This window comes from Cucurbita pepo, chromosome 2 (genome assembly GCF_057944985.1).
Source record: "Cucurbita pepo subsp. pepo isolate OVF chromosome 2, ASM5794498v1, whole genome shotgun sequence".
Taxonomy (NCBI): Eukaryota; Viridiplantae; Streptophyta; class Magnoliopsida; order Cucurbitales; family Cucurbitaceae; genus Cucurbita; species Cucurbita pepo.
Window position 1 is genome coordinate 6,638,560 of NC_141799.1, and position 72,089 is coordinate 6,710,648.

The window sequence follows — 72,089 nt, forward strand, 5'->3', positions numbered from 1 at the left end:
TATCATATACAAAAGTGGGCCGCATCCATAGTGTCCCCAGAATAAGATACTCAGCCTTATCCTTATACTATAGATCATTTTGACTATATACTTGAACTTGATCCACTCTTATGTCTCTACATATAGTTCAAGTAATCATACTATAGCCAGAGTGTTCTTAGTTTATTGGATATGATCGTAAAGTTCACTTTATTCAATAACAATTTTTACTGAATAAACATCAATAATAATTTTATTGAAAATAGAATATATCTTTGTTTACAAACTATGAGTTTTAGGACATAAAATTTAACAGGATGTATGGTACTTCTCCACACACGACCCACGTACGCACTCATGAGCTCACCAGGCGTGCTCATATACGTACTCTTTTTTTTCTTTTTTCGAATAGGGTTGGATGTATGGTACTTCTCCACACACGGCCCACGTACGCGCACATGAGCTCACCAGGCGGGCTCATATATGTACCCTATAGGCCTGGCTTGGTCGGACACAACGTATTACACGTCACCTGATGTCACAGAATAGAAAGGTCCACATGATATCATGGCAAACAAAATATTGAATCCTTACTTTCATAACATAGGGGGAAGTATCTTGATGCACATGACATACAAACATGCATGAAGTCTCATGACTTACATTACATGACAAAATACTATTTACTTTTCATTTTCTTTATGCATTTCATAACATAGCTCAGTTATGCAACGTGTATGCATGGCAACATTCTTCAGTCCATCACATTCATAGCATGAAAGACTGACATAACATTCATAGCATTTTATTTTATTTCATGAAAATAGCGTAATGGATTGCATGCATTCATAGTAAACATTTGATTACAATACAAGAAAACATAATCAATGCAGCACATAAATATATCACATAAAATATGGTGCATCCAAAAGCCACAGGGGCATGCACCATCATACAACTTATAATAAGCTAGCTCCAATAGTGAAGTCAATTACCTCGTTGGCCTTGGTCGAAGTTTACTCACGATAAGCTAACTCCAAAGTCTAACTACTTCCTATAAAAACCACATAAAATGCTTTGAGCTTTTTCATAACATAACCAAGCTAAACCTCATGGTTAATTATAAAAATAAGCCCCTAATGTAATCTGTTTTGTCAATTAAGAGTCATACTAACCTCAAATGACTAAAAACAGGGCAAAATGGCTTCAATAGGGCTGAAGACCTAGGAATCGATATATTATATTTATACCGAGCCATCAAGTCTAGTCGTTGAACAGTTGAGCTGCCAAGCCGGGTCGCAAGAACTGGCGGAGTCGAGCCGACGTACACACTAAGTTGAGCTGTCGTACACGCCAAGCCAAGTCAAGAGGAGTCATGGCTGATGCTTGATCATGCGCGGGTCATGTGGAACCCGAGAACGCAATACAGGCTACTGGTCTTCACGCGAGGGCGAATGGGGTTGGGCCTGGACCTTCATCTGGGCTTAAAAATAAAAGTCGTGAGCTGGGTGGCTATGTGTGTTCGTGGGTATACAAAGAAATTCAACCCGAATCTTTGCCTCGACTTCCTTACTCGAGAAACCCTAACCATGAATTCCCCTTTCAGTTTATCGACGAGACTTGATGTCTCAGGTTTGATTCTGCCATGTTTTGTCTCCCCTCGTCCATACAACACCTACATGATACTTCTCTGTTCCTATACTTTAAAGTTCTTCACGATAACCTCCAAACTTTGCGAACAAAACCCATAAAATCTCCCCAAAAATCCTATCGGTTTGGGTTTTTACAGAACACACAAGCACAAAATGATTGATTGAATGCTGAAAGAGTTGTGCACCTTAAGAAAATTGGAAGTATTTTCTATAAGGAAATAATTGGCTCGCTGGAAACAGCATGATTTTCGGCGAGGTTTAACGCTATTTATTATTAGTTTGATTTCATTTATTGTTATTTTCTTTCCGGGAGTTGAATCGTTATAACAAATTAGAAGATGACAATGATTCTATAAATTAAGTAGAAGACAATGCTTTAATCTTCAGTGTGGACAGTTTGATTGAATCCTAAATTTTGGATTCAAGTGTATCTTTTCATTCATCTCTAAGTAAAGAGTTGTTCCATAATTTCAAGTTTGAAAATTTCAAGAAGACATATTTTGCCGACAATAAAGCTTTGGAGATGGAAGGAACGACATAAAAACTCCCCCAGAAAATTTGTGAAAACTAAAGAATGTCAGATATATTCTTAGTCTCAAGAAAAATCTGACATCTATTGGTTAGTTGGACAACACAGGTTATGCAACAGAGTTTGGGAAGAGTTTTGGAAGACTGTGAAGGGTGTTATGGTGGTAGCTCATGGCACAAAATCTCGAACCTTATACACCACTATAGGGTGTATGAACATGGTTGTTATTGCTAAGAGTGCTTCAAATTCAAGTCTATGCCACAATAGACTTGGATATATAACTCGAATGAAGATGTTGGCTGCAAAAGAAGTTTTATAAGATATGGAATCTGTTGATATGGGTCTTTGTGAGAATTGCGTTATGAGCAATCAAAAACGAATTAGCTTCACAAAGGCTACCGAGAATTGAAGAAAGTGCGATTGGAAATGGTCCATACAAACGTTTGGGGACCATTTCTAGTTCCATCATTTGGCGGATCAAAGTTCTACGTCACCTTCATCGATGATTTCAATAGGAACACGTGGATTTATTCCTTGAAACACAAGTCAGATGTGTTTGCCACCTTGAAGAAGTGGAAAGCTAAGTTGAAAATCAGACCGACTTGAAGATCAAATGTCTGAGGTCTGACAATAGAGGAGAGTACGACAAGTCAGAATTCGAAGCATTTTGTGCAGATGAGGGAATTAGATTAACAAGGACAGTTCCTAATAAAACAAGGCAAAATGGTGTTGCTGAAAGGATGAACAAAACATTGAATGAGCGGGCAGAGAGTATGAAGATTCATTTTGGATTGTCAAATACATTCTGGGTCGATGCTATAAATACAACAGTCTACTTGATCAATAGAGGACCATCAATACCCTTGGAGTTCAAGTTGCCAAAAGAAGTATGGAAAGAAAAAAAAACTCAAGTACTCTCACTTGAGAACTTTTGGTTGTACTGCATATGTTCGTGTTATCCAGAGAAGAGTGACAAGGTTGACGTTGAGCTTGTGAAGTGCTACCTCATAAGCTATGATTTTGACATGTTCAGGTACAAGTTTTGAGATATTAAGAACAAGAGAACCTTAAGACATTATGACGTGACTTTTGATGAAAATGTCATGTAGAAGGACAAAAAGAAAAAGGTTCAGGACAATGAAACAAGTGGGAGTTGCGGAAAAATTCATTTAGTGATGTCGTAGCAGATATTCAAGGAAAGAGTATTGTTGAGGAACCAGAGATGGAGCGAGTGACACTTGAACATGTGTTAAAAATATCATCCAGAGTTATCAGAGTACAAGATAGGTATGTACCTTCATTACACTCTTTGTTGCTGACTGATGAGGAGAACCAAAACTCTTTGATGATATTCTACAGTTGGAGGATATAACCACGTGGGAGCCTGCCATGGATGATGGGATGTTTGGGCTTCAGAAATGCGTTGCACTTCATCTACTAAGACTAAGTACATGGCAATAGTTGAAGCTAGAAAGAGATGATATGGATGACAAACTATCTAGAAGAGCTGAACAAGAAGCAACACGACAGGATTCTTTATACAGATAGTTAGAGTGTCATACAGTTGGTGAGAGGAACTTGTCTATCATTCAAAGACAAAACACAGAAGGCGATACCATTTCACTTGTAGGTTAGTGGAAGATGGTGATGTGTTTGGAGAAGATAGAGAGTGTAAAGAATCTAGCAAACATGTTGATAAAATGTGCTGATGTTGGAACATTGAGGTTGTGCAATGAAGATGTTGATAAATCTAGCAAACAATTGGTATGGTGCAGTGAAGATGCTGATAGTGGTTTGAGAATGAAATTCTTTGTTGACTGGATCACTCTCTCAACTAGAATTGTTGGGAGATGGAGTCTGCTTCCTATTTATAGCTTCCTATTTATAGCTTCGATCCCTTGACGCTACGTGGGAGAACTCAACCAAACAATCGGTGGTTGATCAAGGATTCCATTTTTGAGAGAAAGCAAGGAGAGTTGGGAAAACTATCTCTAATCTGCTCCATTCTTCCATAAAATTTATGCATCCATACAAAGGAATCACTAAATTTGGGCGTAAAGATTCTTCAAGGCATCTATCTACAATCAAAACTGTTACTATTTTTGATCGTTTATAGTAATTTTAATCATCTTCGTTTTCAATCTTAAATAAAAACGTTACTACAAAAAAATTATTGTTGATATGTTCACATTTTTTATTTTTAAAATTTTACCTTTTATAATATATTGCCTTGATATAATTAAAAAACTAGTTATCATTTTAAAAGGGGAGGGTTTGAACTTATTTTTTTTTTTTTTATAACTCAAATAATTAATAATTTAGGTAAAAAAAAAAAAAAAGAAAAAGTTAAAAGAAGAACTATTTTGTATTTTTCACTTGAGAGCAATTATTAAGTACCAATTAACGAGGGTATTTATTTACAAATACGTGTAGAGCCACGTAAATACGTGTATAGCCACGTGTCCCCCCCGGTGGTATGGGTGCTTCGTTTTCATCTCTTCCATTTTTTCTCACTTTCAGTTGCTGTTCATATTCAATTCTCAGTTCCCAAATTTCAATTGGTTTGAGGCTTTTACCACTGATTCTCAGATCTATTCTCAATTCTCAATCTCCCGTCGCTTCAGAATCAGAATCAGCCAAAAATGTCGAGCGACAGCGACGAGGACGAGCTGCTGCAGATGGCTCTCAAGGAACAAGAACTGCGCGATGTCAATTATCTCCCTAATTCTCGCAAGCCCGTTGCTAATTACGTCCAACCGCCGTCTCAGCACCGGAAATCTGCTTCTGCAGCTGCTTCTAAAACCAGTGGCAGTAATGCGCAGCCTAAGGGTGGTCGGACGGTTGTCGACGATGATGACGATTCGGAGGTCGAGATGCTGAGCATTTCCAGTGGCGATGAGGATTCCACGAAAGATCAACGAGCGTCCGCCGGTGGAGGACGCGGTGGTAGGGCGGCTAGGTCCTCTGGAAGGGACGATGATCCGGGCTGGGACGGCGAGGAGCCTCATTGCTGGAAGCACGTTGATGAAGACGAGGTTCTTCTATATCTTCATTTTAGAATTTACGTCAATGTTTTCCACTTATACGGTCTTCTCTTCATGTTTTTGTTGTTTTAGGAGAGTTATTGCTTTACATGTTCCCCCTCTTCGTTAAACTATTTTGTGAAGTATATTTAGATGGCTTGCGTTATTTGGTTTGTCACATTTTCTGAAATGGTGATTCAGTAACCAGTAGTTTAAGCCTTTAGAGGGCTGCCATCAAGTTTTATCCATCCTGTATAACCCTCCCCGCCCAAAGACTTCCCAATATCTATCTATAAACCAATCAGCAATTGAGGATAAATACTATTTTTTTTCACAGCTCGCTAGAAGAGTACGTGAAATGCGGGAGACAAGAACAGCTCCCGCTCCTCAGAAGTTCGACCGAAAGGTATCTGCAGTCGGTAGACCGGGACTCAGCAATTTGCCGTCGATGCCTCGTGGTATGGAATATATAGATCCACTTGGGTTGGGGTAAGTTCATTTCTGGCTTTGATTTTGTAATTGCTTCACGATCTTATCACTACTCCTGTCATAAACTTTATTTTGTAATAACGTTTACAACAAGACCTTTGTTATTTTTTTGGTGATGCTAGTAATTATTCTACTTCCTGGAGGCTTAATTTATCACATCCTTGCAATAATATTCCGTGCACCAAACCATAAGTGCCCTTTTTCTTTAAATTAACTTTTGCATTTCCCAGTGTGTTTTTGCAACCTCTTATGTGGTTCGGGTGGATATCTCATTTTTTAGTACTTTATCCTTAATGAAACTATTGTTACTTCAAAATAAAACAATGGTTTTGTTGTGGCTGCTGTCTTTCGGATGTTGAAAATGGAAAATCCCTCTTTGAAGTATGCTTACATTTACTTCCCATTCCCAACATTTTGAGAATGGAACTAGGAAATTCCACTTGGTATCCGACATATTCTGGGAGTTGTATTAAACCTACAAATCTATGCCTTTTTTGGATGGTAAAAGAGCTTAAGCTTTTAATATTTTCTACAAGGTGGAAGAGTTTATATTTATTTTTTATTTTGTTTTGGATTTTAGTGATAATCCACCTTGTTGGCCCCTAAAAAGATCTAGGTGAAATAGGGATTCATTTCCTCCCCCTACTTCTAGGGGATTTCTTCTATCATTAGTTATCGACACAACGTATATAGAGCTTCAAAGGACTTTTTAGATATTATTGAGGTTGTTTCTTAAGCTTCAAAGGACTTTTTAGATATTATTGAGGTTGTTTCTTAAGTTTCAAAGGACTTTTTAGATATTATTGAGGTTGTTTCTTAAGTTTCCAAGTAACGACCTGACGTTTTAAACTGCACCCTAGGCGTGCATGACATGGACTGTTGGAAACAAGCAGAATCTCAAGTAAAACAAAAGAGAGTATTTAAAACGTAACTAACTGATCAAAATTTCATGATAAGAAAACAAAACTTGGGATCCCAATAAAACATTACAACTTGGCGACCTTCTAGCAGAACCAACCATTTTCTAGCATAATGCCTCATGAAAACATACAAGGAAACATACATAACATGTAGGGGAATGTAAATGTCACTAACATTCTCATAAATTTGGCAGTGACATACATTTACTTGAGGCCCTTTAAATATGGTGAAAACCATAAGATGCACCACCAATTCATTGTGCAATGAGACCCCTCTACACAGAAAGCTTGACTATAATTAGACAAACCACATACGTAACGAAATCATAGTATATTCTAAACAGATCACCTAATAACATCAAATCACATACAACCAGCCAAACATGCATTCCAAATATGTTGTACTTCTTACCAAGGATTTCAAGGAGTTGATCCAATTGTAACCTTAAAGAGAGTTTCAGGTAAAACTAGCTTCTCCTAAAAAAGTATCATTGTCCAATTTGAACAAGTTTTAGTAACAATTAAGCACCTAAGGAATTCAAAATTAAAAAATCAAATTCTCTAGGACTGCTAGCTACCCAAGAGTGACCAAAAAAGTCATCCAAAAGATTCCTCACCAAATGCCAACCTTAACCTTAGATAGCACGTTCAAGTCTACACAAACGAGGCTTCAAATGTCAGAGTTTAATTCAGCATTATTCAAGGATCCGATTGAACATAGAACAAATTCGACCCTACAAAATTTTAACAGATCAGCTTGAAACCTTGCTGGTATTTGGCTTCGATTTTGATCCAATTTCGTAGATTCAAGCTCCAAATGCTATGGTTATTATGAAACAGCGTCAGAACATTATTGGTCAACTCAAATCTCACCCAAAATCAAACACAAATCTTACTGGAAACAAACCCTACCTAGCCATCATCGGTGCCCTAGCTTCTGTCCAGGTCAAACGGCATTAGGAAAGTTACATCGGAGAATATGCTGATGACATGAAGGAGAAGAAAATAGGGATGGCGCTGGTAAAGACGAGAGCGTATGAGAGAAGCAAAGCCTTGCCAGAAGTTGTGAACTTGCCAGACGAATCACAAAAACGGCAATCAATCGTACGAACACCCATGCTGAATGCTCAATCTTACAATAGTCATTCATGCTCAGACATGGGTGAAATTGGATGGAGACTGCGGAGGAGGGGAGATGGGGGCATGAGGCGATAAAAAATGAGAGAATTAGTGAGAGACACGAGAGATATTCGTGAAGGAGGCTGAAAAAACGAGAGGGAGATTGGGGAAGAAGGAGAGAAATGAAGGATAAGGGAGCCGTGTTGCCGAGCCTATGAGAATGAGAGTGAAGCCGGCTCCTAGGGTTGCATGCTGCTTAAATAGATATTTTATTTTATTTTTTTTCCTCCGAGTGTTACATTGAGTATGTTGCAGGTTTCTCATTTGATTGGAGGGTTTGTTTTCAATATTTCTTTGTGGTGTTTAACAACTTAGGTGGTTGGATCAGTCTCTCTCGTTGGGATCTTCATGGTTCTCTCTTCCAAAACTTTGTCTGTCAGATAGTGTGCTGTTTTTTGATGGGATTATGTGAGGGAAGAAAAATAATAGGCCTTCAAAAGGGTTGAGAGGGATCCTAGTATGTGTGGTCCTGAGTTAGGTTTTATGTTTCTCTTTGGGTGTCGGCGATGAAGGGTAACTATATTCTATGTTTTATTTTACTTGATTGAATTCCTTTTCTTTAGGCATGGAGTATTTGGCTTGGTTTTTTTTGAATGCCCTTGTATTCATTAATTTTTTTTTTCTCAATGAAAGTTTGGTTCTTCATTATAAAAAAAATGAAAATTTTTGTTCCTTGTTAATAAAAGAAAAAATTATAGAATGCTTATACAAACGTCATTCCTGCTAATTTGGGTTTGTGTTGGTTTACAGAGTAATAGACAGTAAATCATTAAGATTGATCACAGAGGAATCCGAGAATTCTCCTTCTAGGTCTGAGAAAGATTACATTGATGGTACCCTACGAGGTATATCTTCTTTATTGGTTTTGGTGTACAGGTGCCTGTTGAACTTGTTTTTTTGGTTTTTTATTTTCTCGAATAAATTGAGGAAAAATATTGCATTCCTTCTCTGATCATTATTGGCAACTACTTCAATCAATGAAATTGTTTTCATTTTTTTTTTTGTAATCCTTAGTGATAGCTCAATTGATAATGCCCCATTGACTTAACATTTCTATTCAAGGTTCACATCCTTCCAACTACTCAAACTACTTGCAAAATATTCATTTGAGTTTATGATAGTCACTATTAGCTGTAATAGTATACTTACAGAAGTTCCTACAGAGAGGTAATAACATGAGTCCCGACCAAGCAACAACCCCAACCATTGACCAATAACCAACTTTCAGCCAATAAAGACCCATGCAAACATAGCTTCTGCTGAGTCGTAGCAGCTTTTTTGGTTGCTTTTCTTGACACCACGACACATTCCACTCTCTCTTGGTCGGAGATCCATCAGGCATCTAATTGAAATTAGAGAATGGCTTTCTCCCCTTCTTGTTTTCTCAGTTGCAGCCCCAGCCATTTCATGTTTGTGCTCTCCCCTAGACGCCTAACGATCTACCCTGACCACTGCCCAACAACCAACTTTTGGCCAATAGAGACCCATGCAAATAGAGCCATTTTTTTCTATGGTGAAATCAACAATGCAGCCTTTTCTAGCTGCGAGCCATGACACTCGATAGTCTCCCAAGCACAACAGTTTGTTTGTAGCAAATTTCCGTGTTTGTGTAATTTTTCGGCAGCCCCAGTGTGACTCACATTTTTTTTAATAGAATAAAGCATATTCAATCACCAACTAGTAAGCATCGACCATGATATGAACAAGACATCAATCATGCAAGATAAACTTCAAGGAAGATGTGAAGAAAATGTTGTTTAAATTATCACAAGATGTTGCAATTCATGCCACATTAAAGAAGAATCAAGCTTCATTTATTCTTGAATGGTTACAAATTTTGGGCGGATGATAATCTAAAGTTATGGTGTTTCTTTAATGTATTTTAAGACTTCAATTTAAATTAAAATTACGGTTACATAGTGGCTAATTATGGCCCATTATGGTCATAAAATATGAAAGTTACAACTCTTAAGGTTAAGGGGTTTCATTTTGAGGCTATACAAAGCCATGTATGTTATCTTTGTAAGGAGACTTGGAAAATGTAATGAAAAGAGCATTTGTGCTTTTCTTTAGCCAAGGGTTAAGTTTTTTTTGCAATTCTATGTAGTTTAGGTTGCATGTTTAGAATCATTCAAGTTTGACATGATTGATCTTGCTTGTGGAGTGATTCGAATCTCAAACAAGTGATCTTGTCATGAGATATTCAATCAACAAGGTAATCCGAATCTTACTTTCCCTTGGGGTGATTCCTTGTCAGGCCATATTTGCTACGGTAGGGATTCCAAATAGGGTTTTTTTAGTAGGGGTTCCGAACAGGGCTTATTGTCGACCACATTTGCCACTGTTCGGTCACCTCATGCCTGCAAGTATTGCTATCCGTTCGTCAACAGGGCCTTTTTTGATTTTGTGGTTTCTTAAACCTGTTTTTGTTGGTGGGTATCCCGTAGTTGATTATTGGAATTTGGGCTAAGGTACGAGCACGGAAGTTCAAAAGAGTGTGGTCAATGGAAAACCAATTGCAATTACAGGAAGTGTTATGAATCCCTCATCCCCCACTCTCTCAGGAAAAGTCCCATGGCATCACCTCCTCTACTTTTGAAATGCACCCAGGCTCTATGATCCACAAATTGTGACATCGTGCCATCACCATTAAAAACCAAAAAACCTTGCTTGTCCCCGAACAGAATTCTCCACCTTTGGCTCTTGCCAAGCCTCCAACAACGATTATGCATGCATCCTGTACCTTGGGTTGCCAAATCTCTCTGCCCCATCGCTAGGCATAAGAAGTCACCTGATATCGACAATATTCACACCACTAACAACCATCTAAGTTCAGTCACTATAGCTAAAAGAACTCCACATTTGCATTGGACATTCCATTTGGAAAAGAAAAAAAAAAAAAAAACTCACTACAACCAAGATAGAGTGAACTAACTAGGAAAAATTGCTTGCCTCTTCTCGAACATCAATTATGATAAATCCAACGAGTCCCAATCAGATGACCAAAGCCTTTTATGATTATCATCTCTTGAAATGTCAAAAGCTTGGAAAACTAGCAGAAGAGAGCCCTCATCAAAACCTTATGATCGTAATTCAAGAAACGAAATTGAATTTGATTGATTGTTGGATTGTTAAATCCTTTGGAGTGCTAGACATATTGGTCAGGATGCCTCAAGAACATTGGAGAATCTTAGTGATGAGGAATGACCAGACTCTAATCATCTCTGAAGCCACCAAAGGTTTGTACACCTTAACCACACAAATTTTTTTGACTGACGTTTGCTGCTTTTGGATATCAAGGATCCATGGCCTTTGCAGTTACGAAAAAAAAACCCCTTATTCTGGCAGGAATTATAGGACCTCTTTTGCCTTTGCACAGAAAATTGGCTTATGGCCAGTGACTTCAATAGCCCGGTGGGCACATGAAAAACCTTGCGGAAAAGCCACTAGAGGGATGAGACATTTCAATAATTTCATAAGAGAAGTTGAACTCATTGATCTCTTCCACAGTAATAGTCTTTATACTTGATTGAACAACAAATCTTCACCCACTTTGACACTCATTGATAGATTTCTAGCTACTGAAGGTCTCATTGAAAATTTTAGTAATGTAGGAGAGTGTTCCAGGATTTTTCTAGAATGGAATCTATTTGATCTAAAAGAAAATGGATGCTTGCTTTGTTGCTGACTTTCGCCTGATAAATTATATGACTGAACTTTATAAAGTTATAACAAAGGCGCTATTGAAATGCCTCAAAGAGTTCTCCCTTTCACGATTACCGGGGAACAGATAACATTTGTTAACACATAGGATATCGATGACTTTGCCAACAAATATGGTGGTAAAAAGGATGAATGGCCGAATATGTACCTGAGATTGTCCCTAAATAGGAGTCTCAAATCTTTCTCCTTTTGGTAGATCATTATTGAAAAAATAGAAAGAAAATTATCAACATGGTCCTCACACTTCACTTCCAAGGGCAGAAGTCTCGCACTAATACAAGCCACATTGTCCAACCCTCCTACTTACTACATGTCTCTATACGGAACGCCTCACAAAGGGGTTACAAGAATAGAAAGTTTATTTAGAAACTGTTTGTGGAAAGATGACACACATTTTGTTCGATGGAATACCATAAACCTCACGTTAGACAAGGGAGGTCTTGACCTATATTCAATGAAGGAAAAGAATAGAGCTATCCTTGCCAAATAGGTTTGGAGATATTACTACGGGGGCACTACCTTGTGGAGGAATCTTATAAAGGCTAAATAGACTCCTACATCATGTATAAATTGATCCTACACCTTTTGCAAAGTGGCGATGGAAGTTCATAAAATAGCACCAAAACCTCATCACCAGCCATATTTGCTATAGAGTGGGTGATGGAAAAAACACATCTTGGATTGATCCTTGGATTTCATGCTAGCTTTTCAGTGTTCTCTTTTGTATAGGCTCTCTCATTGTCGGACGGTCACGCTCAAAGAAACATGAAAAGATGTCAACGAAATTTGGGATCGATAGGAACCTAAAAGATAACAAAGCTACGAAATAGGTTGAATTAAGCCTTGACCTTGCCCAAATTGTTCCGTCCCAAGAAGCAGACTCATTGAAATGGCTTCCTAGTGTCAAAGAGATCTTCTACACAAAATCTTTGATGATGGATGTGAGGAACAGGTAGAAGCCATAACCCCACACTAGCAAAGAGACGATATGGAAAGGAAATCACCCAAAAAATGTGAAGTTTTCCTTACGGAAAATAGTGTACAAAGCACTTAGCATAAGTTGTCTCTTCTAAAAAAAAAAAAAAAACTATTTGCCCTTGGGTTTGATATTACTTTTTGAAGGAACATTAATAAAGTTGGAATTAGTCTGCTTCCTATCGAGCATAAAGGTAACCTTTTCTAATTTGATTTAACCGAAGCTGGTAACTCTTTCTAATTTGATTTAACTGAAGCTAGAGTTTAGTTGGAGTGTTTTGGTGAAGTCATCTCTAAAGCTACATAATCCTTTTTACTCTGTTTAATGATTAGTCTCATAGCAATATTTTTTTTTTAGAAGATTCTCCTAGCAATATTTTTTTTTTAGAAGATTCTCCTAGCAATACATGCATGAATTGGGAGACTTTCATTCTCTCTCATTGATTCCTTGTCCTTTTATTTTTCTTCTTTATCACTCTCATGAGGAGTTTGTTTCCCTTGATCATTTTTGTATCTTTTCATTTCATATATGAAAAGTTTGTTAATTGTTAGAAAGAAGCATTAAGCATAAAGACAACTCTTGTATCTTTTGATTTTATCAATGAAAAGTTTGTTGTTTAGAAAAAAGAACATGCATCTTGAATCTTCTAAATCCAAAAATATTAGAAGTTCTTAGATTAATAGTACGACTTGCTTTTTGATACCTCGAATCATAGATTGCCGCGTAAATTCAACCTAGAAAGGACGATAATTTTTTTTTTCAATTTTGTAAAAGCGGGAGATGCAATGAATTTAAAATTCAAGCACAATAGTAGATATGTTATAAAGCATTTAAAGGTACAAAATCATGTCCATGGAGTCAACATAAAAATCAGTTACAAAATAGCACGAGTTTTGAGGTAAATAACATTAAAATAATATTGAAAGCAACATAAAAGGAAAAAACTCGATCTAGCGGTCCCTCCTACAGCCACACGGCTCTATACGCTCCTGCCATCGACTGTGGTCTATGGTCTGTCTGAAAAAATAAACAAAAAATAGCAACAAAGAGTATAAAAATATTTGGTCAGCAACCAACTTGTAAGCTTTCATTGGACTTCATCCTTGTGACAATTTCTTAAGTTATGTGCTCATATACTAACCTTAACGTTAGGCACTACGATGACATGTGATCTATGCTAACAGTATAAGGCTCATATGTACCCAAACCCTATACACTCCTACCCTAGGGTGTATACCTAATCCCACTCGGGGCCATAATGTAGGTTTTTTCGAACATGCTTAGCTCTATGTTTTCGTTTTCCAAAGTCTAACCTCAACCTTGTGCTAATTGCGTGTCAAATTTCCTTTGTAACAGGCCCTGTGGTAAGTCTTGCTTGAGAAATAATTCATGTTGCTACTTACTTGGTTGTTGACTTCTCGAGTTCAATTTGGGTCTTCTATAAGTTCGAAATTTCCTAGAATTCCTCCAATATGTCCTAGATTAAGTCAAAAAAATAAAACTGTTGAAAACAGCTCGAAAGACGGACTTCGGGGGGGCTTTAAAACCATAAAAAGAAGGATGAGGTTAAAAAAACTGACCATTCGTACGGTCATGCTGATGTCACTTACGCCTCCTTTTTTTTCCTCTTCTTTCTCTTTCCTTTTTTCTTTTTTCTTTTTTTTTTTTTTTTTTTGGGGTACTAATTCGAATATTACATTAATGTTTTATTCTTTGTAGTTTTTTGGTTTGCTTGTTTGTTTTTTTTTTATTGTTTTGTTCGGGAGGAGTTCTTTTGTTTGTTCCTGGTTGGCTAGTTGGTGCTTTAGCTTGTTTTTTTGGTTTTCTTTTTGGGCTGCTGTTTTGGACCTTTTCCTTTGAGAGGTTGGGGGTTTCTCTCTCCTTTTGGAGGCTGTTTCCTTCAGCAATTTGTATTTTTTCATCTACCATTGAGAAGTTATTTTTTGTCCGAAGACGGAAGATAATTATTTTTCTGTTATCTTTGTATAGTTCTTGGCCCCATGTTATATAAATGAGCTGGAACAAATTACTTTTAGCTAATGTCCTTAAATCTTTTATTCTTCTTACCGAAAATATTGTTTTTCATGAGAAGAAAACTAGTTTATTATTCTAGAGACACGGTTTGCTCCGATGCTAGGCATTCCCATTAGTCTTCCTTGGCTTTATATGTAGCCCTTGGAAGGCCATTGTTCAGAGTCATCTTGAGTTTGTACAATTCTTTTCTTTCTGTTCGTTTAATTGGGATTGTATTCAATTTAGGGAGAGAGTGTTATCTATACTGCTTCTTCCCTGGTTGCCCCCAGACTTCATATCTATCTTTGCTCCAACTGAAAATGGATTGTTGAGTTCTCTTACTTTTGGTTCTTGTAAGTGCTACATAATACTATTATAAGATCACAACTAGATTAAGATGTTGTGCATTCACACTTGATATTCTTGGTGGTTGCATAAGTTTGGTACTTCAGGCTACCCCTTGTTGCAATTGATGCTGATACATTTTTTGTATTCATGTTGGCAGAGAAGTTACTGTATTTATCTGAACGGTTTGATGCGAAGATTTTCATTTCTCGGATACACCAAAACACAAGTGCAGCAGACTTGGAGAAAGGCGCTCTTGCTTTAAAAACTGACCTTAAAGGCCGGACCCACCAAAGAAAACAATTAGTCAAAAACAATTTTGACTGCTTTGTATCATGCAAGACCACAATTGATGGTGTGCAACAATCACTTATCATGTTTATCTTCAGCTAAATATGGTTATTGGCTACTGAGTTAATATTTTCTCAAATTTGTTTTTTCTTCATGTTTTATTCAGCTTTTTACAGTTTCATCTTCTGACATGAATGTGCATTTTCTTTTGGTCATGATGGCAATGTTTTTATTTCTTAGATATTGAGTCGAAGTTGAGACGAATTGAAGAAGATCCTGAAGGTTCTGGAACTTTACATTTGTATAATTGTATTCAAGGAGTAAGTAAGCAAGCAAATCGGGCTTTTCAGTCTCTGTTTGAGAGACAGGTCAGTGTAGTTTCAAACTGAGCAAGGGATTTTGAAGTTTTGAACTCTTGATTGGAAATGGATTATATAAAGTTGTTTTTGTTAGGCACAAGCTGAAAAGATCAGATCAGTCCAAGGAATGCTACAAAGGTTCAGAACGCTTTTTAACTTACCAAGTACCATTCGCAGCAGCATTAGTAAGGGTGAATATGATCTGGCAGTTCGAGAATACAAAAAAGCAAAGTCAATTGCTCTGCCATCTCACGTAAACTTCAGTTTTATAACTTCTCATATTTTGTTTACCTGATGTCTTGCTACAATGCATGAAGGGAGCACTTATTTTGATATTGGGGCTGAAGCCACTCTTAACTTTCTATCAACTGTCAACAGATGTGTTTTCTAAATCTACTTTTGCATAGTTGGAAGCTTAATGCTTTGCCTTCCTTCAAAGCTTTGTGTACATAAGTTCCTCTGTTCTTCATGCTCTTGTCCAAATCATGTCAAATTTTGCAAACATATTCTGCCTCTCTGCAAAAGTGGTTTTCATGCTCAATGCTGAGTGAATAATATTTATAACGTTTAATCTGTTTTTTGGATAACTCCTTTTGCTTTCTTTAGCCAATTGTGCTGTATGTATATCCTATATATGGTTATGTATTTTTTCTACATTTAATGAAGTTCTTTGCTTGAATGAATATTGAAAATTTGTATCCTGCAATTTGTTTTATATATGACAGTGGCAAAATTACTGGACATGCTCTATCCTGAGATATTCTGTATTTATCAATTCTGTATTTCCATAATAACATGTAACATCATTACGGCAACGATAACTTATGGAAAGGGTTCTAGTGAAAGGTATTTCAGTTTCAGGATGTTGGAAACGTTGTGTATCATCCAAGCACCTAAAAGTTTGAACTGTCAAACAAACAAAATGATATAACCCATGATGTTGAGAATTTTTGCACTGGACCATGCTTGCCTGGCAATCTCGGATAGAACTGACAAATGAAATTTTCAGCATAGACTCGTTACATTGTTCAACCCGTGAAAATTTACTCAAAAGCACTTTCCTGATGCTACTCCTTGCAAATTTCTCTCCATATATAAGGAAATGCTTAGACACTAACATCGGTATGAATATGGGAATACTATAGCCTTAGTCCAGTTATTTTGTATGGTCACATTTAATTCTTTGTTTCTTGGTATCATTTGCCAATATCTGAAACATAACATCGTATGATTGCCAAGATCTAATGTATAACTTTTAGGTTAGAGACAATGTATTTGGTTTATGTAGTCAGATTTTGATGATTTGTTGGATGATAATTAAATACTCTCATTGCTACGTGTTGGTTTCAGGTGGGAATTTTGAAAAAAGTTCTTGAGGAGGTTGAAAAAGTGATGCATGAGTTCAAAGGCACACTTTACAATACAATGGAGGACCCACAAACAGATTTGACAAACGTGAGCTTTCTTTTCAACCATTTTCATAATTTTTACTTGATCCTCTACATGATAGAAACTTGAGTATCGTTCTGATGCCTTTTTGGCTGCCATCATCTGTATAGTCTGCTGGGAGCAACAGTTATTTCTCACAAATGAAAGAGTCGGCTCTATTTTTTAGTATCTAGTCTTGCTGCAAGTTTCTTTATGGAAATATATTCCAGATAACTTCACATACAAGAAAAGAAGTGATGCTTGCATCTTTGTCAGTTCTTAACTTCCCTTCATATTAGTTCAGTTAGATTGATTGCATCATATAATGATTACTGGTGAGAGTTTTACTTTTTAACTGGTAGTTTTATACATTAGAGAACGTGATGCTCCTTGTTGTTACTTTTTTCTCCTTAGAAATGGTTATTTAATTTGCCACTGAGCAGTTTTAAGTTGTAATGATTAATGCATGTATTTCTATAATTGAAACTGCAAAGATTATTATTAGCTGTGCGAGTGTTATTCAGATGGTTGGATATGGAGGATATGCATGATAAACATTAGAATGTACACAAATGTGTATTGATTGACTTTTTTTTTTTTTTTGAAAAGAAACCGTGGGTCAAAGAAACCTGCGAAAATTTGTAGTCAGTATAATCCATGGGTCAACTTAGTACAATCCGGGGGGTAATTTTGCAAAGTAATCAGACGGCTATAGCCTTTGTCTTTTCTAAAATTTTTTGAGCATAAAGCAAGACTTCTTGTTAATGATTGTAAAATTAAAAGATGTACAAAAGTGCATATTCTACGAAGACAAAGAAAGAAGGAAGCAAAAATAAAGGGGAAAACAAGAGAACAAAACTATAGAAAAGCCCTCCAAATTTGAACAAGTATCAGAAAGTGAATAGACCTAAAAAAAAGACTTGAAATAGAGAACACCAACAAGAAACTTCGATCTTGATTAGTTCAAAGCGTTTTTCTCAATCAAGAAACTTATTTTAGGATATTCTTTGGTTTCTTTCCAAAGAATTACCTTGTAAGCATTAATCCAATCCTTGTTTTTGTTGGAAGAGGTGGACCACAAAGGAGATGTTTAATGTTTGAACATGAATTCAAACCAAATAACTCGGCACATATTAAAAGATTAAAAAAAGCACACTATTAATGAAATGCACAAGGACAGTGGAATACAGGGTGGTTGTTATCATCAGAGTTCAACATGCACAAAAGGAAAATCACGAATTGGGGGAGATAATGTCATGGAAGGGGCCTTCTTTGAAGCCTAACTGAAGCGTTGAGACTACTGTGGAGAGAAACCCAAGTGAAAAGGCTTATTTTCCTAGGAGTAGGAGATTTCCAAACGGTGACGAGGGCGTTGGAGAACTATTAGTGAGCTCTTGAAACATTAGTTTCACAGAAAAGAAGCTGAAGAATCGAGCAACCAAACTTTCTGTCACCTTTCGAACTTATTTGAACCCCATTAAGGGATCTGAGCACCCGCAAAAAATGCTTTCTTAGAAATCCACCCCAAAGCCAGCAAAGGAATATCCACATATATATTTGAAATCCATACTCATTTTAGCCAGCATAGGAGATTCTGATTGCTAAGGAATATCCACCTTTTAGCACTTCATGCATCTTGACATTATTTTCATTCCAAAGAATCAATAAACCTCCCAATCTACCGAGGAAGTCAACACTTGTCCAACCAATATCTTAAGATCTTCAAATTTATTTGTTTATTTGATGCCTGCTTTCAAAATTTTTGTTAACTTTGTTGAAATATGTTAACATTTTTAGTAGCGTCTTTAAAATACCTATTCTTCTATCTTAATTCCTTCCAACATTAGACAATATGTTGTGGCTCGTTCTTTTTGTATGTTGTAATTGAATAGACCAATTGATGTTTTTGCAATGTTCTCATTTATGTGTAAACTCTTGTATCCTATTCTTTTTTATTTTTTAGGGTAAATTTTTCTTATGATATTTCATGTAGCTTGAAAACACCGTGAGACTATTACTGGAGCTGGAGCCTGAATCAGATCCTGTGTGGCATTATTTAAACATACAGGTAAACAGTGCTTTCTCATGGAATTTGGATTTTCTGATCATATATATCCAATATGTGGCGTGAAATTAATGTTGTATTGGGCTCATTCTATTGAAGTATATTTAATTAGTTGCGTTGGTTGTAGAGTAACTCTGGTAAGTATGTCCTGAAGCAAAAATCCCACGAACAACTTTGTCAAATAACAGCAAGAAGAGGTCTTGACATGAGTTGATTCAAATCTATCATGCCAAGGAAGCTGTTTTCCTCGAAAAATTCTTTGATTTCGTTCTAGCCATAATTCTGATAGAAAAACTTTAACCACATTAACCCACAATAGCTTGGCCGTAGAATTCAGAAGTGCTGGACCATATATAAGTTGGGAGATATTGAAGCGAAAATAATTATAAAAAACCCAGTGTAAATTGAAAATTGGGGTCAGCTTGAACCAACCAAATTTTGCATGAGAGAAATTAATGAACACATGGTTGAGAGACGCTTCATCCTGAAGGCATAGAGTAAAAGCTGATGGCTATAAACAGTGACGCTGGATTCTTCTTTTGCAAAACATCGGACGTATTAAGATTCCCATTAAGCATTATCCACAAAAGAATATTAATTCTCTTAGGACTCTTGGACTACCATAAGGTTGAATATAACTCTTTCTCTAAATGTGAAGAGGATATAAGATGATTATTTAAAGATTTCACCGTGAAAATACCTGAAGAATCAATTGGCCAACCTCTAGAATCTTTGTTTGTATCAAGACTCATAACATAAGTGTCTAGTAATCGAGTCTGAAAATCAGCGCATCTCATCTTTCAAAAGTCAAGAATCAGTGTAGATATAGCAAAATGTTGAAACAGAGGTACTAGGAGAAGATGAAATAGCATACAACCGACTGCTTACTTCTAATACCACAATCACAACAAACTGCTTACTTCTAATACCAGATGGAAGCAATGGAATAATTTCCTTAAACTAAATGGCTCCCTAGTGCGGATGGATCCTTCACAAAATCCTTGTTGTCTGATATGTGGAAAAACGGCTATCTTGGATCCTACATTGGTCCAAGAAAACTGGAAAGAAAGGCACCCAAAAAAGGTCAAAGTTTTCCTTTGGGAAGTTGCACACAAAACCATCAGTTCCAAAGAAAGCCTTCAAAAAAGGATGCCTTGTTTGGCTTTGTCCCTAAGCTGGTGCCCTATGTGCAAAGAAAATGATGAGTCACGGAATCATCTTTAAATTCACTGCCCTTATGCTTGCAACTCTGGAATAGAGTTCTCAAAGCCCTTGTTTGGTATTTAACTTTCCCTTGTGAGGTAAATGATTTCTCCATACAGCTTGCGTCACCCCTTCAAGGATGTAAAGGCTTTGCTATGGAAGAATATTATTGGGGTATTTTTTTTGGATTCTTTGGAATGAGTGAAATCAAAGGGTCTCCCTAGATAGGGACAATCTCATGCTAGGTTCTTTGATCTGGTTATTTACAATGCTATTTTATGGTATAAATTGTCTAATATTTTTTCTCCCTTATAGCCATGTCTCCCTCTTAACCAATTGGGAGGCTTTTTGTAATCACCATGGATTTAACATCCATTTTGTAACTTTCATACATCAATGAAATTGTTTCTTATACAAAAGAGGAAAAAAAAAAAAAAAAAAAAAGAAAGAAAGAAAGAAATGATTTCTTATTTACCCACTGGAAAGGTTTTTTTATAGCATCTTTTGGTTGGGTAGCTACACTTGTAGGATCACCTCCTTTTATTATTTCACTTTATCTATGAAATGATCCTGTTTCTTGTACCAAAAAAAAAAAAAAAAGAAAACACAGAAAAGAAAACAAAAAGAAATGGTTGCTTATTTAAAAATTAAAGAAAATACCCTTTTCTTTTTCTGATTTGTATCTTTTCGTTCTCCTATTGTCCCCCTCTTTTCATATGCCAGTGGATTACCTTGGAGGTCAAGCTTAAAGAAATAATAAAAAATGGCAGCTCACTTAGCTACTTTTTGTTCTCTTTTATAGAATCACAAGATACGAGGATTACTCGAAAAGTGTACCTTGGATCATGAATCGAGAATGGAAGCATTGAATAATAAGATGCGGGAAAGAGCTTTTGCTGATGCAAGATGGAGGCAGATTCATCAAGATCTGGATCAATCTGTACGTGAAACCTTTTGAAGATGATTTTATCGTATGCTGATATGAGCAAATTAGTTAATTTGAGCATCGCTTAATTTTTAATTTTTAATTTTTTATTGTTGTCAGTCAGATGTTCATCATTCTTCTGCTTTGGATGGCCATCTCCCGTTGGGCGTGAAACCAGTGGAAGTAAATAGTGAAGAAGTTGATGCTCTTAGAGCTAGATATATTCGGAGATTGACTGCTGTACTTATCCACCACATACCAACGTTTTGGAAAACTGCTCTTTCTGTTTTCAGTGGGAAATTTGCCAAGGTATTTTGACAATTTTTTTTTTCTTAATGCCAGACCAATTAGTGATCTACTGCAAGTTGTCTTGTCTATGCGCATTTCTTTCTAACTCATTTATGTTTTTAATATTCATTGTGAGTAATCTTTTAATCCCTTTATTTTTAGTTGGGGTGGGTTTTGGGTAGCCGATATATTGTTTCCCTTTCTTTATACCCCTTTCCTGAAGCCCTTGGCATTTCTTATTGAAAAGATGGAACATATCAGTAGTATTTTCTAAATTTCAATGGGTTGATGCATGAATAACCCTCAGTATTTTTCTTGGTAGGATGATATTAGTTTTTTTTTTTTTTCCTTTTAACTTTTATTACAGGCCCTTAGTTTGATGCTTGATTTTAATATTTCAGTCCTCTCAAGTTTCTACTGAATTTGCTAACACATCGGCTAGCAAAAATGAGGACAAGGTTAGTGAGGGTAAGTACTCAAATCATTCTGTGGAGGAAGTTGCTGGGATGCTTCGCAATACACTATCTGCATATGGAGTAAAGGTGATAATGTTTATATCTTGGATAGTCATTGCATAATGGTATTGATTTGATTTCTTTTCAGAGTATAGTAATTACTGATATGCTATAAGTGTTTTTGTAAATACTCTCGACTGTGTTTATGAAGTGTGCCTCTTCTCATCCGTAGGGAGAAGACTCTTCTAGATAGGAAGAATTTTTTTGGGGGGTGGGTGGGTGGGGGCTAGTTGTCTTTTGTAACTGGAAGTGTTCTTACCCTTTATTTTCTTTTAAATTACCTAACAGTGGGAATGACAACTAAATATCCTCTTTATATCTTCCAACTGATACATGGGTTATTATGCTTCCTCTCTATGTAAGTCTATTCTCCCATTTGAGCCGGGTGTTAAGAAATTCTCCTTTCGTTTTTTGTTCACTCAGAGTTACGAACTTAAGAAATCAGTCTCTTAATTCATAACTCATTACAACTGATCCCTTCATGGTGTACATGCGCTTAACTTAGGTAAATTGTGCAATGCTTAACTTGTCAGGTTCACAGCACCTTTCGTGATCTTCAAGAATCAAATATACTTCAGTCATATATGAGTGATGCCATTACTGAAATATCTAGCGCGTGTGAAGCTTTTGTAGTGAAGGAATCAGCTCCTTCAAGTGCTGGTATCTTGACATCATTTATATCTAAATTTTGTTTTCCCACTCAAATCATTCTCATTTTTTTTGCTCTCTGTTAACACAGTGATTGCACTGCGAACACTTCAATCAGAGGTGACAAAGATTTACATTTTAAGGCTTTGTGCCTGGATGCGAGCCTCCATTGTAAGGATTTCAAAAGAGGAAACATGGGTCCCTGTGTCAATTATCGAGAGGAATAAATCTCCATACACAATCTCCTTCCTGCCACTAGCATTTCGATCTATCATGTCTTCAGCAATGGATCAAATAAATTTGTAAGTCTCCTTAGCTTGGTGCTATACAAGTATTCTACTGTATTCTGTTCCTTATACCATAAAAAAGAGAAAATGAATAAAGTAGAGGTCTTGTACATCTTCTAGGTTATTCACACATGAATTCATGCTATTATGCTCTCGGATAACTGTTTTATACTGAAGCAGAAATACGTGAATGCCTTAGAATGCCATAAAAAATTATAATTGGGATGTGATAGTGATGTTCAGATGATATTATGTTTTATTTACATTTAGAACGATAGAAATTTTCTATCTTCATTTCTGTGATGCGCTTAATGTGTGTGGTTATCATGTATTATAAAACGTTGAAGTCAGGTAGTCATGGTGAGAATAAAATCTAAGAGATGGAGAATGGAAGATATGAAATGCCACCCATAACCTGGTTTGGAATTGATGTAATTGCATTTTGGCATTATAACGAGCAGATATTGATGGAGAATAGTGCTTTAACTAATAAGACAGGCATTTGATAGATTCAGATTCGAGGTTTCATTTTTTTTTTTTTTTTTGTTAATAATAGGAATTCTCGAACTGCATTGCTTTGATGTGCTTTACGTATGTGCCTATCATGCATTATTAGACACAGAAATTATGTAACCATTAGGAAGATAAAATTTAAAGAGAAATGAGAATGGAGGTGTCTGAAGGAATATTTGAAGAGTATAGATGTTATCCTATTAAATAAGGGAATTAACCTATTTCCTATTTTATGTTCTTTCCTTTTCTCTAGAGAATTAGTTGGATTATAAATAGGCCTATGGTATTCTTTGATGAATAATAAGAAAACAGAAGAATATACATTACTCTTGCAACACGGTATCAAAGCCTTCCTAGCTAATTAAACTTAAAGTCTACTCTAATCGGTGAAGTCTTCATAGCTGACGATCATTCGCCATGACCAAGACCCATTTAGTGTTCTTCCCTTTCTTTATTCCATCATCATGTTAGAAGAATAAAAAATCCCATCATCAATAGAGGAAGTTCCTGCCTGCCGCCCAGAAGATAGGTGACCGACAACACAGAATATGCCAATGTCTTGCAAACATTGTCGCATGAACTCAATTGTTATCGGGTATTTGAGATGAAGTGCATTGCTGATTTCGTAATTCTGAAGAAATTGATTGAAGCAGACCGTGCCTATGACTTTTTGATAGGTTTGAACGAGTTTGACCATGTCTCTGTATCGATCATCAAAAAGGAAGAAACACCGTCCCTAGAAGAAACAATCTCTCTTATTCGAGTAGAAGAAAGCATGCAAAGTCTTATGCCTGACAAACAAAAGTCACCTATCATAAAGACTAGTGGATTCAATAATGAAGAGAGAGATTGAAGGTATTTTTGGACTTGCTCAACAAGCCTTCAGGTAAGCCTTCCATTCACCTTTTATATTAATCCTTGAGAGATAAGTGTGGTTCAGAATTTGATTAGAGACTCTGGTGCAACTGATCACATGACTCCTCAGTCACCATAATTTTTGAAAACGCATAAACCGTGCCTGAGTAATTGAAAAGTTATAGTGGCAAATGGGATTAGTGCCACTATGACAGGAATAGATGATGTATTCATTTCTTGAAATCTTGCACTAAAACAAGTCCTTCATGTCCCAAAATTATCTACCAGTCTCATTTCAATATAAAAGCTTGGCCATGATTGCCAAGCTCGTGTTTTTTCTCCTCATCATGTTGTGTTTTTCAGGACTAGGCCTTGAGCCGGACGATTGGACTTGCTAAGGAATTGAATGAATATATATTACTTGCAATTACTCGAGAGAAAAACGAGTATCTCATTTGTGTACTTTCTTAGTTTATTAAATAAAAATGCGATTTGGTTATATCACCTTCTCATAGGTCATCCCTCATTTAGAGTTTTGAAAATTATGTTTGTGATTCATGTGAATTTGCCAAACATACACGTGTATCTTTTTTTCTTTAGTAATAATGGAAACTCTACTCATTTTCATTTGATTCAAAGTGAGATATGGGACCCTCAGTTGTTCCAAATATTTCTGGTGATCGTTGGTTCCTCACATTAATTGACGATTGTACTTGGGTTGCATGACTATTCCTCCTCGAACAAAAATCTGTTGTTAGTACTATTATTCCTGCCTTCCCCTCAATGAATCAGACCCAATTTTAAGTTAAAATAAAAATATTTAGAACTGACAATGCTATAGAATCAAACCTTATCTCCAAACTTACAATCTCAAGGTATTTATCCACGACTTTTTTATGTACACCAAAGAAAAATAGAATGGCTGAGAGGAAAAATGGACACTTCCTAAACACTGCCCGGGCCTTGCTTATTCACAGAAACATGCTGAAGTCTTATTGGGGAGAAGCAGTTATTGCAACTCATTTGATTAATTGTCTTCCATCTCGTGTCCGAAATAAATCTAAGGCCAATAGAAGTCCTCAACCAGTTTCATCCTCACTTTCGAACCTCAAATGTCCTCACAACTCACATATCTGAACACATGACCAACAACTATTGAGTCCATTCCTACCACCAATTCCAATTAGGACTTACTTAGCCCAGATCCAGTCACAATAGAGCCACCTACTGAACTATCCAATCTACATTCATTGTCAGGCCCGTTGTTCCTTCAAGTATATGCCAAGAGGAAAGTCATTTTAGAACCAGTACAAGTCCTACCATCGGACCTGACTCAAAATAAAGATGCAACACATATGCATAATGGAACTCCAAATGAACCAATAAATGATAGATCCATAGCTATCCAAAAACAAACTAGAGAATGCACAAAATGATTCTTATACCCTCTATCAAACTATATTTTTCTTAAAAGATTATCCCATCCACAAGTTTGAGTCTAAATTCAATTGTTATACCTAACACAGTTTTTGATACTTTATCCAAAAGTGAAAGATGGAATGATATGAGAGAAGAAATGCATGCGCTGAAAAAGAATAACACATGAGAATAATATAGTTAAGAGTAAAGTACTAGGTTGATAGAACGTTGGAAAAGTATAAAGCAAGGTTGGTAGCTAAGAGATATACTCAAACTTACGGTATAGTGGAGTTATAGTGCTTCTAGTGTGTAGATGACATCATAGTCACTGGAGACAATGAAGAAGAAAATATTGAACTTAGGAGGAAAGTGATGAGAGAATTTGAGACCAAAGAACTTGGGAGGTTAAAATACTTTCTCGGCATTGGCATTGAAGTAGCGTACTCAACTCAAGGAATCTTCATATCACAACAGAAATATGTGATGAATTTATTGATGGAAACTAGAAAAAGTGGCCAATGGATCAACATTAGAAATTGGGGGAGTCAAAAGAAGAAGCTACAGCGGACAGAGAGATGTACCAAAGGCTGGACAGGAAGTTTATATATCTAGCTCACACTAGATCGAGCGTAGTGTACTTAGTGAGCGTGATTAACCAATTTGTGCATGACCAATGAGAGCCTCATCCTCGTGCAGTATATAGTGTTACATTACCTGAAAGGAACTTTAGGAAAATGAATTTTGTTCAAACAAAACAATTCATTTGCATTGGAAGCTTACACTGACACCGACTATGACTATGCTGGATCAATAGTGGATAGAAGATCTATTCCAGCGCATTGCACATTTCATAGAGGAAATTTAGTGACATGGAGGAGTAAAAAGCAAATGTGGTGCTTGATCATCTGCCAAGTCAGAACTTTGAGCTATTGTACCAGGACTATGTGAGCTTTTATGGTTGAAAATAATCATTAAATCAAGGGTGACAAATCAGCCATTAACATTGCTCATAATCCTATCTAGCATTCTAGGACAAAACATATTGAAATCGATTGACATTTTATTAGGAAAAAGTTAGAGAAGGGGATAATATGCATGAGTTATGTGCCTCACGACTTTAACTAGCAGATGTGCTAACAAAAGAACTTCATAGCGTACCATTTCAATGAGTCAGTATCCAAGCTCCGAATGCATGATTTCTATTTCTCAGCTTGAGGGGAAGTGTCCGAAGGAATATTTGAAGAACATAGGTGTAATCCCATTAAATAAGGGAATTAACGTGTTTCTTATTTTCTATTGTTTCTTTTTATCTAGAGAATTAATTGTATTATAAATAGGCCTATGGTTCTCAGATGAATAATAAGAAAACATCTCAGATGAATAATAAGAAAACAGAGTAATATACACCTATGTGCTGGTTCATAACTAATATACTGGCATTTGCACATAAAGTGCCATGTGTATGTGAACGAAGATTCTTTTATTCCTTTGAAAGATGCATACAAATATTCATGTACGACATTTTCAGCAAAATTTCACTGCAAGATCTACCATTATCTGGAGATGCAAACAAAAGGCTTGCTTTTGAAAGAATAATTAATTATTTTTTAAACTGATTCTCAGTTGAATTAATTTTCAGTATGGTTCAGTCTTTGGCAAGTGAGGCTTCAAAGTCGAAGGATATATTATTACAACTTCAAGAAATTGAGGAATCTGTTAGACTTGCATTTTTGAACAGTTTCCTTGATTTTTCAGGTATTATATGCTTCTAACTGTCATCATTTTCCTTGCATGGAAATACTGCTTAATTGTAATTAGTGATATAATCATTTTATGCATACTTTATGTAGGTCATCTAGAGAGTATAGGAAGTGAGCTTGCCCAGAACAAACAAAACAAAGAAAGTCCACACTTGGAATTACTTTCAGATGTGCGTGGGAGTATTGCGAATCCACATCAGCAATTGTTAGTAGTCTTGAGTAATATTGGATTTTGCAAAGATGAGCTAACATGTGAATTGTACGGCAAGTACAAGCATATTTGGTCGCGTTCTAGGTGAGTGGTTACGGCACACTTTTCCCTAACAGATATACGATTTTGTCATTCAGGTTTCTAATAGGCTAAATTATAGAAATTACCTGATAACTTTGTACATGGTTTAAAAATGCCTTTAAACTTTCAAATGTTTAAATAATACCCTTAAAACTTTTGAAAATGTTCAAAAATACCCTTACCGTTACTTTTTTTCTTTAAATTTTTTAATTTTTAAATTTATGGAAATCGTTAATATTTTGTTTCAAAAATAGCCTTTAACTTTCAAAAGTTTATTAATACTCTTAACCTTTTTAAAAAAAATTGAAAATACTTGTACTGATAGTATTTAGGCAGAAACTGTTGTTACCACGTTTCAAAAATACCGTTAAACTTTCAAAAGTTGTCTTAGTACCTTTAACCGGCTCTTATGATTAGTATATGGATGAAAATTGTTTATCTACCTTCCATGGATTACCTTTGTCTTCCATTTTCTCTCTCTTTTGCTTCAATTTATGGCTCAACACGTTCTTATTATTCATCCTTTTGTCCCTCATTTCTTCCATACCCTCTTAATTCCCTTATTTCGTTCTCGATCTCTAAAACTTCTCCCATTTCTCCTATTTTTTCTCTCTTCTTTGAGAAATTTTTTTTAAATAAATTGAAGAAACTCTCTTATTTTTTAACATGCTTAAACATAAGTATAAAAAAATTAATATCTGAATAGTCAATTCCTTGAAGTTATCTTGACTGGGAAAAAAATATAAAACAACTTATATAGATATTATTATTATTATTATTTCTTTTCATATATATATATATATTCAGTTTTCTCCCATTTGTCCAATTCTTACGCCAATTCTCAAGAACCAAACATGATCTAAAATTTCAAGTTAAAGTATAAGACCCCACAAAATCCTACAAAGCCCCAAAATAGAAAGGAATTCCCCTGAAAACTCAACAAATGGATGCATAACCAAATATAAAAAAGGGCCGACAAAGAAATATCATCTTTGATTGTGGGAATCCTTAACTAATCACAACAAATAGACTAATTTGAATGGTAAAATGGATTAAAAAACCACTTGCAATCTTGTTAACACATTTAGGTTCTAAGGGCCCTTTTGTTTCATTATTCTCCTTTCTTCTTGCTATATAGCCTATACCTTGATTGAAAGGAGTAGTCTTAGAGACTGGAGAATGAAGAAGAGGAGGGTTATTCTCCTTTCTTCTTGCTATATAGCCTGTATACCTTGATTGAAAGGAGCAGTCTTAGAGACTGCAGAATGAAGAAGGGGAGGGTTATTCTCCTTTCTTCTTCCTATATAGCCTATAAGGAGCCATTTTAGAGATTGGTGATGGAAGAAGGAGAGGGTATTGAAGAAGATAGAAAAAAAGGGAAAATAGTGAAATGGTCGTTAGACCATAGATTGAAGAGAGGAGAGAGAGGAAATTGAAGAGTTCATGAAAATTCAAGTTCTAATAAATTAAATATTTTGGCTCGTGATCAATCCATAGATACCGATATCTATGGGGTTTAGATAAACCGTTTCCATCCATATACTAATAAGAAGTGTTTTTAAAACTTTTTTTAAAGGTTAATGGTATTAATCCAGCTTTTGAAAGTTGGGTATTTTTGAAACGTTGGTACTAATGGTCTTTTTAACTTTTTTGAAAGTTTAAGGATATTAATGAAAATTTTGAAAGTTCAGGTATTTTTTAAACAAAGTACTCACATCCAAGATTAACGATGAAGGGTATTTTTAGTTGTTGTATTATTGAAACGGATGAAAGTTAAAAGGTATTTTTGAAACAAAATACAAAATGTAGGTATTTCCCTTTTTTTTTTTTTTTTTTTTTTTTTTTTTTATATATATATAATACATTTTTTAGATATAGTACAAGATTTCATGGTAGACATGCAATGTGTAATATTTAAGTGCAGGGCTTTATATCTTTTAACTTTGGATTCACTTTAAACTCTTTGTGATTGAGACTGTGACAGCCTCCACCGTCCCTTCTTCCCTTGCCCCTATCCCGACTTTTGACATCCCTTCATCCCTTGCCTTTATCCCCACTCCCAAGCTGCTTTGCCTCTTGACCCCTATTGCTTGAAGAAAATACTCTTCTAGAAAGCAACCCTCAACACGTTGCTCCCTCAATTTATCTTCATTTCTTAGTCCCTTGGCTAAAAAAGAAGCGTCTCCGTATTATGTCTATACCATCTGCAACAAAAAGCCAAAAACAACCAACAAACAGTTCAAACTTTTTGGGACTACTCTGAGTCTCGTCTCTAATATCAATTATCATAAATTACCTACCCAGCAGGTGAAGGGTGGGTTGTCTGTATGATTATTCTTTCTTGGAGTACTTGCAGTTTAGGTTCTTGGGAGAAGTGGATGTCGAATCTCTCATTCTCAAGTATAATCCCTCCATTGTTTTCTTCAAGAATCAAAGTTGCCTTTGGTGGAAAGACTCACCATCAGGTCTCTTTGGAGTTCCAGACATACTCGATGGTCAACTCTTGAGGCTACTGGTTCATCGGGTGGTATCATTATTATGTGAAGTGATCTCTCTTTTGAGATTTTTGAAGTTGTCAAAGGTGTACTGCCTCTCTATTCATATCTCCTTGTTGATGGAGACACTTCATTTGTTGTCAGGTCTTTATGGGCCATCTAATTTGGAGAATATACCTCATTTCTAGCAGGTCATTAGATGGACCTTTGAGAATCTAACAGAGGCCATGTCTCGAGGAGTATAAAACGTTTTAATTCCTTTATTGAAAGTACTCTCTTTTGGATTTTCCTCTACAAAATGTGCCATGCACTTGGTCTGATTTTACAGACTATCCAACTCTCACTTGAATTGACTGCTTCCTCATTTCGGTGAAGGTGTTGGAAAAATTTTCAGATGCTCAAGTGAGAAGACTTGAGTGGCCTACACCGGACCATTTCCCCATTCTCTTATTGTTTTGTTGTCCTACTTGGGGACCCACCCCCTTTCGGTTTGAGCATATGTGGTTGCATTATCATAGGCCAGGGAATGGTTTCTCTCTTCTGACCTATGTCCTCACAGGGCATCCTTTTGTTCCCAGGGAACGAACCTTCTTCGGCTTTCCTATGGAATAAAAAATGCCCATATCTTCTCAGATAAGAAACAAAGCTGTTGCTCTTTTGTTGAATCTACTTCTTTATTAGCCTTGTCATGGAGAAAATTATCTCCTTTTTGTAATTATAGTCTATCTACTCTCATGTCCAACTGGAGATGTTTTTTGTATTACATGATAGGCTCTTTTGTATATATGTTTCATATATGAATGAAATGGTTTTTCGTTCCTATATATAAAAAGAGAAATTATTGGTATGAATATTGAGGATAGCATTCTTCACTTCACTGCCACCAAATTTGGTTGTAAAATCGGAGGTGGCCAAATTCCTATCTCGGTCTTCTATTGAATGAAAACCCTAAGCTTTCCTCTTTTCGGTCCTCTTTTTGGTCCCTCATTGAATGGTTGGAACAATGATATTTCCAAAGCAGGGAGGAACATGCTAATCCAAGCAACTCTCTTTTATCTCCCTACCATCTCCCTTTCGAGATGCCTAACAAGATTTCCAAGAACGTCGAGTGATTATTCTGTAACTTCCTTTGGGAAGGACATGTCAAGGGCTTTCTTAATCATCTTATTTAAATGGGGTAAAGTTCTTCGTATTGGGAAAGGTGGCTTGGGTCTTTACAGTATAAAAGTCAAGAATCATGTTCTATTAGCTAAACAGTTGTAGAGATATCAAAAGGAAAAAATGGCGCTGCCAAAATAACCATCCAAGTACTCTCTTTACCCTCCTCTTGTGGCCCTTGGAAGGCAATATTGAGGCATCAATCATTAATTCACAGCTCTGGCTGATGAAAATTAGAAATGGGGCTTCCACAAATTTTTGGCATGGTCATTGGCTGGGTGACTCTCAATTATTCCCTTTTTCCCTCTACGTTTCTCCTTATCAAATAGACAAGCATGTTTCATCCCTAGATTTGTGGCATCATGATTTGGCTTTGTGGGACTTTTGAATTTCAGAAGGTCCTTAGGAAAGATGAGATTACCGATGGGCAGAATTGAGCTTTGTCTTGTATATCACATATTTGACTAATGTGGAGGATAGCTGTGTGTGGCCTCTATTGAAGATTGGAAGTTTCTCTTCGAAATCCTTGCTCAATACCCATGATTCCGCATTTCTGGAAAATCCTTGTCTTTCTACAAATGGCATTTGGTCCGATGAATGTCCAAAGAAGATTAAATTCTTCATTTGGGAACATGCACACAGGGCTTTAAACACTCATGACAGACTCCAAATGAAGTCCTTTCCATGGCTCTCTCTCCTTGCTGGTGTATCCTTTGCAAATTTGATTTGGGGACAATCCCACATATTTATCTGCTTTAATTTTGCACAGCTCTTTTGGAATGATTTTAAGGATTGCTTTCAACTGGATGTTGTCCTCACCAAAGGATTCTCACACACTTTTAAACTTCATTCGCTTGGGTCACCCTTTTAATGAAATGAAGCAGTTCTCTGGCAGAATCTTGTCTGGGGTTTTGTGGTCAGTTTTGATTGAAAGAAACCATAAGGCCTAGGAAAAAACATATCCGGTTTTTGATGATAATGTTCCTTTCCTTACTTTATTTTGGTGTAAACTAAATTCTCTATTTTCCTCTCGTTTTTTTTTTGGGGCTTTCTCTCTCTCTCTATTCTAAATTTCATACATCAATGAATTTGTTTTTTTAATAAAAAAGGAGACTGCAAATGTTGAAAAAGTTTTATGTATTTGTAGGTTCTCCACTAACGCCCTCTTGCCATTGTAGGGTAAAAACTGAAGAGGTTACCAGTGACCTACAAGATCTTGTTATGTCCTTTTTTGCACTTGAAGAAAAGGTCCTTGAACAGTACACACATGCAAAGGTATTGCTGAAATGCGTTCTAAGTTTTTAACACCATTAATTTCTAGTGTTGATTACAGTTTATGTATTTTTCATGCGTTTAAACTTATGTTGTTAAGTAATATTTTATTTACACACACATACTCTGCAGTTTTTGGAGCTTAAAGATAATTGGGAACTCGTATTGACATAAATAGTCAAATTATTTCATCCAATCGAACAGTTCAAAATTTTAAAATTCAAGAAAAAATTCTGTGATGTTTTCCTGTAGCGTATATCTATTGCATACTTCCTTTTTTGTATTAAAACTGTACTCTTTATAGAGAATGAAAAAATACACGACCAAGAGGAGCCAAAAGAATGAAATCTTCCATTGTATCTTGCTTATTCAAAAGTTTTTCCAAAGTTCTTATTTTATGGTATAAAATTGTTCAACGTTTCCTTTTCCAGGGCCCCAAAAGTTAGCAGCAGATGGTGTATTTTTCATCATTATTTTAGCCAGATTTTTTAGGTTTACACCTAGCATTCATGCACTAACAGGTGATTCTCTTCCTATCAGGCAAACTTGATGAGAATATCTGCCACAAACTATTTATTGGATTCTGGAGTCCATTGGGGAGCTGCTCCTGCAGTTAAAGTAAGTAGTATTCTCTACTGGGGACCATTCGCACGAAGTGCTCCAACTGATAGCACTGCCCTTTGTTGTCCTTATTTATGCTTTCTAAATTGGGCATCTAAAACTAGCTCTCTTTGCTATTTTTTTTTTTTTTTTTTCCCTTTATTCTTTTCCTCCCCCTCTTCTTGTAGGGTGTGCGTGATGCAGCTGTAGAGCTACTCCACACTCTTGTATCTGTCCATGCTGAGGTAATCTTACCATGAGTTTTAGGATAATACCATGTGCAAAAAGCTAACAATTGCATCTCATTGTTCTGATTTTTCTTCTGGATGTTCAAACCTTTGTAATTGTATAATTTTTTTAAAAAAATCTTTTATTATCTGAAGGTGTTATTTCCTTTGTCGAAAAGTTACCTCTCCTACACTTCGCTTGTTCTTGTTCCATTTTCCTCTCTTCTTAGTTTTAATTACTAGTTTCAGTTAACTGATTCCTATATTAATCCATTGTTTCATTCAGGTTTTTGCTGGTGCCAAGCCCCTTTTGGACAAGACTCTAGGCATTCTTGTTGAAGGTTTAATTGATACTTTTCTTAGCATTTTTGATGAAAATGGAACAAAAGAGCTACGATCACTTGATACAAATGGTTTCTGTCAACTCATGCTTGAGGTAAAATTTTTAACATTAGGAAGTTCCTCTATATTTTAAATAACCTAGAGGTTCTAGAGAATCAGCATTAGCTTTATGATACGATTCTGTTGAGTGTAGGATGTTTTTCATGCATTTAAGATTTCAACCGAGTAAAAGGCTAGAAAAAGGAACTGTTGGTCTATATCAACGGCAATGAACTAAATAAATTTCCCATCTATTTCCAACAGAAAAAAAAAGGTAAAAAAAGGAGCTGAAGGAAAAAAAAAATCCCTCCATCTCATGTCTCTTTTCTGTCGCAATGGGGCATGTATCATGCATAAACATTTAACATGCACTGGTGGAGCTTCGTTTAGATGAGACTTTAATGGTAGTAGCTGACTTTGTGTTCCTTTTGCAGCTTGAGTACTTTGAGACCATATTAAATCCTTATTTCACACCCGAAGCAAGAAAGTCTTTGAAGTCTTTACAAGGAGTTCTTTTGGAGAAAGCTACTGAAGGTGTGACAGATGCAGCTGATAATCAAGGCCATAATCGTCAGTCAACTCGTGGGAGCGAGGAAGCTCTAGATGAACGGCAGCAAGGAGCAGCTGCCCCAGATGAACTTATTGTAAGGAGCATCTTTTTACATTGCATTCTCTTGTAACATGTTAAAGTTCAAAATAATATATTCCTTTGGCTTCCTCTTTATTATTTTAAATTTGGCACATGCATTTTAGGTGTTTTCTCAAATTTTCCCTTCATGTTATAACACGTGTTCAACTGTACCATTTCTGTTGGGTCGATGAAAAACTCGTATAACATGATATTTGGTGAGTTGAAAGAAAATAGAGAAATTAGACCACCCCAGAGAGGAAAAGTTAGGAATTATAAACTTATGTATGAGAGTAGATTGAAAGGTAAACAAAAGAGATTAGATTGAAATAACACAAAGATTAGGGACTAAAACATATATTTAGCCTCCAATTTAATATGATCAGCCACTACAATTTATAATGGAATAGTAATTACTTCATATGATTTCTTTTCTTTTACTACAGTTTCTTGCTTCGGACTATAATTGAATACTTTCCCATGCAACAGGCACTGTCTCAGCAGTACAGCACAGAGTTACTTCAACAAGAACTTGAGAGAACGCGAATAAACACTGCTTGCTTCGCGGAGTCGATTCCATTAGATTCTGTTCCAGAACCAGTCAAGGCTGCATACACATCATTTAATGCCACTTACAGAGGCACAACTGCCACTGGATCTCCGAGATCCTCTTCCCGGAGCAGGCAACGTTTGTAGTCTCATACTTGTTTGTTTGATGAATATTCCCATGTCAATGCATCGGTACTATTCGTTTTCATTCATCCTTGTAATTAAATCTTCATTGATAATCCTTGTTTTATTCTTTCCATGGTCAGTTTTTCTGTCTTTGGTTAATGTCTATTATTTACTTTCAGCGATGTGGGACTGGCTGTATTTTTTCCGAGGCTACGTTATGTTTCTCGATGAATATTTTTGTTAATAATATGCTCGAACTGTTTTTGGTTTATACATTTATCGAAGTCTTGTCTTTTAATCTTTAGAACTATCAAGTCTTGATTGGTATGCTCTCTCTGGTAGTGTAAAGTCTGTAACTGTCTCGCTTGATTAACGCTGAGGTTCTCTTGGCAAAGATTCAAGAGTCCAGTTTTCATTTTGTTTATCTATTGTTTGCTAGATGAGGTAGAAATCAGAAGCACCTATAAGAATTTGGCTGCATTAGGTATTGTCGATGGTGGTAAACGTCTTAAAATCTTTGGGAACAGATCCAGTGGAGAGGATGGGTGTGGTTTTTCAAAAGTGGAACAAGAGTTAGTTTATTCCCTACCTACTGATTGGTCTATTCGGTCGGTGGTTGGTCGTTTTTATTTTCTGATAAGGTGGATCAAGGTTGGTGGCACAACTAACATTGGTGCAGTCAATAGATGATATAATGAAGTGAGAATCAAAATAGGCTCATTCATGGAAGATATGTTTGAAAGAATTTCAAAGAGTTGAGATACTTTAAAATCCACTTGTTGGGTAAAAATTGTTAAACTACCGACTCTTAGATCTAACTTTGATTAAATTAAGATGATGGAGTGGAGAAGTGGCTATTAAAAGGTTTGAGAGAGGGCCAATGGATTGGATTGCGTGCGAAATCAAGACCATTTTTTTTTTTGGTCAGGGGGTGAGGGAGAGTGGGCCAGGTTTCAAGACTGGTTACATGTGATTGAGTCGTTACATGTGATTGAGTCGGGAGAGGGGGCCATTAGTCAGAGATATACTTGCTTGGTATCTGGATTCACCCGGGGAGGAATTTCTTCAGCCGATGTCGAGCCAGTTTGAAAGCCATCTCCATGGGAGCATAAACAGCATAAGTGATTTTTTAAAAATTTTATTCTTGCAGCTGTAAAAAATGAAATTGTGGATCAAAGAATTGTTAAAAAGATTCTTATGCAAAGAAGGTTTGAGTTTATTGTTTTTGCATCTGAAGAATCAAAAAACTTATTCATATTTTCGTAAATAGTTTGATGGGTTCTTTCCAATTCCATAAGTTTAGATTAAATGAAGATGGAGTTAGTCCTCGAGAAGCTTTTTAGATGCAAACTTCATTTAGAGGTGGCTCTCATGGAAGACGTAATGATGTGGTGAACGAGAAGATGAAAGAAATTATGATAATAGAAATATTGTGAATTATAAAAGCAAGCAAGAAAACTATTCTTCATCATTAGGAGGAGGAAGTGATCGTGGTAACTTTTCTCACATTCAATGTTCGAACTACAAAAAGTATGACATTCAATGTTCTAACTACAAAAAGTATGGTTATTTTTTAAGCCGGTGGTTAGATTTCGAGAAATGGTGATAGAAATAGAGAAATATGATGTAGGGAATTTATATCTTACATGTAGTGCTCGAAGCCGATGTTGTAAATTCTACGTGCTATCTTGATAGTGGTTGTTGTAAATAATAAAAGTATATTTGTTACTTTGGAGGATTCCAAAGGAAAAGTTGATTTGATATTCTTGTGAAGATGAAAAAAAGACACCAAACGAGTCGTGGATATTGAATATAACTCTTTGTGGTAAACACTCACACTCTTTATTAAGACCAATAAAAAACAGATTACAAGACACTCTGTTAGAGTACTATAACACTTTGCTACTTGAGATTCCTTAGGATTTCTTGGGAATGAAAATCTTATATGGTAGAGGGATATTTACGGGAGAGACTAGACAATTTATTCTAAAATATGTTATCATTTATTCTTAAAATACCTAAGTCATTTTCCTAAAATATATATGTATATTTATTCGTAAAATACCTAAATCATTTTTCTAAAATATATAATAGACAATGAGCTCATAAAATTATTAGGTTTAACTATATTGGGCAAGTGATGATATTTTAACACTTACTCTCTGCACTATTCCTCACTCATCTCATCATGTTGTAGACAAGTATTTAGCCTTTTTGTAGACAAATCTGCCACTTAGTCATCCGTATTCTTCTTCAAAACTTTACCTCTAATAAAATGGCAGTACACCTCCATATGTTTCATTCTACCTTGAAATATTAGATTTTCTACTAGACAAGCGGCAGATTGGTTGTCAAAATGAAGTAGTATCATATAGTCAACTTTTTGGAGCAAATTCTCCATTAAGAGTTTCCCCACGTAATTTTTTGAGTTGCTCTATATTTCACTTTTGTAGTTGACAATGATACTATTGGTTGTCTTTTGCTACAATAATAAATTGTTCATGACATGGTTTTAAGCTATGGAGACCTCATGTATATACATATGTCAGGTGCATCAGGATACTTCCCGTTATGATTAGTATGAACGCGTACCATATGATATCTATGTGAGCCATGATATTATGCGAGTCTTTTTCCTTTGCAGTATCCAGTAGTGCGAGCATGCGCTAACCCAATGAGTAAATTCCAGGGGTATGTATATGAGCCCGCCTGGTGGACTCATGTGCTCGTGCATGGGCCGTTTGTAGGGAAGTAATACACTTCCAACCGTGCTCCAATTGGAAAGTGGAGTCAAAGGCCATGCCATGATGTCACTAAATTGCATGTCATTGCATTTTTCGACCCAACAGTGAGATTACTTATTGAGTATTTTTTTAAAATAGTCAAGCTACGTGCTAATCTTATTTTTCAAGTAAACGCAAGACACTCTTATTTTTCAAGTAAAGGCAAGACACTCTTATTTTTCAAGTAAAGGCAAGACACTCTTGTACAGATGATGACATCTCAATGAAGGCCATGAGATCCGAAGCTAGGATAATTGCATTCATTTTTTTTTTTTGCAGCCCTTAGGTTACATCAGGGTATTGCTTTATTTTTATTTAAATTCTTACTACTTGCTTTCCGCTATATTGTTCATAACAATATTTTTTTAATGACTTTATTATGAATATTTAAGTCTATGACATCATTTATGAAATACTTTCATAGACTTTTTTACATGTAAGTCCATGGTATCGTTTAAGTCAGGCATGTAGTGACATCTCTATTTTATTAAAAATTTTAAGTAGTGATGGTCTTTAGGTCTTTCATTTTGATCGGAGGATTTAGTTTATTTGGAATCCTTTAGGGATAATCGCAAATTCATTTTAACCTTTGTGACTTATGTTAATCACTCAAGTTATTAATTATCCTTAGATGTGAAGGACTTCAAGGTGGAGTTCTTGACCTTTTAAACTAGTTATAAGTATCCCAATTCTTTTTTAGGGCATCCTAAAGTCTTAGTTGAATGAGAAATGGAACCCTAAATTTGAGAATAGCATCAATTACCTGATTGGTTAGCATATTGTGGACTAGTTGTTTACCCATTTATTCTTAGGTTTATGATGATAAATGACATTTACCTTTTCCATATGCTTTTCCTAAGCTATTGAGGTAGGTTTAGTTTTATTAGAGAGATTCCGCAACTAACCCACATATATTAGGTATGTTTTTTTTTATGGGAGGCTCTTCGATGTGGCCCACAATTCAAATATGTCAAAACAAACAACTGAAAAACAACTCGAGGGGAAAAATATTTTGAAGAGAAGAACATTAAGTATTTATGTTTTTCAATTGTCTTTGTTGTTTGTGTAAATAGTATACATCTGGTGAGTATTTATAGTGAAAAAAATCACTAATTAGTTTCATGAACTTTCTCATCAAGTAAAAACTACTAAAAATCTTTCTAATTAAATCACCAAACTTAGTCCACACAACTGCTAACAATTCTCCTAAAATTGCTCCATAAATTAGTAACTTCTAAGTTTATTGGCTCACATCTTCCCAGTAAGCTTGAATTTGTTCGAGATTCTTAGTTCTAACCAACTCCTGTATATATACAAACTTAACCCTTGCTAGTGTATTGGTGAGAATATGTGCAAGTTGCTCTCCGGTGCATATGAACTCCACAATGATATGTCTCTTCTCCATATGAACTCCACAATGATATGTCTCTTCTCGACACACTCATGGATGAAATGGAAGCAAGTGTCAATGTGTTTGTTGTGTCCGCGAAATACCAGATTCTTCATCTATGCAATCGCAGATTGGTTGTTGACCTAAAGAGTTATCGGTTTTAGTTCACTTTTGGCCAATTTGCTCAACAATGATCTTAGCCACAATGCTTGGCACAATGCCGCAGTTGCTGCCATGAAAAATAGTGCCACAGTTCGCTTCAGAGATTACCAAGAGATAAAATTTATGTTGAGATAAAATGTCATTTCTATGGTGCTTTTTCTATCGTTAATGTCTCCAGCTAAATCACTATCGATAAAATCGACTAGTTCTACAAGACCTTGCCCTCTTTGATACTTCAGCCTGTAGCTTGTGGTTTCCTTTACATTGTGGAGATGGTTTCCTTTACATTGCGGAGAATATGCTTAACCGCTTGATGATGCATCATAGTGGGCTCTTCCATGTTCCTAATCACCATTCCAACAAACCTCCCATGATGCCCTATAGTTAGTGGATTCACCAAGTATCCTTCAAAATCTTTTTTGAGTTGTAATTTGCTTCCATGGGATACTTGGTCGGGTTGTACTCTGCCAACTTAAATTGCTGCAATAACTTCTTAGCATAGGTCGATTGCTTAACATGATGCAATCTTTCCTTTGGTCTACTTCAATACCGAGGTAGTACGTTAGTAATCTCTACTTCAATACCGAGGTAGTACGTTAGTAATCTCTACTTCAATACCGAGGTAGTACGTTAGTAATCTGAGATAAGTCATCTCAAATTCTTTCATCATTTACTGTTTGAACTCTTTGACACCCTCCACATTTGTTCTAGTGATGACCAGGTCATCAACGTACATGCCAACTATGAGTGTTTCCACTCCATTGTTTCTTGTATACACTACTTGTTCTGGCAAGCACTTCATGAAGTTTAGACTCTTTAAGCTCTTGTCCACACGTATGTTCCATGCCTTCGGTGCTTGTTATAAATCGTAGAGGGCCTTTGACAACTTGTACACTTTGTGCTCTCTGGTTTTGATGACGAACCTTCAGGTTGGGCAACATACATTTCTTCTTGGAGATCACAATTTAGGAACGCTGATTTGACGTCCAAGTGATGAACCTACCACCCGTGTTGAGCTGCAAGGGCAAAAATCAACCTTACATTGTCCAGTCTAGCCATAGGCGCAAAAACCTCCTCAAAATCAACTTCTTGTCACTATACGTATCATTTCGCCACGAATCTTGCTTTATGCTTGATGACATTTCCTTCATTAATCTTCTTCAACTTAAACACCCACTTCAAACCGATGGGCTTGTGTTTATATGGTAAGTTAGTCAGTGCCCACGTCTTATTCTTCTCAATGACTTGGAGCTCTTTTTGCATGGTCTCTTACCACATCGTCTCAGTTTCTGTCTTACGATAAGTTGTCGGCTCCTAAGTCGCGAGCAACACTAACTTGTCAGGATCCCATTCTTCTTCAAGTGTATCCACATAAATTTCAGCAAGAGAACGATATTTACTTGGCCCACCCTCTGTTGTGGATCCTCCTGTGCTCTCGCCCGAGCTTTCTTGATCACATGTGTGGACTTGTTGATGTCGTTGTTGGTGCACTTTCTTGATCTATTACGTCTCCATTTTCTTCCAGAGCAATGAACTCTGTAAAAATTTGCTTGTTATTGCCAACGCTACACCAATCCCACTTCTTCTCTTCTTCGAATACGACATCTCTACTTACATAAATTTTCTCATGTTGTGGATCATACAATTTGTGTGCCTTGGTCCCATCCTCTACGCCAATGTACACATCTTTTGGCTTCTATCATCAAGCTTTTTGATATATGTTTTTGCAGTCTTAACATGTGTTGTACAGAGAGACTCTTAGGTACTCAAAGTGAGGTGTCTTGTCAAACCATGCTTCGTAGGGGGTGTGAGTATCCAATGCCTTTGTTGGTAAACAAATTAGAAGATAAACTGCATGTCATATTGCCTCGCCCCAGAAAATTGCCAAGATTTGCATGCTCTTGGCTAAGCTTCTTTGCAATGTTCATTATGGTGCGGTTTCTTCGTTCGACCACACGATTTTGTTGTAGAGTGCATGGTGCGGTGAGTTGACGTTTGATATCTTTCTCTTTGCAAAACCTTGGGAAGTTTTGGGATAAGAATTCACTACCTCAATAAGTTTTGGGATAAGAATTCACTACCTCAATAAGTGCTCAAGGTTTTTAGCTTGTGATCATACTCATTTTCAATGAGTCTTTTAAACTTCTTTAATGCACGGCCTACGTTGGGTATGCTGATGACATGATGCTATCAAAAGAAGGGGAGTCAATTCTGAGACTGTATTTACCGTCTCTCCCTTTTCTCTGAGCATGGACACCCACATCCAACAACTATAATCGTCAACAAGTAAGAGACAACACTTGTTACCAACTATCAATGATGGAGTGATCGAGCCACACAAATCTGCATGAACCTGTTGTAATGGTCGCTCAACATAGAAACTGGTTTGAGCCGGAAATGACAGTTTTGCTTGTTTGGAGATTAGACAACTTTCAAATAGCTTGTTTGGGTCTATGATTTTGGGTAGCCTCGTAGCCATCTTCTTCTCAACCATCATTTTAAGCTTATGAAAGTTTATATGCCAAAGTCTTGCATGTCATAGCCAAGCTGGGTCTGCGAGTGCCATCAATAGAGAGGTGGGCGGGTTGGTCTCAAGTAGTAACTTATACAGCAATTATGCGACCGTTTTACCTTCATCAACAAGGCTCAATTCTTGTCTAACATCTTGAGGAACGAGCCAGCTAACTCCACTCTGCTTCCTTCTTCCGTCATCTGACGAAAACTGATAATATTACTCTTCAAGCTATTTGAAAGTTGTCTAATCTCCAAACAAGCAAAAATGTCATTCTTGCACCGGAACAAAATGGATCCTTTGCCTTGGATCGATACAATTGATCCATTGCCAAACTTCACATTTTCAAGGAACTTCTCATCAATCTCTTTGAACTTTGCTCAATCTCCAGTCATGTGGTTACTTGCTATAAGAGTTGTACAAGCTGGAATTAAATGAAGAGAGAGAAAGACTAGTTGTACTACCATTTTAGGTTAGGAAAAAAAAAAGGAAACTAAAAAAAAAAAAAGAAAGAAAGAAGGAGAAAACAGAGGAGAGGATGACAGGAGAAGCAAACAAGAGGAATGAAGGTGGGGCGGAGGAGACGAACGACAAAGCTTGAAGCACTTGTCAGCTACGGTGGGGCCGAACGATTGAGAAAGGGAGAACTCCGATGGTAAGCCCTAGTTGTGCGATTTTTCGTTGTTCCTTTCCAAAACCCTAATACGTTACACTGGGTCGGTGTACCTAGGTATGGACGAGGGAAGTTGATGAGTCTTCGTGAAGAAGGAGACATGGGGTGCTGAGAGGAAAGAAAGATCAAGAAGAAGGTGGGAAGAAGAGGGCGAAAATTGTGAGGCACGGCCTGACCCGACCCACCTGTATAGAATCAAAACTCGAATTTTTCCAATTCACACCATTTGATTCGTCTTTATTCAGACTTAGATACTTGACTCACACATTCCATAATGCCTTATTTATAGGTAAATTCCAACTAGCTTAGTCAAGTGGATACTTGAAGACTCGATAAAGTTTTGGGAGTCTACGTTCAGGTAAGTAACCATCTGGAGCAAGTTTCTAAGTAATGCTTGTAGGCGTCGGTTTGGATTTGTGGGCAAACAATTTAGTACCATATTAGGATGGATAAATTTAGTTCATGGGAGTGGTACTTCGATAATGTGTTTGGTTATACTTTGATTGTAGTTATGGTTATATAATTCTGTTGGCATGAATGTGAAATTTCTGATAGGCGTTTGGAATGGTATGTTTTCATGTTGAGCTAGATGGTTATTACGTGATTAGCATGGTGACGTGTTGTATGTCGTGATTCTTTGTTAGGCATTGGATGTGGGGTTTGGGTAGCCCATTGTGAGTTGGACCATTTGTTATGTGCCAATTATCATAAGTCATGAATTATGTAAACGACAGTGTACCAATTTAGTAGTCACCCACAAGGGGTTGAGGGTAACCATAGTATATTACCGTGGTAACCTGTCAGAAGTGCTTAGTTGGAGGAGCCATGACATTTGTACTGATCCAGCCAAGCGGCATAGTGACAGGTAGTTACTGTTCCTAAGACAGGTAGTTTTACTGATCTGAGCCGACAAGGGCATAAGATAGGTAGTTATTGACCCAGCCTAACGAGGCATAGTGGCAGGTTATAACGACCCTAAATTTTCACATACTCAGAGTCGCTACTAACGTCTCATGCTCATCTCTAATGCGGAAATATAACTCTTACATAAACATCATTTATAACTTAAACTTCGAAAAACGTTTAAAACAACTTCTTCTTTCGAAAACACAGCCATGGTCTTACGTGCTTAAATACGAAATACTGAAATTTAGAAAAAAAATAAAAACAAATATAAAATAGTTTAAAACAATAAAATGCAAAACAACCTATTCTAACTTAAGACTAGGAATTTAAATATGAGTCTACCCTATGCATGTGCCACATTCTCTGCTCGCGATGCCGCCGCCCTCCATACAAGTGCGTCTTGTCTTTACCTGAAAAATGATGTGGCATACGGCCTGAGTATTTCGAAGAATACTCAGTAAGTGGCCCCACTATAGGGGGCCATGCAAATGAAAACACATGCAATCATGATTTAGGGACCTATCTCTAATCATCATAAGGGTGGCCTCTAGTCTCAAACAAATTGAATGTGTAGTACTTCCCTACACATGACTCACACGTGCGAGTGTGAATCCCCAGGGCGCTCGCACACCCTCTGGACCCTCTGGTCAAGCTAATCTATAGTGACGTCCGGAGGTCAGTGGAACCCCATAATGTCATGCGCCTCATGAATACCCTCATCTGTGCGCATTCGCGCTCGTGCACATTCGCACTCATCATCGTATTGTGCGCGTCCGCACTCATCATCTCTAGGGGAATTAGCCTTATGCTTATGAACATATAATAGGCATGAGGTCCCTCTAAATCAATCATAACGTCTCTTCTGACACAACCCTCTAGTCTCATCTCTTTGTTACTCTAGGTAACACGTACTCATGGATATTTATATTAATATCATTTTCATGCTCTTAGGGTTGTGTCCTATGTCGATCTAATGACATGATGCAATATGACACTCATCAACACATAGCATGCTCAATATGGAAAACATCATCATATCAAGGTAAACATCATGCAATCGAAATACTCATCATATTGCCATAAAGTGCATCAAGCATACCAAGTACATCATTCATATAACATCATCACATCATTATCTAACGTCATCAAGTCATCATATAACATCATCACATCATCATCTAACGTCATCACGTCATCACATAACATTATCACATCATCATATAACAACATCACATCATCATATAACATCACCGCATCACTATCTAACGTCATCACATCATCATACAACATCAACACATCATCATCTAACATCATCATGTCATCACATCATCACATAACATAAAGCATAAATGACACGTTCAAGGGCCACTGGGCACGTGTTGTCATACATAAGACAAGTCTTTCGACCGAGCCGATAGTAAGGTCACTTACCTAATTAGCTTAGGCTGGTATCACCAATCTATCAAGTTCAGTTTTGTTCTTTGTATCCAAGCCAACCTATATGAACCATGACATTAATTTCAATTTCAATTCCCTAACTTTTACAATGGTCCATGTGTTAAACTTCATGTCAGACTACCTTTACCCTCACATTGTTTATAAACAAACTCAAGCAAACAATAGCAGCGAAATTCAAAAAAGGAAAAGGAGGTAGGTTCGAACTAAACTCCTTCCTTTTTTGTACTGATCAAATCTTCTTAAAAAAAAATAATTAAACTAAACTTAAACTTTCAAAAATTATTAATTCCCTCACTAAGACAGATAGATGGGCATTAGAGACTTGATTTACTCTGTCATGGTTTTTACTCGATGTATTTACTCTGTCAAATTGTTTATGTATTTAATTTAATTGTGCTCACCAGATCTTCCCTTTTTCCTCTTCCCCAATCTCTCCCTTTTTCCTTTTCTTTTCTATATATATATATATATTCCTTTACCTCTCTTTAATTCTATCCATATCTTTTTTGATTAATTCTTTTCCTCTCCATTATTATTATTTTTTTTCTTTTCCTCTCTATTATTATTATTTTTTTCTTTTCCTCTCTCTTTAATTCTTTTTCTGGTATTTTTTTTCTCCTTTTCCTCTCTCTTTAATTCTTTTCCGACCTCCCTGTTTAATTCTTTTCTTCTCTCTGTTTAATTCTATTGCAGTAAATGAAGAGGAGATGATTCTAAATAATTGTATAAAGGAAAAGATCTATGATTTCATCTAAAGATATTTGTAACTCATAACTATAATCTAAATAATTGGGTAATAGAAGATGAGATGGAGGATTTGAATTTTCCTTTTCTTTCCTAAAAATATCAAGGAAGGATTTTTTTTTTAATTATGTACTTTTGGCCATTTTCAACAAGTCTGGTTTTCTAGATATCTAAAATCTAAATAATTGAAAAACAAAATAACTTTTCAAGAGATAAAAGAAAAGGAAGTCTAGCTTATCAATAACTTTTCTATCTCTTTCCTTAAATCTGATTGAAGGGAAGGCCCTTTCCAATTTTTCTTTGTTCCTTTCTCCCATTTTTCTCTTCCCCAAATCTATTTTTTTTTTTTTTTCCTTTGTGCTTTGTTGTTGTTGTTTTTTTTTTTTTTTTTTTTTTTTTTTACATATTATTTTGCAGTTGTAGGAGGTGCTCAAGAGATATTTGGGGAAGGTGGGGGAGAGAGTTGATCATTTGCCTCTTTTTTTCTTTTTCTTTTTTTTTTTAATTATTATTTACTTATTATTATTATTATTTATTTATTTAGTTAAAATTTTTCCATGGTTACACAGGTAGTTATCTTAGGAATAGTTAAATGTTGTCAGGCACCACTGGGTCTCTAACTAGCGACTATTCGAGCACAAAGCTTAAGATTCCGTGAATAGGGCTAAGTTCGACAAGAGCTTACGAGCAGGTTACTTACTGAATATTTTTATATGCTCACTCCATGTTGTTTCTATTTTTTAAGTGAAAAGTAGATCCGGGTCGGTGGCAGGTATGTGTGGAGCCGTGCAGCTGCAGAAGGGGCCCTTAGATTGAGTCCTCTCCTCCAATGTCGTTTTGGTTATGATTTTGATATTTTTAGAAAAACACGCGATATTTTGTAACCGTTTTTTTTTTACGTGACTCCGCGGATTCTCGTTATGTGTTTTGGTAGTATTTTAAATTTTGAAATGTATATCAGACAACTTTTAACTTTTAGTCCCCTGTTCAAACAAGAAGAAGTATTGAAAGGTTTTTTTTTTTACTCTTGAGTCCACGTGACGACCTGTGATTCGATGTGTCGAAGACCGGTGGTTACAGTTTGGTATCAGAGCCCTCGGTTGTTAGGTCCTGTAGATCCTCTTAACTAGAGTGTCAGTTAGGCCCTCTATAGCTCGGCTTGTAGCCACGTTCCTTGTCGACCAGGTAACCAAGGAAGTAAGTTACAAGCAGCAGTTCATAGCTGTAGTCATATTATAGTTTAACTTTTCATGATGTGAAGTGAATCCATAGACCGTTATGGTTAAAGGTTTGAATTGGACATCTAGTAACCTGCTTGTTGTATAATGTAGATACTATAACACCCAAGATTAGAAGAAGGAGGAGGGGTAGGAGAGCCGCCATGGCTCCAGAGGAGTCTGAGCCTACTCAAGATTCAGCCCCGAAACAGGCACAGTCGGATCAAGCGCCTGAGAGCGTGCAAGTGCCACCAATATAGACACAAGGGCACACAAGAGCCCCACCTTCAGATCTAGTATTGGTTTCTAACGAGACTCTCTAGGCACTTATACGAGCCGCTGGGGCCAACCAAGTGGGGGATAGTGTGGCATGACAAGAGAACAGAAATTCATTAAAGATTTTCGAAAGCATGACCCTCCGACCTTTGAAGGAGAGGAAAGTGATATAACGACGACGAAAAAATGGGTAGAAGCGATTGAGACCCTATTCGGGCATATGAATTGCCTTGAGGATTAGAAAGTGAATTGTGCCTCTTACGTGCTCAAGGGTGAGGCCCACTTTTAGTGGAAGGGTGCTCAAAGAATGTTGAGGGGTGGAGACGAGGGTGAAGAGCCAATATGTTGGCATGAAATGAAGAGGGCGTTTTTCCACAAGTATTACCCACTAGTGAGTCAGTATAGGAACGAGGCCACCTTCCTTAACCTGAAGTAAGGAAATAAGATGGTCGAGGAATGATAGGCAATTGACCCGATTGTCCCGATTTGCACTAGATCAGGTTGATACGGAGGAAAAATGAATACGAAGATTTATTGTAGGTTTTTGAGAGGAAATCCAAGGAACTGTGGGGGTAGTAGCACCTACTACATATGCTGCTACCATGATGGACGTTCAACTCCAAAAGATGCTCAGGAGGATTGAGAATTAGAGGAATATCCAGGGTAAGCGAGAACGGAGGGAGCATCCTGACAGGGCGTCACGACTCGAGAACAGAGGGAGATCACATAGGCCACCTCTAGCAGAGAGGCAGCGGGGCGTTAGAATTGAGGTCCCTAGACTTAAGAGACCCACTTGCCCCACTTGTGGCAATAGACATACAGGGGACTGTAGGACAAGTTCTGATGCATGCTTCCATTGCGGTAAGAGCGGCCATAAGAAAGTTGATTGCCCTCACAGGAGGCGTCAAGAGGAGAATAGAGCGTTAGGGTCAGGTCAAGGAGGCAAAGGAGGCATGGCATAGAACAGTGGTACTGCTAAGGCAACTATCGGGAAAGGAGCAATAACATGGACACCGTGGTGATAGGTACCTTACCAGTACTTGGCTTTCATGCTTTTGTATTGTTTGAATCTGGGTCCACACACTCGTAAATATCTAGTACCTTTGTAAGAAACGCACGATTAGGACTAGAGCCCTTAAGATATCGATTGTCGGTGTCTACACCGTCAAGAGAGATTTTAGTAACTGATGAGAGAGTACGAGCAAGTCAAATAGTAATAATAGGGCGACCTATGGAGGTAATGTTAATTATTCTTGACACGAGCGATTTCAACGTGATCCTTAGCATGGACTGGCTGGCTGGGAACCACGCAATTATCGATTGCAGGGCTAGAGAGGTAATCTTTAGGCCACCTAACGGATAGAGCAAGGAGGTGGATTCTCAAAACACTCCAATGATTATCTCTACTCTAAAAGCAAGAAAGTTAGTTGGTTGAGGAGCTTAGGCTTGGTTGGCGAGCGTATCAGACATGAGGTGGGGTGCAAACAGTGTGATAAATGTGCCTGTCATACAGGAGTTCGAGGATGTGTTTCCAGAAGAGCTGTCGGGGTTACCGCCAGTCAGGGACATGGACTTTGCAATTGAGCTGTAGCCAGGTACCACCCCAATATCCAAGGCACCACGGTGGCTCCTGTCGAGTTGAAAGAACTTAAAGAGCAGTTGCAAGATCTATTAGATCGAGGTTTTATCAGGCCAAGTGTGTCACCATGGGGGTCCCAATACTGTTTGTTAAGAAGAAAGACGAGACCCTGAGATTGTGCTTTGACTATAGAGCATTGAATAAAGTAACAACAAAAAACAAATACCCATTGCCTCGCATTGATGATCTGTTTGACCAACTACAAGGTGCATCAGTATTTTCGAAGATCGACCTGCGATTAGGGTACCACCAGGTGAGGATCAAGGAATGCGACATCCTCAAGACGGCTTTCAGGAGTCGATATGGTCATTATGAGTTCACTGTGATGTCTAGCAGCATTCATGGACCTGATGAATAGGGTGTTTAAGGACTTCCTGGATTCGTTTGTCATAGTATTCATTGATGACATATTAGTATACTCCAAGACCGACGGGGAGCACGAAGCGCATTTACGTCAAGTGCTGTCAAGGCTAAGAGCACATCGACTTTATGCCAAGTTTCCCAAGTGTGAATTCTGGTTACAATGAGTGACCTTCTTGGGCCATATTTTGTCTGAAAAGGGCATATCAGTGGATCCAACCAAAATCAAGGCAATTATAGATTGGCCCCGACATACCTCAGCAACCGAAGTGAGGAGCTTCTTAGGTTTAGCTGAATACTATAGAAGATTTATTCAGGATTTCTCCAAAATAGCTGCTAGTCTCACACAACTAACGAGGAAAGGAAAGATGTTCTCGTGGGATAATGCATGCGAGCAAAGTTTCAAGGAACTCAAGCACCGACTGGTTATAGCGCCAGTACATACAGTACCAGATGTGTCAGGGAAAGGCTTAGGTTGTGTCCTGATGCAGAACGACAAGGTCATAGCCTATGCTTCGAGATAGTTAAAGGATTACGAGAGAAACTACTCGACACATGTCCTAGAGTTAGTTGTCGTAGTATTTGCTTTGAAGATATGGCGACACTATCTGTACAGCGAGTGTATACAGATTTTTACCGTTCACAAGAGCCTGAAATACGTATTCACTCAAAAGGAACTGAACGTGAGACAAAGGTGTTGTTGGAGTTAGTCAAGGACTATAACCTTGAAATAATGTATCACCCACGTCATAGCTGATGCTCTGAGTAGGAAGCCCGCTCACTCTTCAGCGTTAATTACAAGGGAGTATACGTTGTAGGAGGATATGGCGAAGGCTGGAATAGAAGTAATGGCAAGAGGCGCAATAGAAAGATTGAGTCAACTTAGGGTCCAGCCAGATTTGAGGCAATGAATCATAAATGCTCAGAACAACGACCCTCACTTGTACTTGATTTACTAACAGGATGAGGTAAAGAGGGAGGAAGGATTTACCACGTCTTCCGAAGGAGGGTTACTATGGCAGGGGCGACTATGTGTGTAACGATCCAAAAAAAAAAAAAAAGAATAATGATAATAATAATAATAATAATAATAATATGTAAATAATTAAAATAACATTTTCCCTAAACAATTCTCCACTAACCCCCTTCCTCTCCCAACTATCTCTCCTCAACCAACTCATCAGTTAAAATCTCAAATCAGAATAGAGTATTCATCCGTGGTTCCTACAATGAAAAAAAAAAAAAAAAAAAAAAAACCAAAAAAATACCAACAACCAGATTTACAACGGGTGCTGGAGATTTAATTATTGGAGAGAGATCTTGCTTTCTTATTACGATAAGTCATATCTTTTTCATTTATCCTATCGATTTCCTTTTCCTTTGTCTAATTATTTAGAATAAGATCTCTTCTCCCTGCCCATCTAAAGAGAGATCTTGCTCTCTTATTAGGGTAAGTCATATTTCATATCTCTTCTTTATTTATCCTATCGATTTTCTTTTCCTTTGTCTAATTATTTAGAATCAGATCTCTTTTCCCTGTCCATCTATTTAGATTTTGGTTATCAGGTTAGAGAAAATTAACTATAACTGAGGCTAATATCTGTCAATAGAATAAAAAAAAAATATGTACAGAACAGAACAGAGATAAAAAAAATGGAAGATAAGAAGTAAATACAGAAAAAAAAAATTAACAAGTAAATAAGAAAGGAAAGATTTGGGAAGAAGAATTTAGATGTGATATATGTGAATTTGAATGATAACAGAATTGAAAGGAAGAAGAAAAAAAAAAAGGAGGGAAAACAAGAGAAAGGAAAGATTTGGAAGAAGATAGGAAGTAAATACAGAAATTAAAATTAACAAGTAAATAAGAAAGGAAAGATTTGGGAAGAAGAATTTAGATGTGATATCTGTGAATTTGAATGATAACAGAATTAAAAGGAAGAAGAAAAAAAAAGGAGGGAAAACAAGAGAAAGGAAAGATTTGGAAGGAAGAATTAATTAGAATACAAAGGAAAAATACAGAGAATAGACTGTAGAGAGGCCAGAATATTGTTAACAAAATCAGAAAGAAAAACAAAAAATATATATATAGGAGGCCAAATACGGTAAATAAAATCAAAAGGAAAGAGAGACAGAAAAAAATGCAGAGACAGAACTAGAAGAGAGAGTATTTAGAAGACATACAGAGAAAAAAAAGATAATAAGGAGAACAGGACATAAATAAAAGAGAAAATACAGAGAAGCCAAAATACAAAATCAAAAGAAAAAAAAAATACAGAGATAGAGAAAAATAAAAGAGAAGAGTTGGGAGTAAGAATCGATCCGATTGACCATTAATAAGAATCGATTATAAATTGGTCAAGAATATGTCTTGAACAAAAATTGAGAGAAAAAACAGAGTATAGGAAGAATATCATAAGACAAGAAAGTAGTCACTCGAAATAAAAAATAGAAAATGAAATCTTAATATAAATAGAATATATATAATATGTATATAATTTAGATGTATATTATAACGTTCCAAGACTTTATCCATGCAAAGCCTTTAATGCTCGCATGAAGTTTAACACATGAACCATTGTAAGAGTTAGAGAATTGAACATGAAATTGATGCCATGGATTCATATAGGTTGGCTTGGATACAAAGGGAAAAATCGAACTTTCATTAAGGATAAATTGGTGACACCCGTATAAGCTAACCAGGTAAGTGGCCTTACTATAGGATAGGCTAAAAATTGTATGAGTTACGATGATGTATGAACTATGTCGTACGATGCAGTATATGAGTTATGATGATGTATGAGTTATGATTATGTGTGGGTTACGATACTTGATGATGTGCTCAGTATATATATATTTTGATGAATGTCGTACTTGATATGTTTGATGCACTTTGTTGCAATATGATGAGTATGAATGATTGTGTGACGTTTACCTTAATATGATGATGTTTTCCATATTAAGCATGCTACATGATGATGAGTGCCATATTGCATCATGTCGTTAGATCGACATAGGACACAACCCTAAGAGCGTGAAAATGATATTAATATAAATATCTACGAGTATGTGTTACCTAGAGTAACAAAGAGATGAGACTAGAGGGTTGTGTCAGAAGAGACATTATGATGGATTTAGAGGGACCTCATGCATATTGTATGTTCATAAGCATAGGGCTACTTTCCCTAGAGATGATGAGTGCGGACGCGCACCGTATGATGAGCGCGAATGCGCACAGGTGCGAACGCACACAGATGAAGGTGTTCATGAGGCGCATGACACTATGGGGTTCCGCTGACCTCCGGACGTCGCTACAGATTAGCTTGACCAGATGGTCCAGGGGGTGTGCGAGCGCCCCGGGGATTCACACTCGCACGTGTGAGTCGTGTGTAGGGAAGTACTACACATCCAATTTGTCCGAGACTGGAGGCCACCCTTAAGATGATTAGAGATAGGTCCCTAAATCATGATTGCATGTGTTTGCATTTGCATGACCCCTATAGTGGGGCCACTTACTGAGTATTTTTTGAAATACTCAGGCCGTGTGCCACATCATTTTTCAGGTAAAGGCAAGGCACACTTGTATGGAGGACAGCGACATCGCGATTAGAGACTGTGGCACGTGCATAGGGTAGATTCATATTTAAATTTCTAGTCTTAAGTTAGAATAGGTTGTTTTGCATTTCATTGTTTTAAATTATTTTGTATTTGTTTTTGTTTTCTCTAAATTTCAGTATTTCATATTTAAACACGTAAGACCATGACTGTGTTTTCCAGAGAAGAATTTGTTTTAAACGTTTTTTTTTTTAAGTTTACGTTATAAATTATGTTCATGTAAGAGTTATATTTCCGCATTATAGATGAGCATGAGACGTTAGTATCGACTCTGAGTATGTGGAAATTTAGGGTCGTTACAATGTGTCCCCGCAGATGAACAGATCAAAGAAGACCTCCTGACTGAAGCACATGAATCTCTATATTCAGTACACCTTGGTAGTACCAAGATGTATCGTGACCTGAAGAAGTGCTATTGGTGGCCAGGGATGAAGCGGGATGTTGCCCTTAAAGTTAATAGGTGTCTCACTTATCAACAGGTGAAGGCTCCTATACAGAGACCCTCAGGTTTACTACAACCCCTAGACATCCCACAGTGGAAATGGGATGATATAGCCAAGAACTTCGTAACTGGATTACCCAAGACCTGGAAGGGATACACAATTATTTGGGTGATTATTGATAGATTGACGAAATCCGCCCACTTTATCCGAGGTAAGGCTACTTACACAGGGGATAAATGGGCGAAGTTGTATTTGGAACAAATTGTCAGATTGCATGGGATTCCAGTCTCCATTGTGTCAGATAGAGATTCACGTTTTACCTCCCACTTCTGGAAAAGTTTGCAAAAAGCAATGGGGAACCAACTCAGATTCAGTAGCGTTCCACCCCTAAACTGACGGCCAAACCAAGAGGCTGAATCAGGTTCTAGAAGACATGTTACAAACATATGTGATTGACTTAGTCTGTGATTGGGATGAATACCTGCACCTTATAGAATTTGCATATAATTATAGTTACTAGACGACCATACAGATGGCACCTTTTGAGGCTCTGTACTGGCGAAGGTGTCGGTCTCTAACTTTCTAGGAAGAGATGAGAAAGCGACAACTGTTAAGGCCAGAGTTAGTCCAACAAACGAATGCAGCAGTGCAAAAGATCAGAGTACGAATTCAGACTGCACAGAGTCGACAAAAGAGTTATGCAGACACGCGTCCCAAGGCTCTAGATTTGTCGTTGGCAATCACGTCTTCCTAAAAGTGGCACCCATGAGAGGGGTAATGAGGTTCTGGAAGAAGGGCAAACTGAGCCCAAGATTTATCGGTCCTTTCGACGTCCTGGAGAGAGTTGGTCCTATGGCGAACCGACTAGCCTTGCCTCCTGCTCTAGCTGCTGTTCACAACGTGTTCCACGTGTCTATATTGTGTAAGTACACCCAAGATCCTTCTCATGTGATTGACTATGCAAATCTTCCTTTGAGGAAGGACTTAAGTTACGAGGAGGAGCCCATCGGGATTGTAGCCACAAAAATACAGAAGCTTAGAAACAAGGAGATATCGCTTGTCAAGGTGGTATGGAATAACCATCGTGTTGAGGAACCAACCTGGGAGTTAGAGAGCGAGAGGAGGGCCAAGTACCCTGTGTTGTTCTGGGATTAGGAACTTTCGAGGATGAAAGTTCTTAAGGGGGAAGATTGTAAAAGTCCTACAGATGGCATTAAATGAGGAGAGAGAAAGGCCAGCTATACTACCATTTTAGGTTTTTTTTTTTTTAAAAAAAAAAAAAAGAAAGAAAGGAAACGAAAAACAGCAGACAGGAAAAAAAAAAAAGAAAGAAGATGAAAACAGAGGAGAGGGTGACGAGAGAAGCGAACAAGAGGAAAGAAGGTGGGGCAGAGGAGACGAACGATGAAGTTTTGAGCGCTCGTCAGCGATGGTTGGGGCCAAACGGTTGAGAAAGGAAGAACTCCAATGGTAAGTCCTAGTGGTGTGATTTTTTGTTGTTCCTTTCCAAAACCCTAATACGTTTCACTGGGTCGGCGTTCCTAGGTTATGGATGAGGGAAGTTGATGAGTCTTCGTGAAGAAGGAGACATGGGGTGCTTAGAGGAAACAAAGATCAAGAAGAAGGTGGGAAGAAGAGGCCGAAAATCGTGAGGCACGGCTTGACTCCACCCACTTGTACAGAACCGAAACCCGAATTTTTCTACTTCACACCATTTGATTTGTCTTTATTCAGACTTAGGTACTTGACTCACACATTCTATAATGCCTTATTTATAGGAAAATTTCAACTAGCTTAGTCAAGTGGATACTTGAAGACTCGATAAAGTTTTGGGAAGTCTACGATCAGGTAAGTAACCATCTGGAGCAAGTTTCTAAGTAATGCCTGTAGGCGTCGGTTTGGATTTGTGGGCAATCAATTTAGTATTGTATTTAGGGATGGATAAAATTTAGTTCATGGGAGTGTTCGATAATGTGTTTGGCTATACTTTGATTGTAGTTATGGTATTATAATTCTGTTTGCATGAATGTGAAATTTTTTATAGGCGTTTGGAATGGTATGTTTTTATGTTGAGCTAGATGGTTATTACGTGATTAGCATGGTGACGTGTTGTATGTCGTGAGTCTTTGTTAGGCACTGGATGTGGGGTTTGGATAGCCCATTGTTGCCCTTTGTGAGTTAGACCATTTGTTATGTGCCAATTATCATAAGTCATGAATTATGTAGACAACAGTGTGTCATTTTAGTAGTTTCCCACAAGGGGTTGAGGGTAACCATAGTATATTACTGTGGTAACCCGTCAGAAGTGCTTAGTTGGACAAGCAATGGCCTTTGTACTGATCCAGCCGAGCGGCATAGTGACAGGTAGTTACTGTTCCTAAGACAGGAAGTTCTACTGATCTGAGCCGACAAGGGCATAAGATAAGTAGTTACTGACCCGGCCTAGCGAGGCATAGTGGCAGGTAGTTACTGATCTTAGGAACAGTTAAATGTTGTCAGGCACCACTAGGTCTCTAACTAGCGACTATTCGAGCACAAAGCTTAAGACTTTGTGAATAGGGCTAAGTTCGACAAGAGCTTACGAGTATTACTGAGTATTTTTATATGCTCACTCCATGTTCTTTCTATTTTTCAGGTGAAAAGTAGATCCGAATTGGTGGCAGGATGGAGACGTGTAGTTGCAGAAGGGGCCCTTAGATTGAGTCCTCTCCTCCCATGTCGTTTTGGTTATGATTTTGATATTTTTAGAAAAACACGCGATATTTTGTAACCGTTTCCTTTTGACGTGACTCTGCAGACTCTAGTTATGTGTTTTGGTAGTATTTTAAATTTTGAAATGTATATCAGGCAACTTTTAACTTTTAGTCCCCTCTTCAAATAAGAAGAAGTACTTAAAGGTTTTTTTTTTACTCTTGAGTCCATGTGGTGACCCGTGATTCGATGCGTCGAAGACCGGTCGTTACACTTTCTATAATAGCAACCGCATCCTCTTTCCTCAACCCCACCATATCACAGTTCATCCAAAAATAAATAGAAAAAAATGTCAGATTTGGGAAAAAGTAAAAGGGTGTTTCAACAAGGATATGATGCAGATGGAGAGATTTTGGTTATTAGGTAAAATCCTATCTCAGATTTCCTTTTTCCTTTATAGTTATGGTTATAAGAAATCGATTTAGGATCAGATCTTCTTTCATATTTGACTAGATCAGGTAATAATTAGATCCCCATATTCAATTAATTAGATTTTTTTTTGTTAGCATTTGAAGTTATAGGAAATAAGATTAGATCATAAATCTGTGAGATAGTAGCCAAACAATCCATTAAAATTGGCAACAATATCAATTTACAGAATGAAAATAAATATAGAATCAGAGGAATATCTTATTTACAGAATTGAAAATGTTTACGGAACTGAAAATCTATTTACAGAAGGAAAATAATTACAAATAGAGAGGAGGGAAGATTTGTTGAACCGAATTTAAAAATAAAACAATAAATATCAGAGGGCATGAAACTCCATTAAATTTTGTCTAACAGAAATATCAGAATTTTAACCATGTAAACTAGAGAAATAATTTTATAGAGTTCAAACGTGAAATTGATGTCATGGGATCACATAGGTTGACTTGGATTTCAAAGGACAGAGTCGAACTTTCATTAAAGATATATACGTGACAACGACTTAAGCTAACCAGGTAAGTGGCTCACCCATCATAGGTTACGCGTTAATTGCTGTTTGTTGGCACGTGCCGTGGATTCGCACGTGTCATTAAATTGTATGCTAGTTGGTTGTGCTTAAGTACGTAATCATGTGAACGTGAATGTATGGTATGTATGCTGCTTAGTTTGATGCGATATGTTATGCATGTGACGATATGTTATTCTTGAATGATTATGGCATGATTGTATGGAATATTTGAATGTAAACAGCATGAATTGTATTGAAATACGGTAAACTGCATGGAAACATAACCCCGTTAGGAATATGTATGATCCGTAAAGAAATGAAAATGAGAATGACATGTAAGCATGAAACGTGACAAGGGTTATGTTCATTAATGATAAATGTAGGACTAGTGGGGACCTCATGCATATTGTGTGTTCATGTATTTGGGGGGATAACCCTATCCCATCACGAGGGTACGGACACGTACATCCAATGGCAGGACAACGATCGTTATGCTTTGTATAGCGCTGCCGTGACGGTTACTAGTTTTAACGGGTCCCGGCATAAGGGGCTCCCAGAGTATGCCCACCGGATAAGGAAAGTGGCCCAACGGTGTGCGAACTAGCTGGTGAGCCCATACTCGCACGTATGGGCTGTGTGTAGAGTATATGGTATACGTTCACGATTACCCGTTAGGATAGCACCGTAGGGAAAACGAAACGAAATGAAACGATAGGTCCCATCATGTCATTGCGTGTGATTGTTGCATAACCCCGATAGGGGGTCACTTACTGAGTATTCTAGAAATACTCAAGCTTCGTGCTACTTTACTTTTTCAGATAAGGGCAAGGCACCCATGTAACATCGACGGCGGCATCGTACACCCTGGGACTGTGGCACATGCATAGGATAGTTGTTTTTTTTTCCATTTCATAGTCTAGGTTGAATTCGGTTTGCAACATTAGTATAGGTTAGTATAGGTTGAATTGTATTTGCATAATAAACCATAGGGTAGTTAGTATAAGACATTCATTTCGGTTTTATTCCTTTTCCTTTATTTCAATAATGTTATTTTCCTTTCTTTCCCTTCTAATCATTTTCTCTTTCACGAGGTAATAAAAGGCGAGTGTAAGTCGCATTTATGAACAGGGCCCATTTAATGTATATTCCGCATTTCAAGGTATAGTAATGACCTTAGATTAAATAGGTAAAATTTAGGGTCGTTACACTTTCTCAGTTGTCTAGGTACCATATGTTGGTCTCCACTCGGTACTCTTCTTTTGTTAGAAGGTTCACCATAACCTTCTCTTCGTTGAGCATCAACATGTTGGGCATCTTCTCGGCCAACATGAGTGTGAGCTCTTGATCCTACGTTAGTGTGAGGTTTGCCTCCTCATCGCGCTTCTTCTTGCATCACTCTATCACATAGTGCTCATATTTTCCACAAGAGTAACACCTGATCATACTCTGGTTCTTCCAGGGGTTGACATTGTTATAGGTTTGTGAAGTATTGTCACGACCTCATTTGCCACCACGTCCATCACCATGTCTGCTACCACATCGACGACCTTTATTTTTCTTGTTATGGCTGTCACGTTTCCTCGTACCTGGAAAAGATGAGTCAATTGCATCATTCTTTTTCATCCGTGCGAGCCACTCCTCATGTGTGAGTAAGAGGTGTTTCTCCTCCTCTTTGTCTTCATAGCCACGAAATCCCTCCTCATGGACCTTAAGACGACTAACGACCTCCTCAACCGACATGTTCTTGAGATTGCCGAATTGCTCGATGAAGGTAACAATCTACATGAATCTCGGGGGAACAACTCGAAGGAACTTCTTGATGACAGAGATCTCCTCCACCTTGTCACCTAACGAATGGATATCGTTAACCATCGTCGTCAACTTTATGGTAAAGTCATCTATTGACTATTGAAATTGAAATCGCTATGATACCAATTTGTAGAAATTGAAATCGGTCTGATACCAATTTGTTGAAAAATAAAGCCGCTCCGATACTAACCTCGAAACAAAACACTAGCTCTAAATCTAGCTCGTTTAGATAACTCTCACGAAACTTTAAAGGGGGTGTCAAAAGGGGAGAGAGACAAGGAGATAAAGAAGTTCTCAAAAGATTATTACACAATAACTCAGACAATAAATTTGTAACGCCTCTAATTTTCTCTAACCTAATTAGCGACGTTACCTTGTACTTGTAAAACGACAGAATGAGAGTTCACGTAAGACAGTCTCAATAATGACAATACGTTCATTATTATAAGCAGTTCATACCTGAGGGAAAACAATAACGACAGCCTAACCTAGAAATAATCAACAGATAACTAGAGGAACAATTGCAATAACTATCAACCGAGAGAATCCAACAAGACGCCTACGACACTACAAACCCTCCTTAAGACTTCCATGTTCTTCGTAGCATCCACCGTCAACCGTACATGGGAGCCTTGCCCTTACCTGAAAATATGGGTAGCACGTGGCTTGAGTATTATATAAAATACCCAGTAAGTACCTCCACTGTTGGGGTTAAGCATATAATCATACATTAGGATACATGCGATCGCATACAATACACATACATAAGCACAAGTGTAAAAAGAAAGAAACCGAGAGAGGGGTCTGTCTTCCATTCCTTCCCATGGTCTTAGGCCCTTGCTTTGTCCGGGTGGGGTGGATGCATGGTACTTTCCCACACATGGCCCACGTGCGTGACTGTGGGCCCACAAGGCGAGTTTGCATGCGAACTCCCTGGGCTTGGCTTGGTCGGGTATGTATGACATACAATAACGGACGCCACGGAAAAGGATGGTCTGCATGATATCGTAGCGAACACAATATCGAATGTACGCATCCATACCATCAGTAGCATAACGAGGGAGTGTCCCACGTACATAACACATAGTGTGCATGAGGTCCTTAAGGTTTACCTCCATGGCATTATACACCCAACGTTCCATCCCCTCACCACATTACATAGCATAACTAGGTTAAACATCAAGTAAGCATATCGTAGCATACTAGTTATCACGTTCATGGCATGCGAGGTTCTCATTACAATCATGACATGTCAATAGGGCTGATACATACAGGGTAGCAAACCGTGGAACAAACATCACATACATAACATGGCATACGTAGCATTTCACTGCAAGAAACATATAACCTAGCATACATCAACAACACACATGGTGCATGCAAGGGCCACAGGGCATGCACCAACATACATATATAACTAACACCAACATTAAGGTTACTTACCTCCTTGGCCTTGGCCGAAGTCACCCACAATGCTAACTCCGGCGCCTAACTACCTCCTATAAGATAACATGATACACTTAGAGCCCTTTCACAACTAGCTCTTATGCCTAGCTACTAAGGTACGTTCCTATCACAAGTTGTTTTATCAAAATGGAGTTAAACTGACCTCAGATGGTTGAAACAAGGGTGGGAATGGCTGTAGAAGGGTCGAAAACCTAGAAATCAGTATACTATTCAGATGTCGAGCCGTCAAGCCGCACTGCCAAGCCGGGAGTGCAACGGAGCCACCGATGGAGACAAAACTGACAGGTTGCGAAGAACACTGACAGCACAGGGTTTCTGGGTGCGCCTCTGGTTTGGGCCAAAAGGGAACGAGGCCCAATGGTGGTGTCTGAGTGCAGCCTGCGAGGTGCGGGCTGCACGCTGGCTAAGACGAACTCGCGGAATGCCGAGGGTCGACCCGCGCCTGCCGCTTCGTCTTCCTCGCCCGAAAGCCTCGACAGCCCTAATCGTGAGACTTGGCTATTGTCACCGGTGGAAGTGTCGTCGTTCGTCCATCTCTAGTGGCGCGTCTGTCTCTCCTTGCCCCGACGTACACTAGCGCCCGCTCCTACCTAAAGCTCGCAGCGTCATTGATCTCCCAACCTGATCTGACTGGCCCTCGCTCTCGCTCACGGTACAGCAATGGCTGGCTCATGGAGAGGCAGCCACTGCGACCCTAGGGTTTAATGGGGTCAGAGTGAATCCCGCCGAAAACTGCGAGATTTTCGGCGCGCCCCTTTTATTTTATTTTTTATTTTTTATTTATTTATTATTATTTTTTTTTTGGAATGTGTATCGTTACATCACTCCCCCCTGCGAAGGACTTTCATCCTTGAAAGGATTTGCATCCATTAACAACTCTAGGTACTTTTCTCTCATCTCATCCTCTCGTTCCCAGGTGGCCTCCTCTGCTGATTGGTTCCCCCACCACACCTTGACAAATGCAATTTCCCTGGTGCACAAGGTCTTTATCTTGCGAGCTAGGACCCCCACTGGTTTCTCCTCGTAGCTTAAGTCTTCGGTCACGTCCAGAGTCGAATAATCTATCACGTGCGTGGGGTTCGCTAAGTACTTGCAAAGTGTCGATACATGGAACACATTGTGTATGGATGAGAGAGACGGGGGTAGGGCTAACCTATACGCAACAGGTCCGATTCACTCCAAAATCTCGAAGGGTCCTATGAAGCGCGAACTCAATTTGCCCTTGCGTCCGAACCTTAGAACGCCCTTCTTAGGGGCCACCTTCAGAAATACCATGTCGCCCACTTCGAACTCTAGGTTTCTTCTTATCGAGTCCGCGTAACTCTTCTGTCTACTCTGAGCAGTGCGCATCCTCCCCCTAATCTGCTGCATCGCCTCGTTCATGACTTGGACCAGCTCCAGACCCACCAGTTTCCGTTCTCCTACCTCGCCCCAGTATAATGGTGTCCTACACCGCCTTCCATACAATGCCTCGTACGGTGCCATACCAATTGTCGCTTGGTAGTTGTTATTATAAGCGAATTCCATAAGGTGCAATTTCGAGTCCCAACTCCTAGAGAAATCAAGTACACAGGCCCGTAACATGTCCTCTAGAACTTGGTTCAAGCGTTCCGTCTGTCCATCGGTCTGTGGGTGATACGCTATGCTGAAGTCCAATTGAGTGTCCAACGCTTTCTGGAGTCCACGCCAAAATGCTGAAGTAAATCGTGGATCTCGGTCCGATACAATCGACACAGGGACCCCATGTAATCTGACGATTTCCTTCATGTACAGTTGTGCCCAATTGTCCACTGTATAGGTGGCCTTGTCGGGGAGGAAATGTGCTGACTTTATCAATCTGTTCACGACCACCCATATGACCGTGTAACCCTTTAGTATCTTAGGCAGGCCCACTATGAAATCCATGGCGTTCTCCCACTTCCAGTCTGGTATCAATTTCTAAATTATTGTTAAGTTTTATTGCAGGGTATCAAGTTTGATTGTTATTAAAAAAAAAAATTAATAATTACATTGTTGAAACCCTGTTCACCCCCCTCTAGGGTTGTCATATCGATCCAACAATTGGTATCAGAGCAGGTTGCTTTTATTGATTTTTTTTTTAGACTTTATTTTTAGAGATTATGGCAAATCTACGTGTTAAAAACGGTTTTTGTGAAGGACAATCAACTTCTAGACCTCCTTATTTTGATGGATCTAATTCTACATATTGGAAAGCTAGAATGAAAATTTATTTGCAATCGATTGATTATCAATTATGGTTAAATGTTAGTAAAGGCCCTTATATTCCAATAAAAATTGTTAATAATATTGAGGAGCTTAAAATGGAGGATGAATTTGATGAGCATGAAATGAAAAAAATGTTCTTTTAATGTTAGTGCTATAAACTGTCTTTATTGTGCCTTAAGTAATGATGAATTTAATAGAGTATTTATACGTTCTTCAGCATATGAAATTTGGAAAACTCTTGAAGTAACTCAGGAGGGAACAAATCAAGTTAAAGAAACAAAGATCAGTATGTTAGTTCATAATTATGAACTATTTAAAATGGATGCAAATGAATATATAGGTGATATGTTCACTAGATTTACGAATATTCTAAATGCTTTGAAAAATCTTGGAAAAGTATATTCTACTCCCGAAAATATCAGGAAAATTCTTAGGTCTCTACCTAAAAGTGGGAAGCAAAAGTGACATCAATTCAAGAAGCAAATGATCTCACAAAGCTTCCTTTGGATGAACTTGTTGGTTCTCTCACGACGCATGAGATTACTATAAAGGAACGCATGGAAGAGGAGGAGCCCATGGAAGAGGAATCCAAAAAGAAGAAAAGTATAGCCCTAAAGTCCATCACATTGGAAGTTGACTCCGACGATGAGGAAGCCCTTGATGAAGATGATGTTGCCTACTTCACAAGTAAGTATAAAAATTTCATCAAAAGAAAGAAACAATTTAGAAAACATTTCACGAACCAAAAAGGTGAGAAGAGAAAACATGATGAGATAATATGTTATGAATATAAAAAGTCGGGTCATATAAGACCGGATTGTCCTCTCCTCAAATTATCTAAGAAATCCAGGAAGAAAGCAATGAAGGCTACTTGGGATGATAGTAATGAAAGCGCAAGTGATGAAGAAGTCGCAAATTTTTGCTTCATGACTCATAGTGACAAAAATTACGAAGAAAATGAGGTAATTCTTGAATCTCCTTCTTACTATGAATTATTTAAAGTTTTTGAGGAGATGCAACTTGATTTAGAAAAACTTGGTTCAAAGTATGTTATACTTCAAAAAAAAAAAAAAAAAAAAGTATAAGGCTTCGATTATTGAAAATCAGTCTTTATTAAATGAAATTTCGTGCTTAAAATAGAATAATCATAATGTTGTAAAATTTGATATACCATGTGAAAAAGCATGTATTTGATTGTGATGAGAAAACTACATTAATAAAATTAAATTTCTTGAGCATGATTGTTGTGAAAAAGATAGGTTAATTAAATTAATCAAAGTAAAGGAATCAAATATTATGCAAGAACTTGGTAAGGCTAAAGAATCTATTCTAAAGTTAACTATAGCTGCTCAAAAGTTAGATAAAATAATTGAAGCAGGTAAGCCTTATAGTGATAAAAGAGGATTAGGCTATATTGATGAATGTTCTACGCTTTCAAGTTCTAAAACAATATTTGTTAAAGCATCTTCCATTATGTCTAAGCCTAACACATGCAAATTTGTATCACAATATGATAAATCTAGATTTGTGCCTATATGTCATTATTGTAGTGTTGAAGGTCATATTAGACCTAATTGCTTTAAATTGAAAAATTCTCAAAACATTACTTCCGGAAGAAAATTTTCTCAAAATATAAAATTTAACAATGTTTTAAGAAATAATTTTTCTATTGAAAATAGAATACATAAACTTAGTCCAAGAAATAAATTCCTGCATGATGTTGTTTGTTTCTCGTGTGGTAAGTTTTTTAATATGAATGTAAGCATGATTCCTAAATTTGTGAAAACTAACTTGTTAGTACTTAAACAAGTATGGGTACAACCAGGTCAATTTTGAATATCTTTATTTATAGGTTTATTTGAAAGCCTCCAAGAAAAATAAGTGGTATTTGGATTGTGGTTGCTCAAGACACGTGACGGGAAATCAATCCAAGTTTGTGAATCTTTCCAAGAAGGATGACGGCTTAGTAACTTTTTGTAACGACCCAAAATTTTCTACTTAATTTAAGGTCGCTACTGTATACATACCATAAACATTGAATGCGGAAGACTTCATTTAAATTTCATAAAACATAACCTTTAACTTAAAAGCACAGCCATGGACTTACGTGTTTCGAAAACATCTTTAAAACCACAACAAAAGACCCGAAATAAAATAAATAAGTGTTTAAGTTTAAAACATCCTATTCTATCCTAAGTCTAAGAAAATAAATACCACTATCCTATGCATGTGCCATGATCTCGAGTTGCGATGCCGTCGTCAGCCGTACAGGAATGCCTTGCCTTAACTTGAAAAATGTAGTAGCACATGACTTGAGTATTTAAAGAAATACTCAGTAAGTGACCCCACTACGGTGTAATGCAACAATCACATGCAATGAAATGATGGGACCTATCTTTCGTTTCGTTTCGTTTCATTTTCCCTACGGTGTAATCCTAACAGGTAATCGTGGACGTGTACCATATACTCTACACGCAGCCCATACGTGCGAGTATGGGCTCACCAGCTAGTTCGCACACCACTGGGCCACTGTCCCTAGCTGGTGGGCATGCTCTGGAGGCCCACCAGGACCCATTAAAACTAAAACCGTCACGGCAGCGCTATGCAGGGCATAACGATCGTTGTCCTGCCATTTGGATGTACGCGTCCGTACCCTCGTGATGGGATAGGGGTATCCCCCCAAATGCATGATCACACAATATGCATGAGGTCCCACTAGTCCTACAGTCATCATTTAATGAACATAACCCCGTGTCACGTTTTCATGCTTACATGTCATTCTCATTCTCATTTCGTTACATCTCATACATATTCCTAGCGGGGTTATGTATCATGCAATTTACCGTATTTCATGTCATACAATTCATTTAGTTAGATTCCAATACTCATACAACAAGCCATAATCGTACAAGGGCCACACATCGTCACATGCATTCATATCACATCAACTAAGCAGCATAAATAACATACATTCGCATTCACATGATTTCGTACTTAAGCACAATAATCTAGCATACAATGTATCATATCATAACCAAGTCATAACGTAGACACTTCATAGTCATATCGTTCTCTAACTTACCATAGCCTTAACGTTCTTATACCTATCACAGACATATCATTACGTGACGTACCTTAGTCATATCGTCACAAGAACGTACCCTAACGCTATCGTTCTATCAATCTATCACAAACCTATCCCTTTCTACCATAACCTAACCGTATTCTTTCATCAATCTCTCCTATCCATAGCACTCCGGTATGTAACCTAACTCTAATGTTTCATGAACGTATCTTACTCCTATCGTTACATTTTTGTTTTGTGCATCCTTCTCGTACCCTATCTCAAACATATCCTTCAGCACATCGTACCATAATTATTATCATACAAACCACATATTATAACATAACATAACATATAGGAAGCATATCGATCCACAGACAATTCACACATATCAATATATATGACACGTGCCGAACCACAAGGCACGTGTCAACATCAAATATAACCATGCCGATAGTAAGGTCACTTACCTGGATAGCTTAAGTCGTTGTCACGAATATATCTTTAATGAAAGTTTGATTTCGTCATTTGAAATCCGAGTCAACCTTATTGATCAGATCCATCTTTACGTAAATCTTCAGCGAATCTCAACTGGGTAAAGGTCATTCTCATTTTTTTTTCTTCAAGTAAATCTGACAATTATTGTTTTTCTTTTTATGTTTGCAGTTACTTTCTGGCATCAGGATGGGTTGAGGAGAGATAATTGTGGGAAGGGATGAGAGGTTAGTGGAGAGAAGTGGGGAAATGTTGTTTTTATTTATTTATTTATTATTATTATTATTTTAACTACCTTATTATAATTATTTTTATTTGTTATTTATTTTTGGCTATTACATTATATCCCTCTAAAAAAAACTTTCGTCCTCGAAAGTGTTTTAATCTTAGAATAACTCGGGTTCTTATTCTAAGAGTTCTTTGTTAAGTCTTCAAGTACCACTAAGTAGAAATTTTTAACAAGTATACCCTAATCCATATGAGTCATAAACATTTATGTGCATGCATAAAACTTTCATAAGCCTATCACTTTGTATTCATAAAATCTTTGATTCCTTATAAGGTTTTTATCAGATAGTTAGGTATTTTAAATCTTAATTCATACTCCAAAAGGGTCTTTTGGTCATTTACCCCCAAATCTTGGTTTAATTCTTCAACATATTCCAATGACCTTGTAACTTTGTGTAATCCCTTTACACCATGTCATAAGGCTCCTCATCAAATTTCATGTCATTTAGAGGTCACTTTGGTCATAAACTAGTGGTAACGTAATTATAGGGTATTTTAGTCATTTTACACCTACATTTGGTTTAGTCCGTTATCATAACCTAATGGTCACCAAATTTCGTACATAACTTTATCATGCCATATTGAGTCTTCTTCTAAAATTTCATGGACAACATAATTCATCTAAGGTTTGTGGCTCAGGCAGTTCATTGAAATAAATGTTCGCGTATACAAGAAGGTTGGCAAACTTACTCAATCGGAATAGTTTCTCACTTTTTTTTTTCAATCTAATAGTTTTACTAGTTTTAGTTTCTGCTTTACATTGTTCTCCAAATCAAATTCTCTAAACCTAGCTAAAAGTTCCCTCATTGACATTTCTGTCCATACATTCTCAAAATCTCATTTTTAAATATCCAAAATGGCATTTTCTTTTGATCCAATTTTTTTTTCTCTCTCCCTATCATTAAAGAAATACAAAGAAAAATTTTGGGTTAGAAACATTCTCGAGAATTTCTCTTGAGATTTGAACCCATAGCTGATGGTAGAACTAGGATAGATATTTTCTGTTTCCTACTCACACGCGCTCATATCTTTGCTTCTCTATCTATCTCTAATTTTAATATTCCTCCCCAATAAGATATTACGGTGCTGGTGTAGACCGTAATTTCGTTACAGTCCAATTCTAACCGGTAATAGATATCGGGGCTTTGCAATATTTGACTGATCACAATTCTATATAGTCCATTTACTGTAGGAGTTCCCTGAGAATTCATTAGAGAAATGTTTCCAATTAAAATTGTTGGTTCTCTATATTTTTAATAATTAAAAAGAAAGAAAGAATTGTTTTCCTTTCCTCATTATTGTTTGTGTCCACTTGATTTGGTTCATCATTAGTGTCTCATTTTTGTAGATGAATTCCATATACAAATTTGTCTATTTTCCCACAAAATCAAGAAATTTGTAATACTTCTTCTCTTTTGGCTACCTACCCCAATTGTAGTAAATTTTTGGAGTCAAAATCATGACATGAAACTGGTTAAGAACTCCACCCTATCCCAATGCAACTAGAATGCACTAGTAAATCACATGGATCTAGGAACGACTCCTGTATTTGATTTGTGGTCAAGCTAGAGTTTGAGGATTTGGTAACTTTCATAGGAAACATCGTCAAATAGGCTTTTCTCTTTTTTCTCTTGGTATACCTTATCTAGTACAGCCCAAAACTAATGCTCCTATAACCATAACGGAAAGACATCACAACCGTTTCAATGCCTTGTACTATGAAGAATGGGCTTAACAAAATTCTCTTATAAAAATTGGTATTGTATAAGCATGGTGGATATCCTCACATGCCATAAAACTTGGGATACTTGAAAATCAAACTTAAAATGATAGTCTTGAAACTTTAACTATGGTAATACCTTTTAACCAGGTTGACATGCTAGGAAAAATTGTTCGGTAATTTTCTACAACAATTTGTTTATGTTGAGCTTCTTGAGTGCATTCGTGTACCCTAAGGAGGATTACCACGAAACTTCTAGTTGATTTAGAGACGATGTCCCACTCTAATCCTCGTGTATCCCCCACCCAAGTTCATTTTAAATCATGGTTTCTTAAATTTAAGGTACCTTGACAATCTCATACCGTAATCCCTCTCCATATACCTCTAAAATTTTGACCATGATCGTAATGCCTCATCCAAATTGTGGTTCGATACTTTTAAATCATCTCACAAATTCCATAATTGCGGTTGTATTACTTTTTTTTCCCCTTTTTTTTATAGTTTTCAAGCCTTATTAAGGTAGGAAAGTTTTCTACATCTCACTACTAACAAAGCTCATCTTCCATTAACGACACTTATGTCATTCACCAATTAATTTAAGTATACATGTTTTAAACTTTTATGGTCTTTAACTCAATTTTTTTTTACAGGTACTTTAATTTCATCTTTTCATATTTCAAAGTTATAAAGTTTTCTTTCAAACACTACAACTTTTAATATCTATAGTATACTATAGGATATTGACATCTATCAAGCTTCTTAGGTCATTTTATTTCATCTAAAACTATTTACTCTTCCGTATACATTGGTACCGTCCTCCCCATCTCTATGGTCATAAGACTGTGTAGTTTATCTATGTTCAAGACGTCTAACTAAAACATATGATCTTGCTTACTAAAATTAAATCTACTCATTCGGAGCAACAATCTCAATAAATCTAAACATCATCAATACAACAATTTACATTCACATCCCAGGCAAGGTAAACATAACGTATTCTAAATTAAAATAAATATAGAATTAAGCTAACATGAATGCAGTAAATTATAATACAATCAATAGAGTAAAAGTCCAATTATGAGTTATATTTTATAATGACCAAGCAATAACAACATACACAATCAATGACATTTCATTTTCTTATCTTACGCAAGACATACCTGACGAAGACGGGGCACCGACGGTGGGACCATGGAACATGCCAAGCCTACATCGTAGGCTAGTCTACAAGATCTATAACCTAGGGCTCTGATACCAACTGTAACGACCCAAAATTTTCTACTTAATTTAAGGTTGCTACTGTATACATACCATAAACATTGAATGCGGAAGACTTCATTTAAATTTCATAAAACATAACCTTTAACTTAAAGCACAGCCATGGACTTACGTGTTTCGAAAACATCTTTAAAACCACAACAAAAGACCCGAAATAAAATAAATAAGCGTTAAAGTTTAAAAAATCCTATTCTATCCTAAGTCTAAGAAAATAAATACCACTATCCTATGCATGTGCCATGATCTCGAGTTGCGATGTCGTCGTCAGCCGTACAGGAATGTCTTGCCTTAACTTGAAAAATGTAGTAGCACATGACTTGAGTATTTAAAGAAATACTCAGTAAGTGACCCCACTATTAGGGTTAAATGCAACAATCACATGCAATGAAATGATGGGACCTATCTTTCATTTCGTTTTCCCTACGGTGTAATCCTAACAGGTAATCGTGGACGTGTACCATATACTCTACACGCAGCCCATACGTGCGAGTATGGGCTCACCAGCTAGTTCGCACACCGCTGGGCCACTGTCCCTAGCCGGTGGGCATGCTCTGGGGGCCCACCGGGACCCGTTGAAACTAAAACCGTCACGGCAGCGCTATGCAGGGCATAACGATCGTTGTCCTGCCACTTGGATGTACGCGTCCGTACCCTCGTGATGGGATAGGGGTATCCCCCCAAATGCATGATCACACAATATGCATGAGGTCCCACTAGTCCTACAGTCATCATTTAATGAACATAACCCCGTGTCACGTTTTCATGCTTACATGTCATTCTCATTCTCATTTCGTTACATCTCATACATATTCCTAGCGGGGTTATGTATCATGCAATTTACCGTATTTCATGTCATACAATTCATTTAGTTAGATTCCAATACTCATACAACAAGCCATAATCGTACAAGGGCCACACATCGTCACATGCATTCATTTCACATCAACTAAGCAGCATAAATAACATACATTCACGTTCACATGATTTCGTACTTAAGCATAATAATCTAGCATACAATGTATCATATCATAACCAAGTCATAACGTAGACACTTCATAGTCATATCGTTCTCTAACTTACCATAGCCTTAACGTTCTTATACCTATCACAGACATATCATTACGTGACGTACCTTAGTCATATCGTCACAAGAATGTACCCTAACGCTATCGTTCTATCAATCTATCACAAACCTATCCCTTTCTACCCATAACCTAACCGTATTCTTTCATCAATCTCTCCTATCCATAGCACTCCGGTATGTAACCTAACTCTAACATTTCATGAACGTATCTTACTCCTATCGTTACATTTCGTTTTGTGCATCCTTCTCGTACCCTATCTCAAACACATCCTTCAGCACATCGTACCATAATTATTATCATACAAACCACATATTATAACATAACATAACATATAGGAAGCATATCGATCCACAGACAATTCACACATATCAATATATATGACACGTGCAGAACCACAAGGCACGTGTCAACATAAAATATAACCATGCCGATAGTAAGGTCACTTACCTGGATAGCTTAAGTCGTTGTCACGAATATATCTTTAATGAATGTTTGATTCCGTCCTTTGAAATTCGAGTCAACCTTATTGATCAGGTCCATCTTTACGTAAATCTTCAGCGAATCTCAACTGGGCAAAGGTCATTCTCATTTTTTTTTCTTGAAGTAAATCTGACAATTATTGTTTTTCTTTTTCTGTTTGCAGTAACTGTTACTTTATGGCGTCCTGATGGGTTGAGGAGAGATAATTGTGGGAAAGGGATGAGAGGTCAGTGGAGAGAAGTGGGGAAATGTTGTTTTTATTTATATATTTATTATTATTATTATTTTAACTACCTTATTATAATTATTTTTATTTGTTTATTTATTTTTGGCTATTACACTCTTGGTGACAACAAGAAACGTAAAATAATTGGTAAGGGTACTATAGGTAATGACTCTGGTACTCTCATCGAAAATGTATTTTTAGTTGATGGTTTAAAGCATGACTTAATTAGCATTAGTCAATTATGTGATAAAGGGTTTAGAGTTATATTTGATAAAAATAATTGCATAATTGAAAATGTTAGTGATAGAAGAGTGTTGTTGGTTGGAAATAGGGATAACAATGTGTACATTATTGATTTAAATGGTTGTCCAACAAATGATAAATGTTTTTCGGCTTTGCATGATAATTCTTGGTTATGGCATAGAAGATTAGGAAAATGGGATTTCTACTACTAGACCTCTTCAACTATTACATACGGACTTATTTGGCCCTTCTAAAATAGCTAGCTATGGAGGGAACAACTATTACATATGGACTTATTTGCCCTTCTAAAATAGCTAGCTATAGAGGGAATTACTATGTCTTCATGATAGTTGATGATTTTTCGAGATTTACTTGGTTTTGATGATAAAGCATAAAAATAATGTTTTGAAAAGATTTGCTAGTTTTGTAAAACGAGTCCAAAATGAAAAAGGTTTTTTAATTACTAAAATTAGGAGTGACCATGGAGGGGAATTTGATAGAGTAGCATTTGAATTTTTTTGTGAAGATAATGGTTTTTATCATGATTTCTCCTCTCCAAAGACTCCTCAACAAATCGGTGTAGTTGAAAGAAAAAATCGTCCTTTACAAGAATTTGCCAGATCAATGTTAAATGAATATGATTTACCTAAATATTTTTGGGCGGAAGCTGTTAATACCGCTTCTTATGTTTCAAATAGAGTTTTAATTAGACCCTGTTTAGATAAAACTC

The 72,089-nt window shown here is 37.1% G+C and overlaps 3 protein-coding genes and 1 long non-coding RNA gene across 4 annotated transcripts; 3 read left to right on the top strand and 1 right to left on the bottom strand.

The window, feature by feature from the left end:
- The first annotated feature begins 4,676 nt into the window (after nucleotides 1–4,676).
- On the top strand, nucleotides 4,677–35,383 carry LOC111788073 (exocyst complex component SEC5A). Its single transcript, XM_023668229.2, has 21 exons — nucleotides 4,677–5,195; nucleotides 5,521–5,672; nucleotides 8,522–8,616; nucleotides 14,989–15,183; nucleotides 15,360–15,487; nucleotides 15,573–15,731; nucleotides 16,829–16,933; nucleotides 18,900–18,974; nucleotides 20,977–21,114; nucleotides 21,220–21,408; nucleotides 21,789–21,929; nucleotides 22,436–22,562; nucleotides 22,642–22,852; nucleotides 27,264–27,379; nucleotides 27,475–27,679; nucleotides 32,508–32,604; nucleotides 33,142–33,219; nucleotides 33,390–33,446; nucleotides 33,715–33,864; nucleotides 34,244–34,453; nucleotides 34,927–35,383. Exons 1-21 carry the CDS (start codon nucleotides 4,803–4,805, stop codon nucleotides 35,131–35,133), a joined length of 3,228 nt encoding a protein of 1,075 aa, XP_023523997.2. The 5' UTR covers nucleotides 4,677–4,802; the 3' UTR covers nucleotides 35,134–35,383.
- Nucleotides 19,006–20,957, bottom strand: LOC147793433 (Ribonuclease H-like superfamily protein). The gene is given in 2 exon segments (XM_087121195.1): nucleotides 19,006–19,465; nucleotides 19,467–20,957. Coding segments are annotated over 2 exon segments (666 nt in total). The 5' UTR covers nucleotides 19,724–20,957; the 3' UTR covers nucleotides 19,006–19,056.
- A 17,077-nt stretch (nucleotides 35,384–52,460) lies between the features above and the next one.
- On the top strand, nucleotides 52,461–54,445 carry LOC147793434 (uncharacterized). The gene is made up of 3 exons (XM_087121085.1): nucleotides 52,461–52,470; nucleotides 53,139–53,663; nucleotides 53,877–54,445. Exons 1-3 carry the CDS (start codon nucleotides 52,461–52,463, stop codon nucleotides 54,443–54,445), a joined length of 1,104 nt encoding a protein of 367 aa, XP_086977211.1.
- Nucleotides 54,446–54,620: 175 nt separating this feature from the next.
- Nucleotides 54,621–56,149, top strand: LOC111786477 (uncharacterized). Its single transcript, XR_002813783.2, has 4 exons — nucleotides 54,621–54,760; nucleotides 54,836–54,966; nucleotides 55,069–55,138; nucleotides 55,926–56,149. It is a non-coding gene; the product is annotated as an uncharacterized LOC111786477 (long non-coding RNA).
- Nucleotides 56,150–72,089: the final 15,940 nt, after the last annotated feature.

Bases quoted from the DNA above. Each gene is read 5' to 3' on its own strand.
- LOC111788073 (XM_023668229.2), top strand. From the start codon at position 4,803: ATGTCGAGCGACAGCGACGAGGACGAGCTGCTGCAGATGGCTCTCAAG. The intron at 5,673-8,521 runs GTAAGTTCATTT...GTTGGTTTACAG, and splicing joins ATAGATCCACTTGGGTTGGG to AGTAATAGACAGTAAATCAT. The intron at 22,563-22,641 runs GTATCTTGACAT...CTGTTAACACAG, and splicing joins ATCAGCTCCTTCAAGTGCTG to TGATTGCACTGCGAACACTT.
- LOC147793434 (XM_087121085.1), top strand. The intron at 53,664-53,876 runs GTAGCGTTCCAC...CTAACTTTCTAG, and splicing joins GGGGAACCAACTCAGATTCA to GAAGAGATGAGAAAGCGACA.